The sequence below is a fragment of the Triticum urartu genome, chromosome 4 (assembly GCF_003073215.2).
Source record: "Triticum urartu cultivar G1812 chromosome 4, Tu2.1, whole genome shotgun sequence".
In the NCBI taxonomy this organism is placed as follows: domain Eukaryota; kingdom Viridiplantae; phylum Streptophyta; class Magnoliopsida; order Poales; family Poaceae; genus Triticum; species Triticum urartu.
Window position 1 is genome coordinate 59,775,746 of NC_053025.1, and position 72,089 is coordinate 59,847,834.

Genomic DNA, 72,089 nt, shown 5'->3' on the forward strand with positions numbered 1-72,089 from the left:
TTCTAAGAGTGTAGCAGCGGAAAGTAAAACATTGCATATGAAGATAAAGGGAAGGGTTTGGAGAGTGCAAACGCAATGATGACATGGAGATTTTTGGCATGGTTCCAATAGGTGGTGCTATCGTACGTCCACGTTGATGGAGAGTTCAACCCATGAATGGTAACGGTTGCGCGAGTCCATGGAGGGCTCCACCCACGAAGGGTCCACGAAGAAGCAATCTTGTCTATCCCACCATGGCCATCGCCCACGAAGTACTTGCCTCGGTCGGGTAGATCTTCACGAAGTAGGCGATCTCCTTGCCCTTACAAACTTCTTGGTTCAACTCCACAATCTTGTCGGAGGCTCCCAAGAGACACCTAACCAATCTAGGAGACACCACTGTCCAAAAGGTAATAGATATCGAGTTGATGATGAACTCCTTGCTCTTGTGCTTCAAATGATAGTCTCCCCAACACTCAACTCTCTCTCTCTCTCTCTCATAGATTTCGATATGGTGGAAAGATGATATGAGTGGAAAGCAACTTGGGGAAGGCTAGAAATCAAGAATCTTGTGGTTGGATTGGAATATCTTGATCTCAACACACGAGTAGGTGGTTCTCTCTCAGAAAATGTAAGCTGGAAGTGTAGGCACGTTCTGATGGCTCTCTCTCTGATGGAGAAGGGGGTGGAGGGGTATATATAGCCTCCACACAAAATCCAACCGTTACACACATTTGACCCAAATCGGTCAGACCGAATAGAAGAACTCGACGAGACCGATTCAGTTCAAAATGTGAACGTTAGGAATCTCGATGGGGCCGATTGGAACAACTCGGTGGGACCAATGTGCTAGGGCTAGGGCAAAACCTCATCTCAGTGGTGTCGATTGCGTGAACTCGGTGAGACCGATTTCAGCAAAGAGCAAACAGAGAGTTGGTCAAGCTAACTCGGTGGGACCGATCGCTCATTTCGATGAGACCGAAATGTTACGGAAGGGAAACAGGGAGTTTGCAGGGCCATCTCTATGAGACCGAGATCCGTATCGGTGTGACCAAAGTGTTAGGGTGGCGGTGGCTATGTCAAATGAACTCGGTGGCGCCGGATCGAAGATTTCGGTGAGGTCGAGTTTGACTTTGAGTTTTGGACATATTTGGAATGAGAAGATGATTGAGGGCTTTGGAGCAATATCACTAAGCATTTTGAGCAAGTAGACCATTAAGCAACACCTCATCCCCTTTTAATAGTATTGGCTTTCCTATGGACTCAATGTGATCTTGGATCACTAAAATAGAAATGAAGAGTCTTCAGCTTTTGGCAATATGTGTCCTTAGCATTTTGAGGGGTCCATGTCATGTCATTCATTGAACTTTTTGACATATTAAACTTGAATGGATATTAGTTAAATGAGCTATATGTTGTTATGAATTACCAAAACCACTCAGAGAATAGTTGCACTTTCATCAACCCCTCGACATTATTTCTTCGGACAACACCGAACATGTGTTGCTTCACATCAACAATAATTTTAAGGGTTCAACTTCTTTGCTTCAATCTTCTTGAAAATACATCTTTGCGAAACTTGGCTCATCCTTCTCTACAACACAGATATTCTTCATTGGAGTTCCTCGAACTTGACACCGAATATAGCATTCTCTTCGGGCTTGCATGGACTATTTCTCTCTGTGTGCACTAGCAAGCAAATTAGTCCATGCATGTTTCTGTCACAATCTCCAAACACAAAAGGGGGCAAACTTTGCACCAACACCCACCTTGGTGGTAGCCCCTCCCTCCTCCTCTAACTTATATATACTTGAGGTATTGGCCCTTTTATAAGCACAAGTTTTGAAGCCTCCTCTTGTTCATCTAGTTCCAGTTCTAGTTGATCCAATTAGAGCTAGACCTAGTTCCTATAATCCTCATAATTAGAAGCCCGATCTGGTTCTAATCTCCTCACTCTAATTCCCAGTGACGACTAGCTCTGGACAGCGAAGCTCTACCGGATCGTGAAGACCATACACTTGCAACCAAGTAGTAAGGTCGTGTTTTCGGTCTTCCATTCGAGGGGAGTTCGTGGGATCGTCATCAATGGTTCGAGGGACTCCAAGTACGATCTACACCGACTCTTCTACTTTTGTTGTATTCTGAAGTGGGTAACGATCTTGATCCAAACCGTTTATGCATCTTCATATTGTTCCTAGGTGATCGTAGGGAGGTTTTTTTTGTTTTCTACTATGTTTCCCAACAATGGAAGACTTGCGTCGAAAGAGGTGTCCAAAGTGTGGCGGCTTGTGTGTCGTTGTCTTGACGGTGAAGATGTGGAAGATGCGCGGTTGACCATCATGGTACGAAACTCTTCCGTTTGGGTGGATAGCTTGGCGTCAAGATAGTCCCATGTTCTTTCTTCGGATTGGCGCAAGTCGGTGGCTAGTTGTTCGACGTGATCGCCCAAAGCTTCATATTCTTGATGCAAGGCTCGTTGGGCGCCAAAAAGATGAGCCTTTTTGATGTAGTCGCTAGTGTCTTCTTGCTCATCAAATAGTGGATTTGAAGTGCTTGTCCTATCCATCATGCTCAAGCAAATGTGAGTGGGAGCATGATACGTCTCTAGCATATCTATAATTTTTTATTGCTCCATGCTATATTATCTACTGTTTTGGACATTATTGGGCTTTATTATCCACTTTTATATTATTTTTGGGACTAACCTACTAACCGGAGGCCCAGCCCAGAATTGCTGTTTTTTTGCCTATTTTAGGGTTTCAAAGAAAAAGGAATACCAAACGGAGTCCAAACGGAATGAAACCTACGGGAACGTGATTTTCTCATCGAACAAGACCTAGGAGACTTGGACCCTACGTCAAGTAACCAACAGGGAGGCCACGAGGTAGGGGGCGCGCCTACCCCCCCCCCCCTAGGCGCGCCCTCCACCCTCGTGGGCCCCCTATTGCTCCACCGGCATACTTCTTCCTCCTATATATACCTACGTACCCCCAAACGATCAGATACGGAGCCAAAACCCTAATTCCACCGCCGTAACTTTCTGTATCCACGAGATCCCATCTTGGGGCCTGTTCCGGAGCTCCGCCGGAGGGGGCATCGATCACGGAGGGCTTCTACATCAACACCATAGCCTCTCTGATGAAGTGTGAGTAGTTTACCTCAGACCTACGGGTCCATAGTTATTAGCTAGATGGCTTTTGGATCTCAATACAAAGTTCTCCCCCTCTTTTGTGGAGATCTATTCGATGTAATCTTCTTTTTGCGGTGTGTTTGTTGAGACCGATGAATTGTGGGTTTATGATCAAGTTTATCTATGAACAATATTTGAATCTTCTCTGAATTCTTTTATGTATGATTGGTTATCTTTGCAAGTCTCTTCGAATTATCAGTTTGGTTTGGCCTACTAGATTGATCTTTCTTGCAATGGGAGAAGTGCTTAGCTTTGGGTTCAATCTTGTGGTGTCCTTTCCTAGTGACAGTAGGGGCAGCAAGGCACATATTGTATTGTTGCCATCGAGGATAACAAGATGTGGTTTTTATCATATTGCATGAATTTATCCATCTACATCATGCCATCTTGCTTAAGGCGTTACTCTGTTCTTATGAACTTAATATTCTAGATGCATGCTGTTCTTATGAACTTAATATTGTTGCCATCTCTCTCTATCCTTCCTCTCTTTCTCTATTTGCCTTTTTTTGCCCGTTTCTCGTTTGCTTGTGTGTTGGGTTGCTTGCTTGTCACGATGGCTCAAGATAACACTAAATTGTGTGACTTTACCAATACCAACAACAATGATTTTATTAGCACTCCGATTGCTCCTCTTACCGATGCTGAATCTTGTGAAATTAATGTTGCCTTGCTGAATCTTGTCATGAAAGATCCGTTTTCCGGCCTTCCTAGTGAAGATGCCGCTACCCATCTAAATAGCTTCGTTGATTTGTGTGATATGCAAAAGAAGAAAGATGTGGACAATGATATTGTTAAATTGAAGCTATTTCCTTTTTCGCTTAGAGATCGTGCTAAAGCTTGGTTTTTGTCTTTGCCTAAAATAGTATTGATTCATGGAATAAGTGCAAAGATGCTTTTATCTCTAAGTATTTTCCTCCCGCTAAGATCATCTCTCTTAGAAACGATATTATGAATTTTAAGCAACTTGATCATGAACATGTTGCACAAGCTTGGGAGAGGATGAAATTAATGATACGTAATTGCCCTACTCATGGTTTAAATTTGTGGATGATTATACAAAAAAATTATGCCGGATTGAATTTTGCTTCAAGAAATCTTTTAGATTCGGCCGCGGGAGGCACTTTTATGGAAATCACTTTAGGAGAAGCTACTAAACTCCTAGATAATATTATGGTTAATTATTCGCAATGGCACACTGAAAGATCTACTAATAAGAAAGTGCATGCGATAGAAGAAATTAATGTTTTGAGTGGAAAGATGGATGAACTTATGAAATTATTTGCTAATAAAAGTGTTTCTTCTGATCCTAATGATATGCCTTTGTCTACTTTGATTGAGAATAATAATGAATCTATGGATGTGAATTTTTTTTGGTAGGAACAATTTTGGTAACAACGCGTATAGAGGAAACTTTAATCCTAGGCCTTACCCTAGCAATTCCTCTAATAATTATGGGAATCCCTACAACAATTCTTATGGAAATTATAATAAGATGCCCTCTGATTTTGAATCTAATATTAAAGAATTTATTACTTCGCAAAAGAATTTCAATGCTTTGATTGAAGAAAAATTGCTTAAGATTGATGAGTTGGCTAGGAACGTTGATAGAATTTCTCTTGATGTTGATTCTTTGAAACTTAGATCTATTCCACCTAAGCATGATATCAATGAGTCTCTCAAATCCATGAGAATTTCCATTGATGAGTGCAAAGAAAGAACCGCTAGGATGCGTGCTAAGAAAGATTCCTTTCTAAGAGCGTATTCTTCTAGTTTCCATGATAATAAAGATGAAGATCTAAAAGTTATTGATATGTCCCCTATTAAATCTTTGTTTTGCAATATGAATCTTGATAATAATGGGACTGAATATGATCCACCTTTACCTAGAAGGCATTCTAAAAATTCGGAGTTTTTAGATCATGATGCTAAATTTGATGAAAGTAGGATTGAAGAGACCAAAACTCTAGATGTTAATGAACCTACTATTTTGGATTTCAAGGGATTTAATTATGACAATTGCTCTTTGATAGATTGTATTTCCTTATTGCAATCCGTGCTAAATTCTCCTCATGCTTATAGCCAAAATAAAGCTTTTACCAAACATATCGTTGATGCTTTGATGCAATCTTATGAAGAAAAACTTGAGTTGGAAGTTTCTATCCCTAGAAAACTTTATGATGAGTGGGAACCTATTATTAAAATTAAAATTAAAGATCATGAATGCTATGCTTTGTGTGATTTGGGTGCTAGTGTTTCCACGATTCCAAAGATTTTGTGTGATTTGTTAGGTTTCCGTGATTTTGATGATTGCTCTCTAAACTTGCACCTTACGGATTCCACTATTAAGAAACCTATGGGAAGAATTAATGATGTTCTTATTGTTGAAAATAGGAATTATGTGCCCGTAGATTTTTTTTTCGTTCTTGATATAGATTGCAATCCTTCATGTCCTATTATTCTTGGTAGACCTTTCCTTAGAACGATTGGTGCAATTATTGATATGAAGGAAGAAAATATTAGATTCCAATTTCCGTTAAGGGAAGGCATGGAACACTTTCCTAGAAAGAAAATTAAATTACCTTATGAATCTATTATGAGAGCCACTTATGGATTGCCCACCAAAGATGGCAATACCTAGATCTATCCTTGCTTTTTATGCCTAGCTAAGGGCGTTAAACGATAGCGCTTGTTGGGAGGCAACCCAATTTTATTTTTGTTCCTTGCTTTTGCTCCTGTTTAGTAATAAATAATTTATCTAGCCTCTGTTTTGGTTGTGTTTTTTGTTTAATTAGTGTTTGTGCCAAGTTGAACCGTTGGGAAAACTTGGGGAAAGTCTTGTTAATCTTGGTGTAAAAAAACAAAAACTTTAGCGCTCACGAGAACTGCTTCCATTTTTATTTGGAAAGTGCTATTTAGTTAATTATTTTTGCAGATGATTAATAGATAAATTCCTCACGTCCAGAAATTTATTTTAGAATTTTTGGGGTTCCAGATCTTGCGCTAGCTACAGATTACTACAGACTGTTCTGTTTTTGACAGATTCTGTTTTTCGTGTGTTGTTTGCTTATTTTAATGAATCTATGGCTAGTAAAATAGTTTATAAACCATAGAAAAATTGGAATACAGTAGGTTTAACACCAATATAAATAAAGAATGAGTTCATTACAGTACCTTGAAGTGGTCTTTTGTTTTCTTTCGCTAACGGAGCTCACGAGATTTTCTACTTTGAGTTTTGTGTTGTGAAGTTTTCAAATTTTGGGTAAAGATTTGATGGGTTATGGAACAAGGAGTGGCAAAAGCCTAAGCTTGGGTATGCCCATGGCACCCCCAAGATAATCTAAGGACACCTAAAAGCCAAAGCTTGGGGATGCCCCGAAAGGCATCCCCTCTTTCGTCTACTTCTATCGGTAACTTTACTTGGAGCTATATTTTTATTCACCACATGATATGTGTTTTGCTTGAAGCGTCTTGTATGATTTGAGTATTTATTTGTTAGTTTACCACAATCATCCTTGTTGTACACACCTTTTGAGAGAGACACACATGATTCGGAAATTATTAGAATACTCTATGTGCTTCACTTATATCTTTTGAGTTATATAGTTTTGCTCTAGTACTTCACTTATATCTTTTAGAGCACGGTGGTGGATTTGTTTTATAGAAACTATTGATCTCTCATGCTTCACTTAGATTATTTTGAGAGTCTTAAATAGCATGGTAAATTGCTTAAATAATCCTAATATGCTAGGTATACAAGATTAATAATAAAATTCTCTTATGAGTGTGTTGAAACTATGAGAAGTTTGATGCTTGATGATTGTTTTGAGATATGGAGGTAGTAATATTAAAGTTGTGCTAGTTGAGTAGTTGTGAATTTGAGAAATACTTGTGTTAAAGTTTGTGATTCCCGTAGCATGCACCTATGGTGAACCGTTATATGATGAGGTCGGAGCATGATTTATTTATTTATTGTCTTCCTTATGAGTGGCGGTCGGGGACGAGTGATGGTCTTTTCCTACCAATCTATCCCCCTAGGAGCATGCGCGTAATACTTTGCTTTGATAACTTGTAGATTTTTGCAATAAGTATATGAGTCCTTTATGACTAATGTTGAGTCCATGGATTATACGCACTCTCATCCTTCCATCATTGCTAGTCTCTCTAATACCGCGCACCTTTCGCCGGTATCATACACCCACCATATACCTTCCTCAAAACAGCCACCATACCTACCTATCATGGCATTTCCATAGCCATTCCGAGATATATTGCCATGCAACTTTCCACCGTTCCATTTACTATGACACGCTCCATCATTGTCATATTGCTTTGCATGATCATGTAGTTGACATTGTATTTGTGGCAAAGCCACCGTTCATAATTCGTTCATACGTGTCACTCATGAGTCATTGCATATCCCGGTACACCGCCGGAGGCATTCATACAGAGTCATATCTTATTCTAAGTGTCGAGTTGTAATTCTTGAGTTGTAAGAAAATAAAAAGTGTGATGATCATCATTATTAGAGCATTGTCCCAGTGAGAAAAGGATGATGGAGACTATGATTCCCCCACAAGTCGGTATGAGACTCCGGAAGAAAAAAAAAGAGGCCAAAAAAAGAGAGGAATGGCCCAAATAAAAAAATGAGAGAAAAAGAGAGAAGGGACAATGATACTATCTTTTACCACACTTGTGCTTCAAAGTAGCACCATGATCTTCATGATAGAGAGTCTCCTATGTTATCACTTTCACATACTAGTGGGAATTTTTCATTATAGAACTTGGCTTGCATATTCGGATGATGGGCTTCCTCAAAATGCCCTAGGTCTTCGTGAGCAAGCAAGTTGGATGCACACCCACTTAGTTTCTTTTTGAGCTTTCATATATTCATAGCTCTAGTGCATCCGTTGCATGGCAATCCCTACTCACTCACATTGATATCTATTGTTGGGCATCTCCATAGCCCGTTGATACGCCTAGTTGATGTGAGACTATCTTCTTCTTTTTGTCTCCTCCACAACCACCATTCTATTCCACCTAAAATGCTATGTCCATGGCTCACGCTCATGTATTGCGTGAAGATTGAAAAAAAATTGAGAATGTCAAAAGTATGAAACAATTGCTTGGCTGTCATCGGGGTTGTGCATGATTTAAATACTTTGTGTGGTGAAGATAGAGCATAGCCAAACTATATGATTTTGTAGGGATAACTTTCTTTGGCCATGTTATTTTGAAGAGACATAATTGCTTAGTTAGTATGCTTGCAGTATTATTATTTCTATGTCAATATTAAACTTTTGGGTTGAATCTTTCGGATCTGAATATTCATACCACAATTAAGAATAATTACATTGAAAATATGCCAAGTAGCATTCCACATCAAAAATTCTATTTGTATCATTTACCTACTCGAGGACGAGCAGGAATTAAGCTTGGGGATGCTTGATACGTCTCCAACGTATCTATAATTTTTGATTGCTCCATGCTATATTATCTACTGTTTTGAACATTATTGGGCTTTATTATCCATTTTTATATTATTTTTGGGACTAACCTACTAACCGGAGGCCCGGCCCAGAATTGCTTTTTTTGCCTATTTTAGGGTTTCGAAGAAAAAGGAATATCAAACGGAGTCCAAACGAAATGAAACCTTCGGGAACGTGATTTTCTCACCGAACAAGATCCAGGAGACTTGGACCCTACGTCAAGTAACCAATACGGAGGCCACGAGGTAGGGGGCGCGCCTACGCCCCCCCCCCCCCCCCAGGCGCGCCCTCCATCCTCGTGGGCCCCCTGTTGCTCCACCGTCGTACTTCTTCCTCCTCTATATACCTACGTACCCCCAAACGAGAAGATACGAAGCCAAAACCCTAATTCCACCGCGGTAACTTTCTGTATCCACGAGATCCCATCTTGGGGCCTGTTCCGGAGCTCCGCCGGAGGGGGCATCGATCACGGAGGGCTTCTACATCAACACCATAGCCTCTCCGATGAAGTGTGAGTAGTTTACCTCAGACCTACGGGTCCATAGTTGTTAGCTAGATGGCTTTTGGATCTCAATACAAAGTTCTCCCCCTCTCTTGTGGAGATCTATTCGATGTAATCTTCTTTTTGCGGTGTGTTTGTTGAGACCGATGAATTGTGGGTTTATGATCAAGTTTATCTATGAACAATATTTGAATCTTCTCTGAATTCTTTTATGTATGATTGGTTATCTTTGCAAGTCTCTTCGAATTATCAGTTTGGTTTGGCCTACTAGATTGATCTTTCTTGCAATGGGAGAAGTGCTTAGCTTTGGGTTCAATCTTGCGGTGTCCTTTCCCAGTGACAGTAGGGGCAGCAAGGCACGTATTGTATTGTTGCCATCGAGGATAACAAGATGGGGTTTTTATCATATTGCATGAATTTATCCCTCTACATCATGTCATCTTGCTTAAGGCGTTACTCTGTTCTTATGAACTTAATACTCTAGATGCATGCTGGATAGCGGTTGATGTGTGGAGTAATAGTAGTAGATGCAGGCAGGAGTCGGTCTACTTGTCTCGGACGTGATGCCTATATACATAATCATACCTAGATATTCTCATAACTATGCTCAATTCTGTCAATTGCTCAACAGTAATTTGTTCACCTAACGTAAAATACGTATGCTCTTGAGAGAAGCCACTAGTGAAACCTATGGCCCCCGGGTCTATCTTCCATCATATTAATCTTCCAACACTTAGTTATTTTCATTGCCTTTTATTCTACTTTGCATCTTTCTCATAAAAATACCAAAAATACTATCTTATCATATCTATCAGATCTCACTCTCGTAAGTGACCGTGTAGGGATTGACAACCCCTTATCGCGTTGGTTGCGAGGATTTATTTGTTTTGTGTAGGTGCGAGGGACTCACGCGTAGCCTCCTACTGGATTGATACATTGGTTCTCAAAAACTGAGGAAAATACTTACGCTACTTTGCTGCATCACCCTTTTCTCTTCAAGAGAAAATCAACGCAGTGCTCAAGAGGTAGCAGAGCAAGAGAAGAACAATACCAAATTTACCTTTCCCGATATTGAAGATGGATCATTGATCACTCTATATGGTATTATGGTAGTAGAATTGGTACCGGATCTTGTCAATCTCAGACCTACACAAGTAAGGCTTATTGAGGAGTTTGGTTAGGATGAGTGGCACAAAATTCAAGCAAGTGTTAGCCAAGGTATTGATGATGTTGAAAAAGATTCACAAATTGCAAGTAAAGCAAATAGATAAAAACCTATGATATCACTTGGAGCACGCACACAGAAGATAAAAGGGATTCGTGCAACTAAGGGATGAGCACAAAATGTGTTACCATGGAAAATGTTCGTGTTGCACGAATACAAGAAAGACTCTAGCACGATTGCTCAATGGGCGTGATACGTACTTGTGCACAATATAAGAGAGACAAAACGTGTCGTTCTTCTATCCCAAGTATGCTATGTATGTATGACCCGAGATGATCAATGGTATGCACTGTGGCTCAATGTTATTGCTTAGAAGATCTTTGCGTTCTTTTCCTTTTGCTTAAAAGCTTGCTCCTTTTTGTGTGTATGATGTTTTGCCACTTATGCGAAATGCACAATCCAAGATAGCAATGATATATGCACAAGGAACTATGACACAATATGATAAGGTGATATGAACATGCTATGAAGCTATGCGGCGTATGTATCACTAAAGTGCACAATTAATGTAGCCCGGGAATTCTCAAGTGGCTAGTATCGGTGGGCAAGTGACACAAATGGCTTGGGGTTATCAATGCAATGGCAAGGGAAAATGCAAAGATGTCGTCGGAGTTACTGTCCTTGCTTGCGGCTATGGTGTCAAATAGTGAAGCGGTTGTTGTCGATGTCAAGTCCATGGCAATGATGAGTGGCGGTGGTGTTGATGTCGAACCGTCCCTAATTAGCCGAAACACCGTAGGAAACGGGAACTGCAACTCAAAATCTCAAAGAGATGTGGGTAAGAATTGGTCGTTAGGGCTATTTTTGGTGGGGATTTTCGAAATTGACAAACTACAAATTCATGGATAAAAAACAAAATCTCACAAGAACCAACAAAATGGTAGGGCTATTTTTGGTGGGGATTTTCGAAATTGAACAAAAAGCAACAAAATAGGCTAGCCAATTGGGGGGGGGGAGGGACTCCAAGATGTTAATCAACCTATGCTCGGATCCAAGATGTTGGGGGTGAAAACCTAGGAGGTGATCTTCACACTTGGAGGGGGGAGAGGGGGAAATCAAACACAAACACAAGAGGAAAACTCACATGACAAGATCCAAGGTCACACATCCACTAAATCCACATACGCATGCAAGATTCAAGATCCAAATCCAAGGAGAAAAATAGCAAAGGGTAGTCCTTCCCAATACCTGGATGAGTTGAGGTCTTGATGATAGTCTTCTCCAATCCTGGGGAGGAGGTCTTGATATCCACTTGGGGATCTTCTTCTAAGAGGTCTTGATCTCCAAGGGGAGAGGTAGATGAGCAAATCTCTCTCTAGATCATAACATATGCTTTGCTAACCCTAAAACGGAGGTAGGAGACGGATATTTATAGTCTAAGTGAGGGAAGGGGTACATGGGCCTCTGCCCGAGTCATGCGCACACGCAAAGGCCGGATGGGTGGCTGCCCGGATGATCCGGGCAATGTCCGAATGATCTGGGTGGTCACCCGGATGATGCGGCTCGGTCACTGCTGTTGTGGCCGGGTCAGATGTCCAGGACGTCGTCCGGGCGTCCGGATTCGTCCGAATGATCTGGGTGGAGTTCCAGATGATCCGGCTTCATGGAGAGGCTACGGGTGTCTTCGGACGCCTTGGCTGGATCGTCTGGAAGGAGGTCTGGATCATCCGGGTGGATGTTGACTTGTCTCGTTTCTTCACATTCTTCTTCCTCAACCGCTTGGCCTTGTTCTCTAGCTTCTCCATGGCTCGTCCTTTGGTACCTAAATATGCAAAGTGTCTCCGCTTGAGGTAGTAGCCATGTCTCATGTGATTCGAAAGGAAGTTGAATGAGGGAGTTCACCTCGGTTTCGATGACTCTTGCATGAGCCCTTGTCATCGGTCCACTTGCTGCCTTGTGAGACGAAGATGTGACCATGAGGATGACTGAAGGATGCTCCGCATCAATGTGGCTGAGGTTTTAGAGCAATATCTCTAAGCACTTGAGCAATTAGACAATTCTCAAAATCTCACCCCCTTTTAATAGTATTGGCTTTCGTATCGACACAATGTGATTTTGGATCACTTAACCAAAAATGTAGAGTCTTACCTTTGCCAACACCTTTGCTTAGTAGCTTGAGAGGTCCACATCTAAATTCAAAAGCTTGCCTAAGTTGAACTCTTCCTGAAATATGCTAAGGAAAACATTAATCCAACAACATATATGTCGATATGAATTACCAAAACCACGAAGGGAGTTCACATAAGGGATGACGGCCAAGGGAGTTGACACACATCCTAGGGCAGCCAAAACTCAACCCTAGGTCATACAAAGCCCATGGGCCCCAGTGGAGGTGACGCATCACCCTCTGACTTGAATTCTATTGCAGCATTTTAGCAGTAGTGTCAAGCTCATTGCAATTTTGAATGTGACAAATTAGGTTGGAAAATGCACAAGCTAAGCTTCCGGACACAATAGACGTGGTAACTTGTCTTGGGCAGCCCAAAGTAACATGGGTGTACTTCATGTACATCACCTAATATTGTCACTTTGATTTTACATCATTTCTTAATCAAGTGTAGGGGTAGTACAGGTAGTCAGGGCTGTGTGCATAGCAGCAATGTCCTCATCATGGTAGCTCAGCAACACGCATACATGAAGATAAAAATGCCAGGGCCGCAAGGTACCATGACCATAGAAGTCTTGCCAGAACAAGCGAGATGCAACAGACCCAACTATGGTCCCAGGCAATCATGCAATTACAAGCTACTTCCTCCGTTCCAAAATAGATGACTCAACTTTGTATAACACAAAGTTGAGTCATCTATTTTGGAACGGAGGGAGTATAAGGTAATAGGGGTAGACGCCACAGTCTACGACCCAACAAGGCGCCCAGTCGATCATATTCAATTACATCATTCTTGGCAATGAGCATCGGTATAAGTTTCTCTGAGACACTAATCCAAACAATCTGGATCTACTATCCTGGACCGATACTCACCAAAAGAGGAAAAAGGACAAACACACATGATTACCATAAATTTTATTGCCTCCACGGACGTGTTGTAAGATGAACAAACATCAGGGTCATAAGAAAGACCACAGTGCTGGAGGCAACCGATCACACAACCCGATCGGGAGGCATAGCGCCATCCTTGGAATTACAACCGAAATAGTAAAGCATACGCGCATGTGCCCGGTTAACATATCTGTGGATAATTGAGTGCTTTTGGTTTTCAACCAAGATTAGGGCACACAAGTAAAGACAATCTATGTAAGCATTTGGTACAGATGGAATCCTAACCAAACTGCACAAGACTAGGAAGATCAGCACTTGCAATAATTCAGCAAGATTCAATGGCAATAAAAGCTAATTTCAACGTGCTATACGTCGAACAATACAGTCCAGTGGGGTAAACATCTAAAGAACAAAGAAAAACTGTACACCACCATATCTTAAATCAACGACATTAAGGAAACATTTATAAACTTTATTGAGACTCTGAATGATGATTCTGAAAGAGTAATTGTCAAACTAAAAGTTCATAGAAAATCAGCAATAACTGAAAAGTAAAACTTGATATAACTACAAAATAAAATTCAACTGTTAACGAGTTCTCCTTGTCTATGTTTGTTTCTGCCTTGAAGATATCTGGATAGGAGTAAACTGTAGAACGAACGAACAAGCATCACCCACCAGGCTGTCAATTGTGTCCTCCCATTTCTCATATGCTTTGAAGCCTATGAAAATGAGAGGAATACCTATTGTTGCATGTAAATTCTAATGTCATTAGTAGTCATGCAGATGATGCATTCACTAAAATTTAGAAAGCGAAGCCTGAAGTATTTCATTACCTATTTTAAATGCAGCCTCCGAAGACATGGCACTAAGGATGCTAACAACCAGTAGGAAGAATACCACCTGATGAGGAGAAAAGTGAACTCAGTTAGACATTAACATAAAACGTATGCCAGGTGTCAGTACTTAGCACAACATCAACTCATCAAGTATGTGAAGCGTACAAATATAAAGCATGAGATTATATCATGCCTTGAGAAAAAGTGGCCAATCATTTCCCCTACAAAGAGATTTTAGCACGCCAACTAATGAGTTCCATGATGAACTGACTGAACAAGCAATATGATGTGCCTCCACCTGTGAGATGTGGAAGTTTGAGGGCTCAAGTTTCTCAATCTTGTGGCCAAACCTGCAATAATTACCAAAATCACAATTTAATAAATGACAACACTTGAGGAAATGCTAAGAGATGATTAAAAGACCCCAATGCTGTTTAACTATCTGGTAGCAGCTATATATTCAGCAAAATAAAGCACAATAAGAGAGGACCGTACACATTTGCAGGGAGCATGCCATGAATGAACAAGAACAGTGCTGTTAGTGAGAAATTTTTTGCCATTGCTGTGATAATGGTGTAACCACATGTGAATAACTGGTAGTAGATAACGGCCAATAGTAGTAGCACTGTCATTGTTTGCTTCGTATCTTCCCAAAGAAGCGTTTTTGCAACTGAAAGTAATTAGAAAACAATTAGTAATGATAGCAGGAGGAGGGGGAGGCAGATTGAGTCATACCATTTCCATTCCCAAGCAAAATCGAAGTCTTTGATATACTCCTTTGATTCTGAGCTTGCATATGGGAATACGACTCTATTGTTCTCTTCAGCCCATCCTGAAATTTCAAAACAATATGAATTGCTTATAGTTGAACATTCATAAGAGATAAGTAGGAAATGAACTGAAATTGTTCTTCAAATCATCCCACTCAAAAACAAATCAAGTCAAGGAAGGTCATTAATGAAAAAACTAGAGGACACAGTAAAACACCTTGAGTGATACAATGGGTTCATAACCAAGCTGATCTTTCGCTCTTGAGCAACTGAATGTTCGATTGCATGAGAGGAGCCTGATCCTTGACGGTGTCAACTGAGGAACCTTCATGCCATACTTGCAGAACGACTTGTAAGTCCATTCCACCACATGAGCCAATGGCATCATAACAGAGACAGGAATTTTTATTGAAGGCCTGCACAAAGGTCCAGTGCATTAGTATGCTGGTTACCAAGTCACCCAAATAAGTATGGAAGAGAACACTGATCCCTGATCCTTAAATGCTTACATAGGAGAAGAGATATCACTCCAGATACGTAAGAGAGTTGGTGAAATAAATCTAGGGCACTGGAATGGTAAGATCTGAGAGTCAATTCAAGATACTAACAGCCTTGTACCATCCCTTAACAGAAAAGTCTACAATGGAATATCAAGGACAGTAAAACTAAGCTTAAACCAAGCCCTCTCACGCATCCTTACCTATGAGCCGTCCGATTTCGTGTTTGGGACATCCATGGTCGTCAGATCTGAGTTCTGGTCACGAACTGAGCTGACTGTCCTATGGTCTGCTACTCTGGAAGCATTTTTGAAGGCCTGTGGTTAATTTGGGCCCGGGTGTACATACGACCTAACAAATTGGGCCTGATGAGCCTGTGGCAGCCTCCGGTATGTACAGCCCAAAGAGGACTATCGATAGCCAGCTAGGGCGTCGTTTCGTTAGCAAGGTCGGCACCCTTCGACCTAGGACGATGCGCCGCCGCTGTCATTGTTGGTCACCGGAGAGAGAGAGACGCAATGGAAACGACGTACCGGATCAGGTCACCACGCACTGCCCAGATTGCTGATGTTCTAGAGTCAGCCGGTTGTTCCTTTTCCACCCCCTCCTCTTCTGACCCATCTCTCACGGGCGATGGCGACGCCTGCGCTCTCACTCAGGGGCGATGGGCGTGACAGCATGTGATAATCGCCATATCCGCATCCAGTCCTTCCTCGCCCACCGCGTCTTTAGCCAGCACCACCAGGTTGATTTGCGAGTGTTCATTCAAATTTCAGCACATATTTCTCTTTTGTTTTCGCAATAAAATGTTACTGTTTTTTCCCAATACTGTCTATATATATTAGAATATTAGATAGAGAATTGTTTACCAATACCGTCTATGTTCCTCTCTTTATGTATCTCTGGCTCCTATGAGTCTATGGTCTGGTGGTAGTTACTCCATTAGATGCATCTGTGCTAAACATACAGGATGAAATCACTGTTAATGATATTCTTTTTGCAAGGAGCACTTGCCCTGATTAGATGAATTTCATTTCTCTTGTCTCAGTTTTGCTCGAGTAATAATGGTTTGAGGGTGATTTCAGTGTGTGGATTACTAACCAGCGAATGGGGCTGCTAAGGTAGCACGTCCCAGTTAGCCACTGGATCTACTGTAGGATTATTTGAAAATGAGTGACCAGTACTGATCACTCTTTTGATCTTGTTTCCAGAGCGCTATCAAAGGTTGGATGGTTTTGACTCTCTAAAGCAGATTTGGATCCCAAGAGCATGCTCATAATTGTTAGACTTGCTACTGATTGATAGAAAGGTTGGTCCAATAATATGTATTTACTTCATAGTACAATATGATTGATGGCATGAGGAATGAAAATCGTATGCTTTTCTTCAGAAGGTTCCCATTTAATGCTTATTGATGAGTTTTTTTTTCAAAATCTTACTCATAGTTATGTTTCTTTGCATTGCTCATGAAACTATTGAAATTCAATGGCAGGTTTTTCGAGGATGCTATTGGCAAGAAATAGTTCTCTGTGTACGAGTGATCTCATTGCTGCCTGCGTGCCTGAAAAATGGCCACATCCCACTTATAGGTTAGTATTATTCAGTATCCTCACATACATAAGCTGACACCTTGTTAAAGAAGCATAGGTTTGGCTCAGTCACACTGCCTCACTTGATTTCACCTTTTTGGTATTAAATAGAAAATCCAAGCTCCAGAGCTATGCCCCCGAGTTTGTTAGTTGAGACAATTCCTTATTTGACACTGTCTTAAAATCTGGTTCCTTATTTGACACTGGAAAAGTTTTTCTTCCCTATTTGACACTAGTCCTAAATTTTATTCCCTATACGACACTTCCGTTCATTTTGAGTCTAAATGACACCTGAAAAGAAAATTTTGCCCCTCATGTGGTATGTGTGCGCGTGTGCGTGTGCTGTTGCGTGTGTGGGTGCACGCGCACATGTGTGCTGCTGCTGCATGTTTGTGTGCATGTGTGCTGCTGCGTGTGTGTTTGCTACTGCGTGTGTACGTGCGCGTGTGTGTGTTGTTGCGTGCCTATGTGTTGCCTGCGTGTGTGCTGCTGCGTGTGTGTGTATGTGGGTGTGTTGCTGCGTGTGTGTGTGTGTGTGTGCGTGTGTGTGTGTGCACGCGCGCGTGCGTGTGTGTGCGCGTGCGTGTGTGTTGGTGCATGTGTATGTGTTGATGCGTGTGTGCTTCTGCTTTCGCACTGATGCTGCGTGTGTGCGCTATTGCCCCCCACACACATACCACATGAGGGGCAAAAAGAGTCTTTTCAGGTGTCATTTAGGCTTAAAATGGACGAAAATGTCATATAGGGAATAAAATTTAGAACTTGTGTCAAATAAAGAAGAAAAACTTTTTCAGTGTCAAATAAGGAAGCAGATTTTAAGATAGTGTCAAATAAGGAATTTTCTCTTGTTAGTTATAAGGGAATTTGTATGGAGTTACGCAGAAGCGCATTGGTCCGTAGCTAAATGATTATCTAATTCTATTAATTCATAGTTAACTGATTATATACCCTTCCATTGCAGGTCCAGATTGCAACACTTTTATGTCCACACATATCAGTCTAGGCTCTACAGATTCAGGAGGTGCTCTCGTGTCACTTTTGCGGTTTATGCCCCCATTAGCTTGTATCTCTGTCAAATAATCCTCATCTATGGTAATCATTGACTTCATTTGGATTATTAAGAGGTCTTACCATTTCATGTTTTTTTTGCTTGGTAAGGTTTGCCATCGAGTGATGAAACACGATCTATGTAGTAAATATAGAGGTACCTTGTTTTTTATAGAGAATATGCACGAAGCTCCCATCGTAATACTGAAGTTTATAATTCAAGTTTGATATCTCAAAAAAATACTATTCCTAGACCTACCCCTGAAGGCAATGGTTTGTTAATGGTGATTAGTATATTGTAATTTTAACTACTTGTCTCTTACGAATTTATCATCTCTTTTTCCAATTATTCTACAGCTCTGAAATTGGGCAATATCAGTTCATCATTGAGCATCAAGGTTCACAAAACCATCAACTATTAAGATGCCAATCATATGTGGGTCTGGATGGGAAAGAGCAAACAAGCTGCCATCTACCATGAGAGCCAACATAGGAATCCTAGCTGATTATAATTTGGTTTGTGTAGTAGACATATTTACTACTATCCTCCTAAAAACAAGTACGGGTGGTCTGTTTTGTTTTGTTATTGTCGGGGTAATTGACCACGGGTACCCCGAAGACAGCGAGACAATATTTCAAGACATCGGGGCTAGCAAAGCCCTTCAGTCCGACTGCTCAGGCCGCCCCACACGGCCCCCTGTCCGACTGCCCGGGCCGACTGCGCCAACCAGCCGGCGCCCGAAGTCAACCACTACAGCTCCGACCCGACACCGACAAGACGCCCATACCGCTGACGAGACCTATGCACTGTTGAGCAATAGTAACACACTGTAGCGGGCGTATCATGTCACATCGCTGTGCCCCAAATAGTATAAGTTAGGCCCCGCGGGCCACCCCTTGTCCCCTGGGCTCCCCTTTATAAGGAGCACCATGTCCCCTGAGCTCCCTTTTATAAGGAGCACCAGGGGAGGCTCACACGGGAGCAAGCTAGCAAGCTAGCTAGCCATCCATCCATCCATCCACATACTCACGCATGAGCACACACATGCTCACGGCCACAAGCCATATGCCATTCGGCCATTAGAGCTTGCATGTCCATCCGGCCACCCGCATATATACGAGATCAGGTGCCCATAGCATTGATCTCAGATACAGCTCCAGAGCACTCTGTACCAGATATACCGCATATACTCGGACATGCAGGAGTAGGGGTATTATCTCTCCGGAGAGCCCCGAATCTGGGTAAACCACTGCGTGATACTCGCATACCCGTCCCTGGATATTCCGGCAGGCAGCAGTCTTGCCCTCACACGAAGCCTCAAGCCACCTTGTGGCATCTGTCGTCTTGCACCCCCCCCCCCCGGTGAGAATACCATGACAGTTGGCGCCCACCGTGGGGCCTGCTGCTGCTGGTTTCGCATTCCGGGTGGGACCTTTTCATCATCGCCACCGCGGCGTCGCGCCGTCTCTCTGATAGCGATCGGGGGCTCGACATCGACACGCCCCCGGAGTGGCCGCGAGGGGCGCCGTCGGCCTCGCCATCTTCATCGCCACCACCGCGGCGTCAACTGCGGCACCGCCGTCCCGGCCTCTCATGCGCCCCGCACCTCATCTTGCTCCGGCGTGTGCGTCGGCACCTCCCCGCGCCGGATGACGCCCCGTCGCCCGCGTCCGCGCGTTTCCACTGGCGCCTTGCGTGTCCGTGCGCTGCTCGCGTCCGTACGTCCATGCGTTCGCCGCTGCTCCGCCCGTGTCCGCATGCTGCAGAGCGGCCGCCGCTGTGCCCGGGGCCGCGCGTTTGCTGCTTCTCTGCACACGCTCAAGCTCGCTTAGCTTCTACGCACAAGTCATACAGCGGTCATGCAGTAGCCAGACACTTCTCATATACTTTATTACTCATACAGTGGTTGACACAAGCCATACCATGTCCCAGATATTGGCTAGATATGACACAGATAGTGGCCAGACACTACCCGTACAAAGGCAAAGACGGATATTGCATGTACATCACTCAGATAATAGTCAGCGCCTCCCCACGCGTGGCCGTCGTCACGCTCCTCGCGTTGGCGCTGCTCCTCGCCCGCCCGTGGCCGTCGCCTGCCGCAGCTCCACCGGGTCTGCCCCGCACCACTGCATCAACCTTTGCCTCGCTCTGCAGCCGCCCGCTGCCTCCTCCATGCCTGCAGGCCGGCCAGCTCCCCCGGCCCCGCTCGCATCAAGCGCGCCCGCGCTGCTGCACGTCGCCCGCACTCCGCCTGTGCCGCTCCCGCGTGATGCGGAGCATCCCAAGGTCATCCCCATGGACCTACCATCGTCTCATCAAGTGCCTAGTGGACCCATGACTTGATCATGCAAGAGCTCTTGAAACCGAGGTGACATCTCTCCTCTCACAATTCCACTTCGATGCACATGAAGCATGGCTACTACCTCATATGGATACTTTGTGCACACTCAGGTACAATGGAGAAGCTAAGGAGCAAGGACAAGAAGAAGAGAAAGATGGACGAGAAGACGGAGAAGAAGGAGGGTTGAAGGAAAAGTCCCAGCCACCGGACGACCAGCCGGGACCGGACGTCCGGCGCCTGAAGCATCAGCCGAGCCCCAGCGAGCGGACGTCTGATCCAGACCGGACGGCCGGTGCCCCTGCACCCGAAGCAAACGAGCGGACGTCCGGTCCGGACCGGACGACCGGCACCCCTGCATCCGAACCAACATCAGCGGAAGCCCGACGTTTCCGGACGTCCGGCACCCCATCACAGAGTCGAACCAGCGGACGCCCGAAGGACACCGGACGACCGGCCGCTCCTGAGACACCGGACGACCGGCCACCAGTGGACGTCCGGAACCTGGCTGCGTCCAGCTTCGGGCCCGAGGCCCATGTACCCCTACTTTCGTCCCCATTTGCACTTAGACTATAAATAGACCTCTCCCACCTCCTTTCTAGGGTTAGCAAATGTTTAGCTCATGTTTGTGAGAGAGCTTTACTCATCCACTTGGTTACCTTCTCCTCGGAGATTCGAGCCTCCACCGGAGAAAATCCCCCAAGCGGATTCAAGCCCCCTTTACGGGAAGATCCCTTTGTGGATTCAAGACCTCACGGAGAAGAACCGGTTACCGTGTATCGTCCTTAGTTGTTCATGGATTCGTGTACCTCTACCTATGTACTCGAGGAGCTAGCCCATGTGTGACTTATTCGTGTCGGTTTAGTGATTTCTCTTGTGTTTTTCTCTCCGTTCCTCCCCGTGTTCTTTGTGTCTTCCCCGGGATCCGCTCCTTTCGTGAAAGATTGGGCGATTAGGGTCTCTACCCTACATCATCTTGGTATCTAGAGCAAGGTTGATCACGATTTCGGAGCCCTCCTCTTCGTTTTCTAGCTTGATATTGTTGTTTTTCGTCCTAATCCGAAAATCCCCACAAAAATAGCCCCAAAAAAATTTCTTGTGATTTGTGAGTTTTGACGATGTTTTGTTGGTTTTGATCCGTGAATTTGTTGTGTCGCAAGTGGATCTAGCCTTCCCCCGCCATCTCCACCTCGAAATCCATCCAAAATCCACGAAATCCTATCAATTTTGACCCCGACCCATCGGACGACCACAACTTATCGGACGTCCGGAGCCGCAGGAACCACCGGACGTCCGACCTTTCCGAACGACCGGAACCTCTAACCCGAGCTGAAATTAGCGGATTTCTGACCCGACCGGACGTCCGGCGACCGGACATCCGTCCATTTCCGGACAACCGCTACTCAAAAAACTGATTTCGCTCAAATTTTGTTTCGGCTTCCACCACCTCATCCGCTACACCACCACCGACTTCCGCAAACCTTTCCAATACCCCAACCCACACCACCATTTACCCGCTACCTACTCCGACACTTTTTGTCGCACTTGGTTTTGAGAATTTGAGTTGCGGCATCGTATCCTTTTGTGTTTCGGCTATCTAGGTACGGTTCGACATCGACATCACCGCCGCTCATTTTCGCCACGGACGCGTCATCAACAACGACCACCTCGACTACGACTTGGTATTCGTGTCACCATTTTGACACCATACCGGAAGCAAGACCGGTAACCTCATCTTGGTATTGGACATATCACTCTTGCCATTACATTGATAGTCATCATAGCCTTACTCCTTTGCGTTGCTTACCCATCGAGACTAGCCATTGAGTATTGCCGGCAACGTGACTTGTGCACATTAGTTATCATACATCCCATAGCATACATACTATCATCGTGTTGCATATCTCAGAGTCATCTCTTGTGTCACAAAGTTGTCGCATACATAATTACTATCTTGGTCCGTCAAGCATCGCATGAGAAAAGAGCTCAAACATCAAAGAGCCAAGCAAGCTTTTAAGCAAAGAGAGAAGATAAGCAAAGAGCTTATAAGCAAGAACCATAGCATCATACAAAATTAAGATTGTCATACTTGGATCATATCTCCGAAACATCATACCTGGGATAGAAGTCTGTTGCATTTTTGCTTAGTAGGTTGTGCACAAGTTCGTATCCGCCTATTGTGCAATCGTGCTAGCGTCTCTCTAGTGTTGTGCAACAAGAGCATTTTCATGGTTTCCACATTTTGGCTCACCTTTGGTTGCACGACCCCATTTATCTTTCCGTGTGTTGTGTTTCCGGGTACCACATCTTGCTATTGGTCTACTTGTTGCATTTACAAGTCGTGGATCTTCTCCAACAATATTGAATCTTGCTTACATTCACATTAAAAATTGTGCCACCATCCTAACCAAGCTCCACCATAAGCTTTTACTTGTGTAGGTGTGAGAAACCGACGAGAATTCATACCAATTGGGTTATTTCCTTGTCCTACATTGGAGTGATCATCGATTCACTTTCAACTTCGGTCAAGGTACATTTGGTATTCGTTCTTCTCTTTCTACCACTCACATGTCTTAGAATGATGGATAGGCCAAGTACTTCTACCAACCCACTCTTCATGGAGCAAGACCACGACATGAACTCCTTCGTCACCAAGAGTCACCTCTTTGGTGCACAACGTGCTTTGCATCAAGAGCAACAAGCTATGAGTGAACGCATCGACAACCTTGCCGCCGACTTGCGACTTTCCGAGCAACGTACAAGGGACTACTTTGACCACAAGCTCGACGATCACAAGCAAGAGAATGATGCAAGGATGGACGAGATTCGCGCTTTGTTGCTCAACCGCTCTTCTTCCACTTCAAGAAGGAGCCGTTCAAGTCGTCACTCCGACTTCACCCTCTCCGGCTCAAGTACACCGTCGTCAAACACTCTTCGACGTGCCGCGCGCAACGAGCGTCAAGCAAACCTCAATCCACTTCGAGACACCGACTCTCAGGAACATCGACGACATCAAACCGAAGAAGCCTTTGTGCTAGCACGAGAACGGCAACGACAACGCCAACATGAAGAGGAAGAACGCGCGCGTCTACACCAAAATGCACAAGATGCCGAGACACAACGTCAAGAACAACAACTCCGTGACGCTCAAGCACTTGAGGCGCAACAAGCTCTACGCGATGCGAGTCGAGCCGTTGCCGACCGAGGCCGACAAGCCCGTGAACAAGAGGAAGCATTTCGCGAAGAAATTCAAGAACGACGATTTCAAGCTCGCATGCATCGTCTAGTTCCTCCTCGAGCTCGACGCGTTTCTCCACAAGCTCGCCAAGACCATCAAGTTCATCAAGAGAATGAAAACAATTGGGATCCTCCGCGACAAGAGCAACACGAGGTTGACAACCCTCTGCGTCAAGAGCACCACGAGTTGAACAATCATCTACAACATGGACGCCATCATCCCCGACCCCAACACAATGAAGAGCAACGCTACGGCAAGCTCAAGTTCACCATGCCCAAGTTCAACGGAAGCAACGATCCCGAAGAATACCTTTCATGGGCATTGAAAGTTGACAAGATCTTCCATTTGCACAATTATGAAGAAGAGAAGAAGATCGCGATGGCATCCCTTGAATTCCAAGACTATGTCCTCATTTGGTGGGAACAAATCATAGAGCGCCGCGAGGCAAGAGGTGAACCACCCATCACTACTTGGGCACAAATGAAGGATGTCATGAGAGCACGCTTCGTGCCTACCTACTACAACCGCGAACTCTTCAAGAAACTCCAACAACTCAAGCAAGGAACTAAGAGCGTTGAAGAATACTACAAGGAGATGGAGATTGCAATGATAAGAGCCAATGTGACGGAAGATGATGAGCAAACAATGGCACGTTTCTTGAATGGACTCAATCATCCTATCAAGAAGATCACCGACTTCCAACCATACTCAAATCTCATCGAGCTAGTGCACCAAGCTACCAAAGCGGAACGCCAAGTGTAAGATGATTTCAAGTATGCCAAGTTCTCATCCAAGTCCTACGGCTTCTCCAATAACCAAGCTTCAACGACTCCAACACCGACTACAAGACCCTCTACTTCCAACATCGACAAGTCGACTTCCAAGAAAGCTTCGCCAACTACAAGCAATCCTAATACGAGCAACTTCAAGCCGAGAGCTTCATCATCATCAACCCCTACCGATGAGACCGTCAAGACGAGTTCCTTCAAGTGTTTCACTTGCGGCGGCCGAGGCCACAAGTCCTATGAGTGCACCAACAAGCGCACCATGATCTTCAACGACGATGGCACTTATGATTCCATGAGCGAAGGAGAAATGGAAGCCCTTGAGCAAGTCGCCATGCACCGCCAAGTGAACAATAAAGACGAACAAGTCTTTTGTGATGAAGACTCAAGTCCCGCACTTGTTGTCTCCAAAGTCTTGACTCTCCAACATCACCAAGAAGAAGACCAACGATGCCACATGTTCCACACCAAGGCCGGCATCAATGGACGATCCGTCAAGGTCATCATCGATGGAGGGAGTTGTCACAATCTCGCAAGTGAAGAACTTTGCTTCAAGCTCCAATTGCCCAAGACAAAGCACCCACATCCATACAAAGTGCAATGGCTTAGTGACTCCGGCACTATCCAAGTCGAGCACCGAGTGCAAGTCTCCTTCAAAATCGGCGCCTACGAAGACACCTTGGAATGTGACGTCATCCCAATGACCATTTGTCATCTTCTCCTTAGACGGCCATGGCAATTCGATCGAGGAGTCGTCCACAATGGGCGTACAAACCACTATAGCTTCAAGATGCAAGGAAAGGAGTTTGTGTTACGACCTATGTCTCCAAGCCAAGTGATCGCCGATAAGCAAGCCACCCATCGTAGAGAGAATGGTGAGAGAGTGAGCCACCAAAAAGAGAGTGAGCACCACAAGCCCAAATTGAGTGCCTCCACGATGAGCGAAAACAAGAACCTAGTTCTATTTGCCACCAAACGTGAGATGAGAGAAGTGTGTGAGAACCCATCTAGTGTCCTACACTACGTCCTCGTGTGCAAGGACAATGCACCACAAACTAACACTTCTCACACTCTTCCTCTAGTGTTGTCTTCTCTTTTGCAGGAATTTCAAGATGTTTTCCCCGATGAGCTACCTCCGGGACTACCTCCACTACGAGGCATTGAGCACCACATCGACCTCATCCCCGGAGCACCACTTTCGAACAAAGCTCCCTACCGCGTCAACCCCGAAGAAACCAAAGAAATTCAAAGGCAAGTAAAGCATCTCATAGACCATGGACATGTGCGTGAAAGTTTGAGCCCTTGTGCCGTACCGGTCATTCTTGTGCCAAAACGTGACGGTATTTTTCGCATGTGCTCCGATTGTAGACCTATCAATGCTATCACCGTTCGTTATAGGTATCCCATTCCACGCCTAGATGATATGCTAGATGAGCTTAGTGGTGCCACTATATTTTCCAAAATTGATCTTAAGAGTGGTTACTATCAAATCCGCATACAAGAGGGCGATGAATGAAAAACCGCCTTCAAAACCAAGTTCGGTTTGTATGAGTGGTTAGTCATGCCTATGGGTCTCTCGGAAGTACCGGGCACTTTTATGCGCCTTATGAATCATGTCTTTCGCCCCTACATTGGTATATTTGTTGTGGTTTACTTCGATGACATTCTTATGTTTAGCAAATCTATCAAAGAGCATGTCACCCATGTCCGCACCGTTTTGCAAACTCTTAGAAAAGAGCGCCTCTATGCTAATATGGAGAAATGCCTTTTTGGTGTTGATAAGCTCGTTTTCTTGGGTTTTGTTGTTTCTTCTAAGGGTGTTCATGTAGATGAGTCCAAGATCAATGCTATTAAGACTTGGCCGCAACCAACCAACTTGCATCAAGTGCGTAGTTTCCTTGGTCTTGCGGGTTTCTATCGTCGCTTTGTGAAGGATTTTAGCACCATTGCTTCGCCTTTGCATGCTTTGAGCAAGAAGAATGTGCCGTTTGTTTGGGGACCATCCCAAGATACCGCATTCAATGAGCTTAAGAATTTGCTTACTCATGCTCCCGTGCTTGCTTTACCCAACTTCGACAAGCCTTTTGAGATTCATTGCGATGCTAGTGGTAATGGCATAGGAGGTGTGTTAACGCAAGAGAAGCGCCCCATAGCTTACTTTAGTGAGAAACTTTCCGGAGCGCAACTCAACTATCCCATCTATGACAAAGAGCTATATGCTTTAGTCCGCGTTTTACATGAATGGGAACATTACCTTCGTCCCCATGAGTTTATCATTCATACCGATCATGAGACTCGCAAGTATCTTAAGGGTCAAACTAAGTTGAACAAGCGTCATGCTAAATGGAGTGAATTCATTGAGTCTTTTCCCTATGTCATCACGTACATCAAGGGTAAAGAAAACATCGTAGCGGATGCTCTTTCCTGCATATGCATGCTAGTCACGCAACTTGAGTTAGATGTCATTGGCTTCGAGCATATCAAAGAATTGTATGAGCATGATGAAACTTTTGCTACTCCTTATGCCAAGTGTTTGTCGAATACATTTTGGGAACGCTATTACATCAAAGATGGCTATCTTATGAGAGCTAACAAACTTTGCATCCCCGAGTCGTCCCTTCGTTTGTTGCTTTTGCAGGAATCATATGGAGGAGGTTTAATGGGACATTTCGGACGCGATAAGACGTTCGGCACGCTCTCGAAGAGCTACTTTTGGCCAAAGATGTTTCGAGACGTCAATCGCTTCACCAACCGATGTTCGACATGCCGCGAAGCTAAGTCCAAAGCTCAATCTCATGGACTCTATATGCCTCTACCGATTCCATACCAACCATGGAAAGACATTAGCATGGACTTTGTACTTGGTTTGCCTAGGACTCGCAATGGGAAAGATTCTATATTTGTCGTTGTCGACCGTTTCTCGAAAATGGCACACTTTATTCCTTGTAACAAGATAGACGATGCTTTACATGTGGCTAATCTCTTTTGTAGGGAAATATTGCGTCTACATGGTGTGCCAAAGACTATGGTCTCGGACCGCGACGTCAAGTTCTTGAGTTACTTTTGGAAGACCTTATGCGCCAAGCTCGGAATCAAGCTTCTATTCTCCACGGCCTATCATCAACAAACCGACGGCCAAACGGAGGTGACAAACCGCACGCTCTCCATCCTTCTTCACGTGCTAATCAAGAAGAACATCAAGGAGTGGGAGGAGTGCTTACCCACCGCCGAGTACGCCTACAACCGCGCAAGACATTCTACTACCGGCAAATCCCCCTTCGAGGTTGTCTACGGTTTCAACCCGTTGTCCCCATTGGACATCCTACCTCTACCACTCCACGAGCGCACAAACATGGACGCGAGTGACCGAGCCAACCAGCTCAAGAAGATGCATGAAGATACAAGGCACACCATTGAGCTTCAAGTACAACGACTCGCGACCAAGCTCAATGTCAACAAGAATCACATGATATTCAACATTGGAGATCTTGTGTGGCTACACCTTCGCAAGGAACGTTTCCCCAACAAACACAAGTCCAAGCTACAACCACGAGCCGATGGACCATTCAAGGTGCTTGCCCGCTACAACAACAACGCATACAAGATCGACATCCCACGTGACAAGTACTCCATGAGCGACATCTTCAACGTCAAAGATCTCTCCCCGTACCATGGTGATGAGGATTTCGATCCGAGGTCGGATCTTCCCCAAGGGAGGGGAGATGATGCGGAGCATCCCAAACAAGGTCATCTCCATGGACCTACCATCGTCTCATCAAGTGCCTAGTGGACCCATGACTCGATCACGTGCAAGAGCTCTTGAAAGCGAGGTGACATCTCTCCTCTCACAATTCCACTTCGATGCACATGAAGCATGGCTACTACCTCGTATGGATACTTTGTGCATACTCAGGTACACTGGAGAAGCTAAGGAGTAAGGACAAGAAGAAGAGGAAGATGGACGAGAAGACGGAGAAGGAGGGCTGAAGGAAAAGTCCCAGCCACCGGACGACCAGCCGGGACCGGACGTCCGGCGCCTGAAGCATTAGCCGAGCCCCAACAAGCGGACATCCGGTCCAGACCGGACGACCGGTGCCCTTGCACCCGAAGCAAACGAGCGGACGTCCTGTCCGGACCAGACGACCGGCGCACCTGCATCCAAACCAACATCAGCGGAAGCCCGACGTTTCCGGACGTCCGGCACCCCCATCACAGAGCCGAACCAGCAGACGTCCGGAGGACACCGGACGACCGGCCGCTCCTGAGACACCGGACGACCGGCCACCAGCGGACGTCCGAAACCTGGCTGCGTCCAGCTTCGGGCCCGAGGCCCATGTACCCCTACTTTCGCCCCCATTTGCACTTAAGACTATAAATAGACCTCTCCTACCTCCTTTCTAGGGTTAGCAAATGTTTAGCTCATGTTTGTGAGAGAGCTTTGCTCATCCACTTGGTTACCTTCTCGGAGATTCGAGCCTCCACCGGAGAAGATCCCCCAAGCGGATTCAAGCCCCCTTTACGGGAAGATCCCCTTGTGAATTCAAGACCTCCTCACGAAGAAGAACCGATTACCGTGTATCGTCCTTAGTTGTCCGTGGATTCGTGTACCTCTACCTATGTACTCGAAGAGCTAGCCCATGTGTGACTTATTCGTGTCGGTTTAGTGATTTCTCTTGTGTTTTTCTCTCCGTTCCTCCCCGTGTTCTTCGTGTCTTCCCCCGGATCCACTCCTTTCGTGAAAGATCGGGTGATTAGGGTCTCTACCCTACATCACCGCGCCTGTCCGCCGGATCGCCGGGAGCTGACCTCCCACACGCCGGCCTCCCCCGCGCCGGCTGCTCCTCCGCCCATCGCCGACTGCCCTGGGCCGGCTCCGCCCGTCACCGGCTCCCCCGACCACGCTGTCGCGTCGCCCGCTGCGTCGGCTGCGGCTCCCCACCGCCTCCCCGCGCCGGCTCGGCCATGAGCACACGCGGCTCCGACCTGCACCCGTCCCGCTACCGCGTCCTCACTGCCGACTCGCCGCCAGCCGGCCCCGCGCCGGCTGCTCCTCTGCCCGTCTCCGGCTGCCCCGGGCCCGGCTCCGCCCGTTGCCGGCTCCCCCGCGCCCATGGCCGCCTGCTCCACTCCCGCTGCGCCGGCTGCGGTGCCCCGACGCCTCCCCGGGCCGGCTCGGCCGCACGCGCCCGTCTCCACCCAACCACACTGCCGCATTGCCCGCTACGCCGACTGCGGCTCCCCACCGCCGGCTTGGCCACGCGTGTCCGCGACGCTCTGCCCCGCCTGGCCGCCTCGTCACCAGTCGGCCTCGCGCCCCCGCCGAGTCACGCCCCAGCCGACTGTTTGAGAAAAGTCAACAGACGGTTGAAAAAAGAGAAACGGCGCCGGCTGTAAAAAAAAAGTGGGGGTGCGGGCCGGCTGCTCCCATCAAGTCGGCTGGAAAAGAAGTGGTTGAGTGCCCATAGCCGGGTGCTAAAAAAAGAGAAGAAAAAGAAGAGGCCGATTGCCTAGTGGCCGGCTGGAAAAGGTGGGCCGGCTGCTCGTCTGGCCGGGTGCTAAAAAAAGAGAAAGAGGTCGGCTGGGACAAAGAGAAGAAAAGGAAAAAAAAAACCTCCGTCTGTCCGTCCGCCTGCTTTGCCACTCGGACGGCTAGACGCGACCCGGCCTGCCTGCCCGCTTCAACGTCTGACCGACAAGAGCGCCGACTCGGCCGCGTCTCGCTCGCCTCCTGGCCGGTCAAGCCCAACCGGCTGGACCCTCCTCGAGCGCTCAGAGGCTCGGGGGCTACACCCAACGGGTGCGCTGACACGCCCCCGCGAGGAAGAAGACAAAGTAGTTGTCCGAAGATCCGGCCTGACTGCTCAGCAGTCGGCATGAATCTCGGGGGCTACACCCAGCGGGTGCGCTGACGCGCCCCCACGAGGAAGACAAAGGAGTTGTCGGGAGATCCGACCCGACTGCTCAGCAGTCGGCCCGAATCTCAGGGGCTACACCCAGCGGGTGCGCTGACGCGCCCCAGCGAAGAAGACAAAGCAGTTGCCGGAAGACCCGGCCCGACTGCTCAGCAGTCGGCCCGAATCTCGGGGGCTACACCCAATGGGTGTGCTGGCGCGCCCCCACGGAAGATTGCAGACAAAAGAAGAGTTTTGCCCGGCTCCCAGCAACCGGCAGAAGAAAAAAAAAGGGCGCTGCAAGACGCCTCGCCACCTGGCCGGTCGAGCCTGACCGGCCGAGACCCCCTTCGAGCACCCGAAGGCTCGAAGGCTACACCCAGCGGGTACGCCGGCGCGCTCCACAAGCGCGAGCCGCGCCGGCTGTCTTCGGCAAACTCCGCCTCGCCTACACGAAAATCAATGTGAGCTCCTCACCCGCATATTTTGCACCGCACAAACACGGATAACCCCAAGCGATGCTCGGGGAGGCATCTCCGCATTTTATTATAGTTGCATCACTGTTCGCCCCGACGCCAGCTAGAGTTGGCCCGGGGGCTAGCCGCTTGGCCTGAGATGTTCTTTCCCACAGACGGCTTAGTAGCGTGCGCGACACCAAAGGCTCACTCTTAGTCACAGACCGCAGAGCGGCTGTCTGACTAGCAAGAGCGAACGCTGGAGGCCATCCACGCGAAAAACATCTCGAGAGAAAAAACGGTTCGGTTGAATCTGCTCCCGGAGTTTGAGTACTGTACACTCTACTTCGCGGCCCACTCTCAGCCACAGACCGCAGAGCGACTGTCCGGCAAGCGAGAGCACAAGCCAAAGAGCGGAGGGAACACGAAAAAGATTAAGGGGGCTCGGACAAAACCGAGTCGGCACCCTCCGCATAAAACTTGCAATGCTAAAGCAAAAATTTGATATATATGCGTGGACTAACTTTGCCCTAACTTTGCCTTTTGCATGATCATTTCCATGGGGAACCCCCCCTCCTCGCTCGGAGGCTACACCCAGCGGGTGCGCTTGCGCGCCCCAGCCGGAAGCAAGCCGCGCCGGCTGCGGCCGTCATCGACATCTTCAACATTAACACCCGCTAAAAAACCTCCACCCAACTTCGCCAAGTTGCCCGGAGGCTCGGGGGCTACTGTCGAGGTAATTGACCACATGTACCCCGGCGAGACAATATTTCAAGACATCGGGGCTAGCAAAGCCCCTCAGTCCGACTGCTCAAGCCGCCCCAGACGGCCCCCTATCCGACTGCCCGGGCCGACTACGCCAACCAGCCGGCTGCCCGAAGTCAACCACTACAGCTCCGACCCGACACCGACAAGACGGCCATACCGCCAACAAGACGGCCATACTGCTGACGAGACCTATGCACTGCTGAGCAATAGCAGCGCACTGTAGCGGGCGTATCATGTCATATCGTTGTGCCCCAAATAGTATAGGTTAGGCCCCGCGGGCCACCCCTTGTCCCCTGGGCTCCCCTTTATAAGGAGCGCCAGGGAAGGCTCACACTGGTGCAAGCTAGCTAGCCATCCATCCATCCGCATACTCACGCATGAGCACACACATGCTCACGGCCACAAGCCATATGCCATTCGGCCACTAGAGCTTGCATGTCCATCCGGCCACCCGCTTATATACGAGATCAGGTGCCCATAGCATTGATCTCAGATACAGCTCCAAAAGCACTCTGTACCAGATATACCGCATATATTCAGACATGCAGGAATAGGGGTATTATCTCTCCAAAGAGCCCCGAACCTGGGTAAACCACCGCGTGATACTCGCATACCCGTCCCTGGATATTCCGGCAGTAGTCTTGCACTCACACGAAACCACTTTGTGGCATCTGTCGTCTTGCACCCCCCCCCCCCCCCCCGTGAGAATACCACGACAGTTATCCAAAAAGTTCAGTTTGTTGTTGATCAACTCATTTTACTATCAACTTTTATGTTTTATGCCACCATTATTTGGTTACAAAATTCTTACCGTTTTGGTAAAATGGACAGGCGCAGCAACGCGCGCCATCAATGATCTAGTTGTATAGGAAGCTTGGGATGCATACAATTACAAATTGGTATGCTCCTAAGTGATCAGTTTACCAAACCCAAAATGTATCTCAAATTAATCATCAAGGTGCAGTAGCATTTTAGCAAACATAAGCTAGTCATTTGATACAACCAAAGTAGATTTTTTTAGTTTATTGAAGTGAATACCTTTGATATCCAAGACCATCTAGAATCAATGACATAAACTCCCAGAATTTTATGGGCTCCACATTTGTCACGAAGTAGGCCTGGAAAAGGATTAGAAATCATGACACTGAATCTTAAATGTAAAATGTTAGTGAAGGGCCTTACTTTTCCAGCAGCTCGCTTTGCACCATCTTCAGATGATAGAGTTTTGTCCGCACAAATATGGCCATAGGCAACGTTTTCAACGTAGGTGAAATCATAATAGTTGTTCCCATCACCAATTATGTACTGCAAATGATTTTAATAGATATTATTATCTTTTAAGAAACCGATTCAGAAAAAACATGAAGTGCTTCATTGTGAAGCTCACTACAATATAGAACAAAATTAATTGAGAAGCCAATTCGGTATCTTTAAAGCATTTGTTTTGCCTGATACAGTGATGTAATTTGTGTAATTGCATTGCTGATGAAAAACAAGAGGCATCCAAATCCATCATTATGGGAATTATCTAAGTATAAATATCAACATGTGAAGATGTATGCATTTAGGCGGACTCGCGAATTATAAACTTAGCATACTCAAGTTCACAAAATTACACATGTAGCAGGTCTTACTTTGGACTTGCCTGCCCTTGCAGCAGCAACCAGAGAAGGAACCAGTAGCTTATCACCGGGCCCAAAAATGCTACTTGGGCGTATACAACAAGTAAGAAGCCCATACCTACCATTAGCTCTCATCACCAATTTTTCTGCGTCTGCCTTTGTTTCTGAATACGAATCATTAAACTGGAGTAAGAGAACATCTTGTCAGTAGTCGTACATAAGTATGACCAAATGAAAACAAAAAGGATGTAATATCAGAAAATTCCTAATTTAACAGTCGTAAATTTTCTTTCCCTATTTGACATTGAAAATACTCCGCCTATGTTGTCTCAACATAGCTGGTCCCAAGCCCGGGTAAAGGAGGAGGGTTGTGATAGGCTTGGCGAGCCCACGTCAAAACTCAGGCACTCTTATGGAGATGAAACCCAAAAGAAAATCGTTGGGTCGTAACCCTCTCAGCAACATGCCATATCGGAACCCGGGTGTGGTGCCAAATGGGCAAGGGCCGGGCCGTTACCTCCTGGTGGCGCGCCGTATCTTGATCTGGATGCGATGGCAATTGAGCAAGGATCAGGACGTCGCATCCTTAGTGGCGCGCTACATCGACGCCCGGGTGCAGTGGAAAACGAGCAAGGGTCTTCGCATTTGACTCGACGAGTGCGGAGGATAAGGAAGCTAGTTGAGCCTAGGAGGATCTATTTAGGTAACTGAAATATAGGGTCCCTGACGGGTAAGCTTCGAGAGCTAGTCGATACCGCAGTGAGGAAAGGTGTTGATATCCTCTGCGTCCAAGAAACCAAATGGAGGGGACAAAAGGAGAAGCAGGTGGAGGATACCGGCTTCAAGCTATGGTACACGGGGACGACTGCAAACAAAAATGAAGTAGGCATCTTGATCAACAAGAGCCTCAAGTATGGATGGTAGACGTCAAGAGGCATGGGGACCGGATTATCCTGGTCTAAGCTGGTAGTTGGGGACTTAGTTCTCAATGTTATCAGCGCGTATGCCCCGCAAGTAGGCCACAACGAGAACATCAAGAGGGAGTTCTTGGAAGGCCTGGAGAACATTTTTAGGAGTGTACCTATTGATGAGAAGCTCTTCATAGAAATCTCAATGGCCATGTGGGTACATCTAACATAGGTTTTGAAGGGGTGCATGGGGCTTTGGCTATGGCAACAGGAATCAAGGAGAAGATGTCTTAAGCTTTGCTCTAGCCTATGACATGATCATTGCTTACACCCTCTTTAAAAAGAGAAAATCACATCTAATGACTTTTAGTAATGGTCAATACTCTAGCCAGATTGATTTCATCCTCGACAAGAAAATATAGGCGTGCTTGCCTAGATTGTAAGATGACTACACTTTCGTGGAGTTGTACTTCTCTCCATGTTTACAGGCAAGGCATTGTTACAGATCCAACTAAATTATAACTACCATATTTGTCTTCCACATGTTCTCTATGTAAGCTTATGGTTGTACATGGCTTGGTAAAAATATTTATTTCCTGTTCAATCATACGAATGTTTATGGCACATGTAATTGTTTGTAGATAAGCCTCAGCTCAAGACAAGTTGATGGAAGTATTTTGTATATATGTTCTTCCCATTTAAAAAAATAGGTAAGTTCTATGGAGATAGCTGGAGCGATGTCCTTTTTTACAATGTGTAGGTCTATGTATCATGACTTGTGGTTGCATGCCTATCGAGTATTTGATGCATTCACCTATGATTAGTAGTGATGTTGAGTGTACAATTCTGAAGATATCAACAGAAACAATTGAATTCTTTTGATCTCCATAGAGGATATTTGTGAGCATGTTAATCTCAGTCTTCTGTTTATGAAGTGGCCATTCATTGGTCCATATTTTGCTAATCGACTGAGACAAAGTATATTGTTTGCTTAAATTTATACTGTGATATGAAACCGGAAGAAATCTTAATCAATGGGAATTAAAAGTTCTTTTTTGAATTGCTGAAGGTTCACCCAGAGATCACTTCAGTTGGTCTGTATACATTTCTAAAGGTTTGGGGATAATAGACAAGACCTTTATGGGCTAACACTTGGAGTGCTTCCTACAGATGGTGACTAGCCAGATCTGACGTTGTTTGTAACCGGTGTCTTAAGTTAATATGCAGTCTTCTTTCCAGTGATTTGGGACAGGCATAGAGATTTCTTTAGTGAGCATGGACGCATCTTTCTTATTATGTTCCCGTGGTTGCAAACCTTATCCAACTCATTTCTTAAAAGATCGACAATCATCAACTTCGCAGCCTGGTCCTTTTCACTGTTGAACAAATGCAGAACAAAAACCAAGTTTCTGTCTGCCAAATGTTCGTTTGGCCACGCCGTTAATTCAGGTTATGAGCTGCTTGGTTCCTTCTGTTTTTGTGTGTTAAAAAAACTGCTTCTCAGTGTTGTACAGTAATTTCTTTGTGGTTGTACTCTGAGGCTTTGGCCTTCTCTTATTCTATACAGTTCACATGCAACTCTCCTGCATGGTTTGGAAAAACATTTAACCCCATAATTCAAAGGAAAAAAACTATAATAAGTGTTTCTTAGTATCGAGGCACTATTCCGTGCTTTGATGCTCCGAGAATTTAGTTCAGTTCAGTAGTTCACATAAATCATGCTGATATTCAAGCATTGGTCGTACAATAAGATCGAATGTTGCCACTTTTACTCCGACCAAGCATCCACATGACCCAGTCTGCTACCAACGGAAAGTCAATTCTCTTTGCTATTACATTTTTTACATTAGAACTTCTAGTGTTGATTTGAGGTTCTGTTTAGTTTATATGCTACTTTTAATGCCAACAAAAAGATCCCGCAACAACGCGCGGGGTATCATCTAGTTTTCTTAATGGACAACCGCTGGATATGTGTCCCTTTTTACCACATTTGTAACACTTTGGGCCTTCATTTGCCTTACCCTTCTCTAGTTTGCTTCGGGATTGGTTGTTTTGCCTTTGGTGGAGCGGTTTTTTCTTCCACTCTATTAGTGTGATCCCTAGACGAGCCTTCGGTATGAGGATATGGAGCCTTAGTTGTCTTTCTTGTCCTCACAAACTTCTCGGCCTTTAAGGCTAGAGCTTGTACTTGATCAATGGATCAGATTTGTTGCATCATTAATCGATTTTGAATAGCATCATTGAGACCATTGATGTACCTTGCAACTTGTTGATCTTCAATTTCAGCAAAGTTGCACCTCACTTGTAGCCTTAGAAACTCCTCCGTGTAATCTGAAACAGTCCTATTTACTTGAGCACAATTTTGGAATTGGATAGATAGGATCTGGTCATATTCAGCGGGTAAAAATCTTCCTTTTAAAAGGCTTTTCATTTGCCGCCAAGTTCTCACGAGGTTTTCCTCTCAGCCTGCATTCTTCTTGAATGCGATGCCACCATGCACCGCTCCTCTTTTAAGCTTGTACGCGACCAAAGGAACTCTATGATCTTCCGGAACCTCCATGACCTCAAAGAAAGTCTCCACTTCATATAACCAATCTAGGCACCCTTCAATATCAACATTTCCATTAAAAGTTGGGATCTCAGCTTTCACCTTGTATGTATCTCCTGCATATGTAGGGTTGGGTACTCTCTGATATGCGTAGAGATCTGGTTCTTCAAGAGCATCATCACATTCTTCACCTTCAGAAGCTTCAACATAAATTGGCCTTCTTGCAGCACATTGAATAGCATGTTGTTGTGGTGGTCTTGCACCAAGATTACCTCTCCTTCTTTGATGAACATCTCCTTCTTTAGATGAATCTCCTTCATTGGTAGCAAGGGGGACACCCTTTCTTATCATCTCAACCAGCTGGTCAAATCTCCGATTAAGATCTTCACGCAGCTCTTTGATTTTTTGTTCTATAGCATCCATCCTCTTCTCCAATTGCTCCATTGCTTGCTACAGCTTGCTCTCGAAGACGACAGCAAGAACTAGTATGGGTCAACGAGGCTTTGATACCACCTGAAGCAGTACAAAGGTTGTGGAGGAGCAACTCCACCTTGCTGCTACAATGTGTATAGCACAAGTGTTGAAGGAACAACTTCAACGTGTTGCGCTAGATATCGCTCGAGGCGAATGTAGGCCGATATGGCAGCAAGAGTTCAATCCAGAACTCCTAGAGCACAAGATCTACTCCAAGATCTTAGATAAGAACAACAGGTTCTATTATAGATAGTGGGTACATAGTCTGGGTTCAAAGTAAAGGTGAGGACCTCTATTTATAGGGCTTTGGGAAGCCTTCACATATTTCTACTTATAGCTAGAATACTCTTGAAAACATTATTTAAGTTTCACCATTCTACTCATAGCTACTCACAATTAGAAGACTTTAGAAAACAGTAGGTAGGATAGAAAAGAAAAGAAATACTACACTAGAGTGGAAGTATCTAGAAGTACCCAAACAGATCTGGCATGTGTTTTTCTTTCCTCTTCTTTTTCTCTCATCTATTGTTCCTCATCAGTTGTACTAATTACCGTGTCAATAAACTGATGAGCCATACAATGAAGCTATGAGAGAGCCATTGAGCACCGCTTAAGAAGAATGACAAGCATGACCAAAATCAGTTTGGTTTCATGTTGTTTTCTTGGTATGACAACTTATGGAGAGATACAGGAAGCAAAAAAGAGGACCTGCATATGGTGTTCATTGACTTGGACCATAAAATACCGCGGAATGTCATGTGGTGAGCTTTGGAGAACCACAAAGTCCCAGGTACATTACCCTCATCAAGGACATGTACGATAATGTTGTGACAAGTGTTCGAACAAGTGATGGCGACACTGACGACTTTCCGATTGGGACTGCAGATCAGCTTTGAGCCCTTATCTTTCTGCTTTTTGCGGATGATGTGGTGTTAATCGATGATAGTCGGACAAGGGTTAATAGGAAGTTAGAGCTATGGAGACAGACCTTGAAATCGAACGGTTTTAGACTCGATAGAACTAAAACCGAGTACATGAGGTGCGGTTTCAATACTACTAGGCACGAGAAGGAGGTTAGCCTTGATGAGCAGTTGGTGCCTCTGAAGGACACCTTTCGATATTTGGGGTCAATGTTGCAGGAGGATGGGGATATCGATGAAGATGTGAACCATCGAATCAACAGGTGGTGCCTCTGAAGGACACCTTTCGATATTTGGGGTCAATGTTGCGGGAGGATGGGGATATCGGTGAAGATGTGAACCATCGAATCAAAGCCGGATGGATGAAGTGGCGCCAAGCTTCTGGCGTTCTTTGTGACAAGAGAGTGCCACAAAAGTTAAAAGACAGATTCTATAGGACGACGATTCGGCCTGCGATGTTGTATGGCGTTGATTGTTGGCCAACTAAAAGCAACATGTTCAAGTTCAACACTTAGATGCACATGTTGAGATGGATATGTGGCCACACAAGGAAGGACCGGTCCGGAATGATGATATATGAGATAAAGTTGGGGTAGCACCGATTCAAGAGAAGCTCATCCAACATCGTCTTAGGTGATTTACGCATATTCAGCACAGACCTCCAGAAGCTTCGGTACATAGCGGACGGCTAAAGCGTGCTAATAATGTCAAGAAAGGTCAGGGTAGACCGAATTTCACATGGGAGGAGTCCGTAAAGATAGATCTGAAAGACTGAAGTATCACCAAAGAACTAGCCATGGACAGGGGTGCATGGAAGCTTGCTATCCATGTGCCAGAACCATGAGTTGGTTGCGAGATCTTATGGGTTTCAGCTCTTAGCCTACTCCAACTTGTTTGGGACTAAAGGCTTTGTTGCTATTGTTGTTGTTGTTGTATTTGACACTGAAAATAATATTCATCCCTGCCTAACACTGAGTCTAAATTTTATGCCCTTCATAACACTTCCGTCCATTTTTAAACCTTAACAGTGTCAAATGACACTGGAAAAGACCTTTTAAACCCTCAGGTGGAATGTGACCAAATTTTTAATAGATGCTGATATTGATGTTTGATGTGTTTTTTTCTTCCCATTTGATTTAACCAGAAATTTTATTTATTTATAGACACGAACGATTTTTCTAAGTGCAGGTTACAAGCTTAATCATGGAAATGCATGTGCATGTTCATGCATATAATGGCTGATCAATTGATTAGTTTGCCTCGTGTGCCAAACTGCTAATGCATGCATACGTTGAAGCCTAGGTGCAGCCGAGTACATGCATGTATGCAGGGCTTCCGTGCTAGAGGCGCAATAGCCGGTATGTACAGATACGTACATCGGTACATAAATACCCGCTTACCGGCCGGCAAGTGCACGTACATACCCAAATACTCGAATACCCGGCTGAAGAACAAAAGAATTAACTTCTGAAATAGCTTAATGCATGCATACATTGAAGCCTAGGTGTACCCATGCGTTCAAGACCACATGCATGTCTGCAAGGCTTCCGTACTAGAGACGTGGTAGCCCGTATGTACAATTGCATACATCGGTACATGAATACCCATGTACCGGCCGGCAAGCGCACTTACATACCCGAATACTCATATACCCAGCTGAAGAAAAAAGGAATGAACTTTCGAGATAGCTTAAGAATTGCACTTTTGGAAATGAACCGGGCCAAACAGTTGGTTCACATTACATGAGGGCAAAAGTGTTTCTTTACATGTAATCTAACAGCGTTAGGCGGGAAAATGGATGGAAGTGTCATAAAGGGCATAAATTTTAGACTCTGGAGCTAGATAGGGGAGAAAAAGGTTTTCAGTGTCAAATAGGGAAACAAAATTTAAAATGGTGTTAAATAAGGAATTATTTCATGTAAATAGGTGAAAACATACCTTATCTGGGTAAGGCATTGATTCATCTGCATTAAAAATTCCATGAACACCATCAAAAACTACACTTGGTGAACTAGTGTAGATAAGTCGCTTCACCTTGCAATAGATACACGCATCAATGACATTCTTTGTTCCTGTGAAGTTTGTTTTACTGTATTATGTAACACGAGAAATAATGATAGAAAAAACTAATGACTCATGCAATCAACTTGGTGCCATCCCATCAGCAAATCAGTGCCATCTCCGAATTACTCCCTCCGTCCCATAATATAAGAGTGTTTTTTACACATGGGACGGAGGGAGTAGGAACCAAAGCTGTGAAGCATACAAATTCACATTACAAACCTTCAACATTCACCGAATAATGAAGATGGAAGTTGTTGATGGATGAGTCTGGAGCAGCCATATGAAAAACTACTTCTGCCCCCTCAAAAGCTGCAAACAAAAAACACACAAGACAGAGATAAGGACAAAGGTAGTAGGCATCAATCAACTAAATTGACTAACGCCCATAAATACCTTGCTATATCAGAAATAACTGATATGTAAAAGCATGAAGATATTGGTATTCTGAACAAACTGGTAACTACTAAGACAACTGCCAATTAACAAGGAGAACTCTGAAAGTACAATGGGTAAGTATGGAAAAATAGGAATATGATTCTCGATTTCCTGGTTTTGTACCACTACTTCTATGCAATAACATTCAGTACACTCACTGACCGATGACTAAGTTCCACAGAATCAACAAAGAAGACATAGCTGGGACCAAAATAAAGCATAAAATTGTCAAGCAACTAAATGGACTCACCCCACAGCAACACACGTAAACACAGTGAAGAATCTATGCACAACCCCACAGTTTATTTTTAGCGTAAATCACCAATAATCGGTTCTTGTAGTACATAAAAATACAGAATTTAGAAGAGTTCACATACAGAATTTAGAAGAGTTTATTACTAGAGTTCACACCACACGAATTTCTTTTAGTCATCGCCACAACATAAATGGGGTGTACAGCATCTCCACGATCAAAGATTATAAGTGCCTGTTCGGTTCCTCTCCACTCCCTCGACTGCGCTCCTGGAGCGGAGCAGGCTGCAGCTCATTTTCACGGAGCGGCTCAAACCGAGCTCCACAGCTCCGTGGAGTGGAGAGATTCCGAACAGGGCTTAAATGTCGATGTGTAGCAGCTAGATACTCAACCGGCATTGGTCTTAGCAAATTAACTCGTCAACCTAAACAATAACAACAACGCAGAAGTAACAACAGCATCTCTATCACAAGGTAAATCATGTCACCGTGAATCATTGATTCCTCCGAGTCCTACCAACTTCAGAAGCAGCCGCGTAGGCTGATAAGCACCAATCTCCAGATCCCACATCCACACGGACAGGGAATCAGAGAGCACATTACCACCAAAACCCTACCCAGCCTAGCAATCTGGAGAGCAAGTGGTGGATTGCACACACCTTTGGCCAGCTGGGCCTTGTCGCGGAGGTCGGCGGACGCGTAAACGGCTTGTCCTTCGCGGATGGCGGCCCCGAGGATACCCTGCTCCTCGTCTCGGTCGAGAGAGATGACTTGGGCCAGGTCGGCCACGCGCACGCGCCACTCGCCGGAGCGGAGAAGCATCAGCACCAGATGTCTCGCCGCGAAGCCGCGGCCGCCAGTGACCACACACCATCTCGCACTGGCTTCGGCCGCATCCATCTATCTGTCGCGCCGTCGCCGTTCGTCGTCGTCGTCAGATTCGAAGCGCTTATGGCGTCATCAAACACTGTGCACACTTTCTGTGATATTTATCCCGTGGGTAGCTGCGATCCGATCTGTGGGAGCGAATTGCACAAGAAAAATGCTAAATGTAAAGGCCTGCACATGCTACACAAGGTTTTTTCTTCTTTTCTTTTAGACGGATGCTACACAAGGTTACGGCCCTCTTTACGGGCAAAAATCACAAAATTAACCTGTGGACAAAAGTATTTTACAAATTAAACCGTATTCAAAAAAAATCACTTAACTAAACCTTTTATGTAGCGCCCGACAAACAGACGGTGCACCTTGTTGTGCAGTGCCTTCGCCTAGCCAGTGTGGCACCCCTGGTCCAGGCCAGCCCCACATCTGGTCATGCAGCGCCTAGACACCCAGCGCCACACCGCCATATGCAGCGCCTAGCGCATAGGCGATGCACTATGACTTAGTAGCCGCCGCACGCTGGTCCTCCTCACCCCACCCCCATTCGTTTCAGAACAGAACAGAGAGAAAGTGCGGCGGCGGCTCTCTCATCTCCCCCTCTCAATTCTCTCTTCAAAAAAACTTCAAATCTGACATTTTTTCGTGGATTTCTTCACCAATTCCTCCTAAAAGGTAATCTCCTCCGTTTTCCCTTCTTTCTATCTGAAAAATCTTACCCATTTTTCATATTTGTGGAACCCTTGTTTGCTTAGATTAGACTTTTGCATGTAAAAATTGAAATAGCTTTGTGGGATTAGGATTTGTAGATGATTTGTAATCATCGTGGAACCCTAGTATTGTTGTTTTATATTGACAATATATGCTTCCATACTGAATGTGACGCCCCGATTCAATCGTACACTAATCATATACGCAAACGTGTACGATCAAGATTAGGGACTCACGGGAAGATATCACAACACAACTCTATAAATAAAATAAGTCATACAAGCATCATATTACAAGTCAGTGGCCTCGAGGGCTCGAATACAAGAGCTCGGTCATAGACGAGTCAGCGGAAGTAACAATATCTAGGTACAGACATAAGTTAAACAGATTTTTCTTAAAAAGACTAGCACAAACTGGGATACAGATCGAAAGAGGCGCAGGCCTCCTGCCTGGGATCCTCCTGAACTACTCCTGGTCATCGTCAGCGGCCTACACGTAGTAGTAGACACCTCCAGTGTAGTAGGAGTCGTCGTCGACTGTGGCGTCTGGCTCCTGGACTCCATCGTTTGGTCGCAACAATCGAGTATAGAAAGAGGAAAAAAAGGGAGCAAAGCAACCGTGAGTACTCATCCAAAGTACTCGCAAGCAAGGAGCTACACTACATATGTATGCATTAGTATCAAATGGAAAAGGGTAGCATATGTGGACTGAACTTCAGAATGCCAGAATAAGAAGGGGATAGCTAGTCCTGTCGAAGACTACGCTTCTGGCAACCTCCATCTTACAGCAGAAGAAGAGAGTAGATGGTAAGTTAACCAAGTATCATCGCATAGCATAATTCTACCCGGCGATCCTCCTCTCGTCGCCCTGTAAGAAAGCGATCACCGGTTGTATCTGGCACTTGGAAGGGTGTGTTTTATTAATTGTCTGTTTCTAGTTGTCATAAGGTCAAGGTACAACTCCGGGTCGTCCTTTTACCGAGGGACACGGCTATTCGAATAGATCAACTTCCCTGTAGGGGTGCACCACATTTCCCAACACGCTCGATCCCCTTTGGCCGGACACACTTTCCTAGGTCATGCCCGGCCTCGGAAGATCAACACGTCGTAGCCCCACCTAGGCACAACAGAGAGGTCAGCACGTCGGTCTAAATCCTATAGCGCAGGGGTCTGGGCCCATCGCCCATTGCACACCTGCATGTTGCGAGGGCGGCCGGAAACAAACCTAGCCTCCCTAATACAAGAGCAGGTGTTCCAGTACAATTCGGCGTGCGTCGCTCAGTCGCTGACGTCACGAAGGCTTCGGCTGATACCACGATGTCGAGTGCCCATAACTGTTCCCGCGTAGTTGGTTAGTGTGTATAGGCCAGTGGCTAGACTCAGATCAAATACCAAGATCTCGTTAAGCGTGTTAATTTGAAATAACCGTGGACGCCGACCAAGGCTAGGCCCACCTCTCTCCTAGGTGGTCTCAACCTAGCATGTCGCTCCGCCACAAAGGTTCACTTAGAGGGCCGTCAGGACAAACGTCTTTTCGGACCCAATCCGTGAATCACTCGCGGGTACTCTATGAGCCGACCCGACTTAAATCACCACAGGCATCATATAATATGTATATAAGTATATACCCGTGATCACCTCCCGAGTGATCACGGCCCGATAGTATAGCATGGCAGACGGACAAGAATGTAGGGCCACTGATGATAAACTAGCATCCTATGCTAAGCATTTAGGATTGTAGGTAAGGTATCAATAACTGTAGCAACAATAACAGGCTATGCATCAGGATAGGATTAACGAAAAGCAGTAACATGCTACACTACTCTAATGCAAGTAGTAGAGAGAAGAAATAGGCGATATCTGGTGATCAACGGGGGCTTGCCTGGTTGCTCTGGCAAGTAGGGGTCGTCAACAACGTAGTCGGTCGGGGCACCAGCAGCGGCGTCAGTCTCGTAGTCTACCGGAGAGAAAAGGGGGAAGAAACAATGAATACAATGCAAATAGATGCATATCGATGCATGACATGACAAGTAACGGTGTTAGGTGTGCCCTAACGCGGTATGAGGTGATACCGGTGAAGGGGGCAAACATCCGAGAAAATATCACCGGTGTTTCGTGTTTTCGGACTGACGAATCAGAGGGGGGAAGTTGCGTGTTTGCTATGCTAGGGGTGTGTGGCGGACGAACGGGCTGCGCATCCGGATTCGTCTCGTCGTTCTGAGCAACTTTCATGTACAAAGTTTTTTCCATCCGAGCTATGGTTTATTTTATATTGATTTTAAAAGATTAAAATCATTTTTAGCATTTATTTAATTATTTAAATTCAACATTGTCTAGAATAGTGCTCGCTGACGTCAGCATGACGTCAGCAGTCAAACAGTCAGTTGACTAAGTCAAACTGACATGTGGGTCCCACTGTCATTGACTAAGACTAACTAAACAAGTTTAATTAGTTAGTTAATTGATTAGTTTATTTATTTATTGTTTATTTATTTATTATTATTTTATTGTTATTTTTAAAATTCTTTTTTTAAATACGTTCTGGGGTCGTGGGGCCCCCGTGTCATAGGCCCAAGGGGGTTATCGGGCGTGGCCCGAACGGGCGTGCGGGCAGTGGGCGCACCTCTCGTCGAGGCGGACCCGAGGCGGCGGGGCTGGCGCGTGCGTGCGCCGGAGCACCAGCGCCGGCCGCGTGGGCGGCGACGCGACTCGTCGGACGGCCGCAACAGGCGGAGGCGACGGAGGGGCGGCGGCGCGCGTGCGCGAGGGCGACCGGGCAAAGGCGAGGCGGGTACGGGGAGCGGGGGGCGCGACCCTGAGCGGAGGCGGCTGAAGACGGGCGAGCAGCAGGGCGACGGACGAGCAGCGGGGGCCCTGGCGTGCCGCGCGGCGAGCGAGCGATGCAGGCGAGGCGATGCACGGGCGAGCGTCGGGCGGAGGAGCGCGGGGCGGCGGTGAGCCGCAGCGGCAGGTAGCTGTGCCACGGGCGCGCAGGCACGCGCGCGGTTGAGGCCACCACAAGCAGGCCGCGCGAGGATGCGGGCGCGCGAGCGCGCGTGCTTCGGCGCGGGCAGGCGCGGGCAGGTGCAGAGGGGTGCGCGGGGCAGGGCACGCCAGCGGGCGCCGGGTGTAGGCGCGCGCGGCAGGGCAGGACATGGCGTCAAGCCCGTGCGTGCGAGGCGAGACGGTGCGGGGCCGCTGTCGTGTAGCGCAGGCGACGAGCGGGGAAGGCTGGGGTGGGACGCGACGCTGTGCACGACGGGGGTGGCCGCAGCTGCAGCGGGAGGCGGTCAGCGGGAGCGCGGTGGCGCGGCTGCGCAGCGGAGTGGGGTAGCAGTGGTGGTGGTGGCAACGGCACAGCAACAACTACAGACAACAGCAGCACGGGGCGCATGCGAGGCCCGCGTGTGCGGCGGAGCGAGGCAAAGGAGAAGGAGGGGGGCTCACAAGGGGTCGCATGTCACAGGGCAGCGGGGTCGTGGTGGGGGACGGGGACGGTCGGGCGACGGGGAGGAAGTCCGGCGAGGGGGGGCTCCAACGATGGCGGTGTTACGTCTCCAACGTATCTACTTTTCCAAACACTTTTGTCCTTATTTTGGACTCTAACTTGCACGATTTGAATGGAACTAACCCGGACTAACGTTGTTTTCGGCACAATTACCATGGTGTTATTTATGTGCAGGAGCAAACGTTCTCGGAATGACCTGAAACTTCACGGAGACACTTTTCAGAAAATAAGAAAAATACCTGCCAAAGATGAAGGCCAGGGGGCCACCGTCTCTCCACGAGGGTGGGGGGCGCGCCCCCCTACCTCGTGGGACCCCTGTTGCCTCTCCGACTCCAACTCCACCTTCATATATTGAGTTTCGGGGAGTAAAAAAATCAGGGAGAAGAAATCATCGTGTTTTATCATACGGAGTCGTCGCCAAGTCCTAAAACCTCTCGGGAGGGCTGATCTGGAGTCCGTTCGGGGCTCCGGAGAGGGGAATCCGACGCCATCGTCATCATCAACCATCCTCCATCACCAATTTCATGATGCTCACCGTCGTGCGTGAGTAATTCCATCGTAGGCTTGCTGGACGGTGATGGGTTGGATGGGACCTATCATGTAATCGAGTTAGTTTTGTTAGGGTTTGATCCCTAGTGTCCATTACGTTCTGAGATTGATGTTGCTATGACTTTGCTATGCTTAATGCTTGTCACTAGGGCCCGAGTGCAATGATTTCAGATCTGAACCTATTATGTTTTCATCAATATGTGAGTGTTCTTGATCCTATCTTGCAAGTCTATAGTCACCTATTATGTGTTATGATCCGTTAACCCCGAAGTGACAATAATCAGAATACTTACCGGTGATGACCGTAGTTTGAGGAATTCATGTATTCACTATGTGTTAATGCTTTGTTCCGATTCTCTATTAAAAGGAGACCTTAATATCCCTTAGTTTTCGTAAGGACCCCACTGCCACGGGAGGGTAGGACAAAAGATATCATGCAAGTTCTTTTCCATAAGCACGTATGACTATGTTCGGAATACATGCATACATTATATCAATGAACTGGAGCTAGTTCTGTGTCACCCTAGGTTATAACTGTTACATGATGAACCGCATCCGGCATAATTCTCCATCACCGATCCATTGCCTACGAGCTTTCCATAAATTGTTCTTCACTTATTTACTTTTCCGTTGCTATTGCTATCATCACTACAAAATACCAACAACATTACTTTTACTAATGTTACCTTTTGCTACCGTTATCACTACTATCATATTACTTTGCTACTAAATACTTTGCTGCAGATATTAAGTTTCTAGGTGTGGTTGAATTGACAACTCAGCTGCTTATACTTGAGAATATTCTTTGGCTCCCCTTGTGTCGAATCAATAAATTTGGGTTGAATACTCTCCCCTCGAAAACTGTTAAGATCCTCTATACTTGTGGGTTATCAAGACTATTTTCTGGCGCCGTTGCCTGGGAGCATAGCTCTATTCTTTGAGTCACTTGGGATATATATATGCTTATCATTACGAAGAACTTGAGAGATCCAAAAACCAAGATCTATCCCTCAACTACGAGGGGAGGTAAGGAACTGCCATCTAGCTCTGCACTTGATTCACCTTCTGTTTTGAGTAAGTTTGCGACACCTACACCTGCTTCTGCTATTCGTTCTGATATGTCGCATGTTACTGATGATGCCACTTCTGCTATGCATGATACTTATGATGAAACTACCTCTATGCATGATACTACTATGCCACTTAGTGCTTCTCTTGATGAACAACTTGCTAGGGCTAGAGAAATTGAAAATATTGAATCTGATGATACTGATGAAAGTGATGATGAAGAACCACTTGCCATCCCTAAGGGTTATGTTTTTGATCAAGATGCTTCTTTAGCTATTTTAGCTTGCAGAAATAGAACTGAACTTAAAAAATTATTAGCTAAATGGAGTAAGCAATCTCTAAATGCTAGAATGAAACCTGATCCTGCTTTTGCTACTTCACCTATCTTTGTTACTGATAAGGATTATGAATTCTCTGTTGATCCTGATATAATTACTTTGGTTGAATCTGATCATTTTCATGATTATGAATCTGAAACTGTTGTGGCACATCTTACTAAACTGAATGATATAGCCACCCTATTCACTAAAGATGAGAGAACTCGCTACTTTTATATGCTTAAAATATTTCCGTTCTCATTAAAGGGTGATGCTAAGATATGGTTTAATTCTCTTAATACTGGTTGTGTGCGTAGTCCCCAGGATATGATTTATTACTTCTCTGCTAAATATTTCCCTGCTCATAAGAAATAAGATGCTTTAAGGGATATATATAATTTTATGCAAATTGAAGAAGAGAGTCTCCCACAAGCTTGGGGGAGGCTTCTCCAATTACTTAATACTCTGCCTGATCATCCTCTTAAGAAAAATGAAATACTTGATATCTTTTATAATGGACTAACCGATGCCTCCAGAGATTACCTGGATAGTTGTGCTGGTTCTGTTTTCAGGGAAAGAACTCCGGATAAAGCTGAAATTCTATTGAATAATATGTTGACAAATGAAAATAATTGGACATTTCTGGAACCAATTTCGGAGCCTATTCCTAAATCAACTCCGAAGAAGAGGGGTATTCTATTTCTCAGTCCTGAAGATATGCAAGAGGCAAAGAAATCTATGAAAAAAAAGGTATTAAAGCTGAAGATGTTAAGAATTTACCTCCTATCGAAGAAATACATGGTCTTAATAACCCGACACAAGTAGTAAAGGTAAATTCTCTCTATAGATATGATAAAGCTGTAATCCCATTTACTAAAATTGCTAACCCATGCTTAGATAAGTTTGATAAATTTATGGCTAAGTAAGAAGACTTTAATGCTTATTTTGGTAGACAATTAAAATGCAATTCAAATATGCTTGGACACTTGGGTGATTATATGGCTAATGTTAAAAGTGAACTTAAACTTATTAGTAAACATGCTTCTATGGTTACCACTCAGGTAGAACAAGTACTTAGAGCTCAAAATGATTTGCTCAATGAATTGAATAGTAAGAATAATGATTATGCTGTTAGAGTGGCTACTAGAACTGGTAGAATGACTCAGGAACCTTTGTATCCTGAAGGCCATCCTAAGAGAATTGAGCAAGATTCTCAGAGAAATAATTTAGATGCACCTAGTTCTTCTAAAAATAAGAAAAAGAAAAATGATAGGACTTTGAATGCTCCTAGTGATCCTATTGTTGAAACACCTGAGAATCCAAATGATATTTCTATTTCTGATGCTGAAACTCAACCTGGTAATGAACCTGAAACCAGTGATAATGTTAATGATAATGTTCATGATGATGCTCAACCTAGTAATGATAATGACATAGAAATTGAACCTGCTGTTGATCTTGATAACCCACAATCAAAGAATCAACATTATAATAAGAAAGATTTTGTTGCTAGGAAACATGGTAAAGAAAGAGAACCTTGGGTTCAGAAACCCATGCCCTTTCCTCCCAAACCATCCAAGAAAAAGGATGATGAGGATTTTGAGCACTTTGCTGAAATGATCAGACCTATCTTTTTGCGTATGCGATTAACTGATATGCTTAAAATCAATCCGTATGCTAAGTATATGAAAGATATTATTACAAATAAAAGAAAGATACCTGAAGCTGAAATTTCCACCATGCTTGCTAATTATACTTTTAAGGGTGGAATACCAAAGAAACTTGGAAATCCAGGAGTACCCACTATAACATGCTCTATTAAAAGAAATTATGTTAAAACTGCTTTATATGATCTTGGAGCCGGTGTTAGTGTTATGCCTCTCTCTTTATATCGTAGACTTGATTTGAATAAGTTGACACCTACTGAAATATCTTTGCAAATGGCTGATAAATCAACTGCTATACCTGTCGGTATTTGTGAGGATGTGCCTGTTGTAGTTGCAAACGTTACTATTTTAACGGACTTTGTTATTCTTGATATTCCTGAGGACGACAGTATGTCTATTATTCTTAGAAGATCCTTTTTGAATACTGTAGGGGCTGTTATTGATTGCACTAAAGGCAATGCCACTTTTCATGTTAATGGTAATGAGCATACGGTACACTTTCTGAGGAAACAACCTCAAGTTCATAGTATCAATTCTATTGGAAAAATTCCGTCAATTATATTTGGAGGTTTTGAATTTCCTCTTCCTAGTGTCAAGAAGAAATATGATATTCTTATTATTGGGGATGTGCATATCCCCGTTGAGGTAACATAGTGTTATTCGAAATTTCTCCGGTTCCATGTTATTCGGAATGAGTTCGTTAACAAGACTTGATCAACCTTGTTAGTGGATTCCTTTTGATGATCATGAGATGGATGAAATTAGAAGGCACAACCTTTTGTACCCCACTTTTACTTTCTGTTATTTATATTAAATAAAATAAAAATAAATATTTTTCTGTCTGTTAGCTGAATATCCGTGCAATATAAAAATACCTCGAAAATAAAAGTTCTCCAAATGCCCTGAAATTTAAAATGATTTTTTCTAGAATATTTGAGGATTTATGGAACAGAGAACACGCCAGGGGGGCCAACCACCTTGCCACGAGGGTGGAGGGCGCGCCCACCCCCCCTAGGGCGCACCCCCTGCCTCGTGGGCCCACGGTGGCCCTCCTCCACTTATCCTTTCACCCATACACTCCTTCCTCCCCGAAACACGAATAACCAGCTCAAATCCGAGTCCAAACTCGTTTTGCTGCCATTTTTGATCTCCTTGCTCAAAGCACCTCTCACAAAACTGCTTGGGGAGATTGTTCCTTGGTATGTGACTCCTCCATTGGTCCAATTAGTTTTCGTTCTAGTGCTTTATTCATTGCAAATTTTTGCTGCCTAGGTGACCCTGTTCTTGAGCTTGCATGTCAAATTTATATGGTCAAAAGTAGTTTTGATGCATGATATAGGCCCTAGGCACTTGTAGGAGTAGTTACTATCAATATTATTGAGTTTGGTTTACTTTTATTTTGAAGTTACTAAAAAATTTCAGAATTTTTCAGAGGAAGAAAATGCTTAGGAAAATGTTCCAAGGTGGTTCTTCAAGGAAGCAAGGACCCAGGCTTGCAATGCGTGATTGTAACACCCACGATGTGGCTATATCTCCCACGTGTTAGGGCACGACTTAGAGGCATAACCGCAGTGTAGGCAGGTCGCAAGAGGGGTAATCTTTACACATCCCATGTACTGAATAAGAAAAGAGATAAAGAGTTGGCTTACAATCGCCACTTCACACAATACATAAATATAGCATTACATCATCCAGAATACAAACAAGGTCCGACTACGGAACCAAAATAAAAGAAGACTACCCCTAATGCCAAAGGTCCCCGATCGCCCCGACTGGGCTCCACTACTGATCAACTGGAAACTCAACAACACAACGGACACGACCTTCATCGGGCTCCCACTTGAGCTTGGTTGTGTCACCCGCACTAGTATCACCGGCACCTGCAACTGGTTTTGGAAGTAATCTGTGAGTCACTGGGACTCAGCAATCTCACACCCGCGAGATCGAGACTATTTAAGCTTATGGGTAGGAAAGGGGTAACGAGGTGGAGCTGCAGCAGGCACTAGCATATATGGTGGCTAACATACGCAAATGAGAGCGAGAAGAGAAGCAAAGCACGGTCGTAAACTAGAAGTGATCCTGAAACTACTTACGGTCAAACATAACTCCAAAGCCGTGTTCACTTCCCGGACCCCGCCGAGAAGAGACCATCACTGCTACACACGCGGTTGATGCATTTTAATTAAGTTAAGCGTCAAGTTTCTACAACCGGACATTAAAAAATTCCCATCTGCCCATAACCGCGGGCACGGCTTTCAAAAGTTCAAAACCCTGCAGGGGTGTCCCAACTTAGCCCATCACAAGCTCTCACGGTCAACGAAGGATATTCCTTCTCCTGGGAAGACCCGATCAGACTCGGAATCCCGGTTACAAGACATTTCGACAATGGTAAAACAAGACCAGCAAAGCCACCCGAATGTGCCGACAAATCCCGATAGGAGCTGCACATATCTCGTTCTCGGGGCACACCAGATGAGCAAGACGTCGGGTTGGCATAGACCCTGGTTGCCCAGGGGGTGCACATCGCTCAGGTCGGACCAACACTTAGAGAAGCACTGGCCCGGGGGGGGGGGTTAAAATAAAGATGACCCTTGAGTCTGCAGAACCCAAGGGAAGGTGATAGATTGTTAGTGAAAATGTAAAACCAAGGTTGGGCCTTGCTGGAGGAGTTTTATTCAAAGCGAACTGTCAAGAGGTTCCCATTATAATCCAATCGCGTAAGGAACGCAAAATCAAGGAACATAACACCGGTATGACGGAACTAGGGCGGCAAGAGTGGAACAAAACACCAGGCATAAGGCCGAGCCTTCCACCCTTTACCAAGTATATAGATGCATTAATTAAAATAAGAGATATTGTGATATCCCAACAATAATCATGTTCCAACAAGGAACAAACTCCATCTTCACCTGCAACTAGCAACGCTATAAGAGGGGCTGAGGAAAGCGGTAACATAGCCAAACAATGGTTTGCTAGGACAAGGTGGGTTAGAGGCTTGACATGGCAATATGGGAGGCATGATAAATCATGTGGTAGGTATCACAGCATAGCAAAAGAGCGAGCAACTAGCAAGCAAAGATAGAAGTGATTTCAAGGGTATGGACATCTTGCCTGAGATACCGCAAGGAAGAAGAACGAGTCCATGAAGAAGACAAACGGATGTAGACGAACAGATCCTCACAAACGCAATGTTATCGTAACTAACCCGAAGAAGCAACACCGGAAAGAAGCAAACAACATGGTAAACAACCATCACATAAACATGGCATGATGCACAACCAAGTATGATGCATGTCTGGTTTAATGATTCATGGCATGGCAAAATGCACAAGCAACACTACAAGTTAAGTGGAGCTCAATATGCAACGAGTTGCATATTGACAAAACACCACACGACTTATTTAGTTCTCTCTCGTTTAGGTACCCAACAATATTAAATGTTGTTAAACATGGCAAGAGGTGAAACATAAGTAAACTACACATTTAAGAATTTTAAATGAGGCCGGAAACATCAAACAACAATTCCGGTAAATCCTCATGTGCATTAGCAATTTAATGCAACAACAATTTAAACATTCTTGACGTTGTTATCATGATGCGGGTGACATGTACAAGTTTTAGGAAAATTTTATGAAAAAGTTGACATGATGATTATATGGGGCATTTGGTCGCCACGACGGAAAGAAAGGGGTGTCATGGCGGCGAAAACGGAAACGGTGCCACGACAACGTTCCGATGATCCGACAACTAGTTGAGATGCCGGTGCAAGAAACAAATGTGAGATGTGCGGAATGTGAAAAAGGTACGGGGAGTGATCCTGGATACCGGGTTTCCCACGTATCGGTGGCAAGGAAACGAGTGAAAAAACGGACACGGTGCGAACATGGCCAAACAGGAGCATCTCATACAACACATCACAAGCATTTGTCCACGGGCGTCGTTCCAGCGGTTATACCTTACAAGGGAGCATTCTCAGAGCGGTTCGAGTTCGTAGAGGAAGTAGTTGTTCTCGCGACGGTAGTGGAAGTAGGGGTACATGACGACGGTAGAGGTACTGGCGACGGTAGTGGTACACATTTCTTGTCAAAATTACAGCGGCGGTAGTGGTACTTGGCGTTTCGTTCAGTACTCGTTCGAGCATCTGTGTGGTCTTGTCGACATAAAGTGGTACTTGGCGAGTCCGCGTAGTTGTACATGGGCCGTTGCACACGTGACAAATCCGAGCCTTTCGGGGTCGATCTTGGCAAGGGATGGTCGTAGTGGTACTTGTCGGTCTCGGTCAGGGCGGCAAAACGTAGTCGAACTTGAGGTGGTCCTAACGATCCCAAAAAATGCTCTTGCTCGAGGAGGTCTCCGTCTTGGTCTTCACCGGTCGTGGTACTTGACGAAAGGGATCCACGAATGCGATAGTCATCGGACTTGAGGCTTCGTGCCCGGAGATGGTCTTGGCCTTGGCAATGATTCGCAAAGGGGCCTTGCGGAGACAACCCAGCGAAGGCATGCTACGATCGAAGGGCATGGGTCTTCTGCCCGCAAGGAATAGAACATGGAGGCGACTGCGGCTGATGCGACTGAGCAAAATAGCCAACAAGGCCAAAGTGGCCATGGTGGATATGAACGAGATGGGCCAGGAGGTGATGCAGGGGGTCGGACGTCGCGGGCGATGTTAGAATGAGGCACGAGGAGAAGCAACAAGGATGGACAAAGGAGGTGGGCTCGCTGTTGGTGTCGTGCTGGTGGTTCTCCGGCAACGAGGTGCGCCGGGGCGGCGCTGCTGCCATCTGCTGGCACTAGTCTTCATCGGCAACCGGTAGAGAAAGGGGTCGCCGGAGGCGCCGTTGGCGCAGCACGGCGGGAGATGCGGGCGCCACGGCAGGACGACGAGGAGGTCGGAGACGCGAGGGCAAGGTGTGCGACACTCCGGTGGCTTTGGTCGCCGGCGGGGTAGGTGGCGCTCGGCGTCCCCGGCGATGCGGCGATCTCCTGGCGAGGCGGCGGCCTCCTGGTGGTTGAAGGCAGTAGCGATGGTGGAAGAGAGCAGGGGAAGGGGTAATGCAGAGGAGCAAGAGGGAGGAGGAGGTGAAGGGGATCGGGATCGGGCACTAGGTGCGGCGCTGAGGAGAAGGAGGGATCGAGAGGAGGCGACGAGGGAGAGATGGCGGCGTTGGGGATCGAGAGGGAGAGGGGAATCGGTTGGGCTAGGGAGCGGTTGACCTAGGGTTCAGGAGGGAGTGGGCCGGCTGGATGTGAGGCCCAAGAGGCCAAGGGTGGAATTGGGCCTAGGGAGAGGATGGCCTAGGTGGGCCGGCTTGGCTGGCTCCTCTCTCCTCTCTTACTCTTTTCCATTTTAAAACAAAATAGAAAAAGAGAAAGAAAAGAAAGAGAAGGTAGGGTGGAATCTAGGCATGGGGATAATTTTCACGGACTCGTAAAAATGTGCACAGTCCATGAAAAATAGGAGAGGCAAGATTGAAAGATGTAATTCAAACTCATTTGAATTTAATTCAAATGGGTTTGAACTAGGGCTTGGTTATAGAAGTGTCCAAAAATGTTGAGGTTTTGGTGGAACTCCGGAAAGTGAAGAAAGAATTTAGGGCAAAGTTTGGAGACGAGGAATATAGTAAGAAAAGCACGGAATATTTTGCAAGTGTGTTGTGGTAATTTCCAAGGGATGGAATATTTATTATAGCCCCCTAATATTGGGAGGATGTGTTATAAAGAGAATCACCACATGAATTCCCTCAGTTTAAATGGACCGAAGATCCATGCAATTTATTTAGTTGAGTTAAGAAAAAGAAATGACATGATGGCATGATGACATGATGCAATGCACATGATGCAATGATGAATGCAATGAACCAAACAAATCACACGACGAAACTTGGAAACCCTGGAAGGCATCTGAAGCTCCGGTCTTGGGGCGTTACAACACTCCACCACTACGAGAGGATCTCGTCCCGATATCTAGGATGGCACCGGAGGGAAACGAAAGAGGAAGAGAAGAGGTAAAACTAAGTTGCTTCTTTGACAAATGAGTGAAACCAAAGAACCTTCAGAGGTTGAACAAATTGAAAGAAAGAATACAACAAAGATGAACGAAGTTGAAAACACTCCGTTAAATAAGAGGAACAAGGAATATTACTAGAACCTTGTAGGTTGAAAGACAAGAAAAGGGGTTGCAATGGACAAGAAGTACATGCAAGCACTCCGGTAGAAACGAGATGTACAAGGAACGGTAAGGATCAATTACGACAACACTCTAGTTGGAAAATGGAAGGCATAGAATATGAACTTGGCAAAATGGAAGCACTTGGATGAGAGTCCGGTTAGAAGAGGAATGGTAGACACAATACTCCGGTTAAAACAAGATAGAGAAGGAATAAGAATGATATAATTTGGACAGCACTCCGACTGAAAATGGAAGGAATTAACAGGAACTTGACAAGATTGGATGATACTTGACGAAATCAACAACACACTGCCTCTAGAACTATTGAAAGAATGGCACAATGGGCAAGAAAGATTTCAGACAGCACTCCGGTTGAGAATGGAGGTAAAACTTGATAAGAAGAGAGAACTTGAATAGAGGGCACGACACTCCAGTTAAAAAGGATAGGCAAAGGAAAGAGCATGATCTTGGCAAAACGAGATGATGGGACGAAGAGAGCAACGTCACCATGCCTCCGGAACAAATGGATGGAAAACTAGATGGTTGGAAAGAAAAAGAACGGAGAAGGCGAATGACAACTCTCGCAATTAAAATTGAAAGGGCATGCTTACGAAGAAAAGGTTGAACGGAGTTGTTGGAAAACCAACAACGGAAATAATAAGCTTGTTGTGGGCTTATGGAAAACATCTCAAAACTATGAGGTGAAATTCTGCCACAAACGGAAATAATAGATTGGATTGACATCAACAAGGAGACGGGAAAACTTATTTCAACGGGAGGATAAATGAAGAACTTGGGTCATATATGAGCACCATAAATAGCAAGAATCCTTAGGGAAAACTTTAGGTGAAATATAACCCAAGATAACTCCAACGAAGAGATTGATGGATTGAGAAGGGCTCATGCTTGAAGAAATTGATGGGTTTAAATATGTCATTCCTGAAAACTTATCTCCCATGAAACATGAGGAAACTATCAAGCATGACATAACACCATCTCAAAATATAAAGTAGAAAGAATTGCACTTCGGAATGCAAGACGAAGAATACTTGACCTCCTCAAAACAAAACATGTGTTGAGCATCATGTTTATTTGAGAGTATAGCTTGGCGGATCTTAACTTCAAGAGAAATCTTGAAGAACAATTGAAGAATGAAAGGAAACCTTGACGAACCACCATGTTGAGCCTCCATGAAGAACTCCAGTAACAAAAGAATGATGAAACGAAAGGAAAGAGAAGTTGAAAACACAAGGTGAATCCTTGTAATGATTTAGATGGAGCTTCGTGGTGATATACTTGAGAGAGCTTGGAACTCCGAGAAAAGGAAAAGTGAAACAATTGAAACCGAGAATTTGATGAACCTCCGGAATAAGGAATTGAATAAACTCGATGAAACAAGAATAAGAATTACATTATGCTTATCCTTCATCAATTAAATTGATGCCAAGCAACGGATTTTCATACCACTTATTCTCGTATAAAGGATTAAGATAGATATGGTGCCAACTTGAGAAGGTCTTCAATGAACCACCGGTAGGATTGAAACAACGAATGAATTGATATGATAATGAAGGAAGAGAAATCTTTGAACGAACCACCGTAAGGATTGAAAAAGAGAGTAGCAAAGGCACAAATCACCAGGTAGAATTGGAAAACGAATGAAAATACTTGAAGGAATTTAGATACAAGTGAACAAAGAGATCACGAGCTGATTAGAGGATATTTGAGCGATGCACCGATAAGATTTCGAGAACGAGAGCTGAAAGCTAAGAATGAATAAACCCGAAATGATGACCTTCGGAGAATTGAACTGAAAAGACTACTGAATTGCTCCGGATGGTTGAAAAGAATTCTCACAATCAAAAACAATTATGAGAGGATGGCATAAGGCTAGCACCATGAATCTTGAGAGATGGATAAGATTGAGGAGAAACTCTTCTTCGGTCTTCAAAATCTGAGAATGATGACGAGAAACACCACCATGATTTATTGAGGCACTCCAGGATGAAAATTAGAAAGGTTGAAACAAACGATGAAAAGACTTTGAAAGATCTTGGAGAAAGGCATTTGACTGATGATAATTCATTCTTACGTCAACTTTGAAAAGAATTTGAGAAGCTGCGGGAAAATAGAAGAGTCAGGTAAGATCCTGGGAAAAGACCTGTGGGTTAGGGCTCATTTAAGAGAAACACCGTTGAACGATTGCTTGAAAAGAGAGATTGCACCGTTGAATTAAGTTGCTTGAATGAGACAACAACCTCAAGATAGCTTAAACGAATTAGCAAAGGAAACGCGAATCTTCTGAGATATCTTCAGCACTTCAGAATAAATGAATAGTGAGAGGTGAGAAATTAAGAGGTGCAACAGCATGGAAAAGCATTTGAAATGAGGAAAAGGATACGATCAACCCTGAAAGGCTTGAGTTGGAACCACCGGAGAAGGAAAAGAACGAAGAATGATGAACTTGAAGCTCCATTAGAATCTTCATGAGAATCACCGGGTAAGAACATTGAAAGAAAAGAATGGAGAGACTTCACATGAATAAAATGGATACTTGATTAAGATATTCGAGTCCTTGAGGAAAAAGGGTGGGAGGGAGGGAAAACAAAGTCAACTTGAAGACGGATAAAACGAACACCGTTGAGAAGAACTGAAAGGTGGTCTTGTGAATGTTGACATGATCGGATCCACTTGAAGAGGAGCACACCGGTTGAGAAGAAATTTACATGACAAGCTCGATGATCAAGAAGGATTTGTGTTCACATAGGAATATGAGAACACTGCCGAGGAAAAAGGCATGGAATCAACATTTGACTTCGAAGCAACTCGAATACCACAACTCAAAATAAAACAAAGGATTGGCTTGCAGAAAAAGCCAGAACAAACATATGATAGAGATTTCGTCCGAAGTTTTCGTGGTGGGGCCCACACGGGCTCGATCGTACAACACCATCATGTACAAGGCAGTCACATGACATACGAAGTGTCCCCGAGTCAGCATAGCCAAGGATTCTTTAAGACACAATGAGACCACTGTAAAACCAACCGTGGATAGGCGGACCACTAGGCGTCGAACCCCAATTTCATATCATACATCTGTCGGAAAGATATCCTAGGAGCTACTTGAATTCCCACTTATAAACTCCCAAAACTTTCTGGTTATGCAATCAGGTGTTGGGGATACAGGGGAAGCATAATATCTCACCCAAAACTAGCAAATCCTACATCTAGCTGCATCCATCCTTAAACACATAACCAAGAAACCTTCAGAAATCATTTACCTCAACCTTTGAAAAACATCCGTTATACGAGTTATGGCAATACTCCCAAACTCCCGCCCCAGTACTGGGTGGCATCGATGTTATCTCACCAACAACTGCATAAAAGAGATTTTCGATGTCGGCGAAACTCGGGTATTCCAGAACTGCAACGATAAAATTGTGACGATAACACCTCGGAACTCAACTCCCCGGGACACTGCCACAACCCCTAAATGTCAGGAGGCACCAAGAACAATGTTCTCGTCACAAAACCATCGAAACGGTTCCAAGATACCCGCGTGATCCTAAATTTTTTTAGTGAAATTTGAGAAGAGAAGAGTCAAAACTCTACGTCAGGAGGCCTCACCAGAGCGACGAAGGGACCGAGGAGTAAAAAGAATCCTACTCTCCGATACATATAATCTAAGACTCAAAACATTTTTCTAGACTCAACAACGCCAGCGATTCGATCAAGCAGGGGGCTCCTAAGTCAGGGACCTGGCTCTGATACCAACTTGTAACACCCACGATGCGGCTATATCTCCCACGTGTCGGGGCACGACTTAGAGGCATAACCGCATTGTAGGCAGGTCGCAAGAGGGGTAATCTTTACACATCCCATGTACTGAATAAAAAAGGGATAAAGAGTTGGCTTACAATCGCCACTTCACACAATACATAAATATAGCATTACATCATCCAGAATACTAACAAGGTCCAACTACGGAACCAAAATAAAAGAAGACTACCCCTAATGCAAAAGATCCCGATAGCCCCGACTGGGCTCCACTACTGATCAACTAGAAACACAACAGCACAACGAACACGACCTTCATCGGGCTCCCACTTGAGCTCGGTTGTGTCACCTGCAACTGGTATCATTGGCACCTGCAACTGGTTTTGGAAGTAATCTGTGAGTCACGGGGACTCAGCAATCTCACACCCGCGAGATCGAGACTATTTAAGCTTATGGGTAGGAAAGGGGTAATGAGGTGGAGCTACAGCAGGCACTAGCATATATGGTGGCTAACATACGCAAATGAGAGCGAGAAGAGAAGCAAAGCACGGTCGTAAACTAGAAGTGATCAAGAAGTGATCCTGAAACTACTTACGGTCAAACATAACTCCAAAGCCGTGTTCACTTCCCGGACCCCGCCGAGAAGAGACCATCACGGCTACACACGCGGTTGATGCATTTTAATTAAGTTAAGCGTCAAGTTTCTACAACCGGACATTAACAAATTCCCATCTGCCCCTAACCGCGGGCACGGCTTTCGGAAGTTCAAAACCCTGCAAGGGTGTCCCAACTTATCCCATCACAAGCTCTCACGGTCAACGAAGGATATTCCTTCTCCCAGGAAGACCCGATTAGACCCGGAATCCCGGTTACAAGACATTTCGACAATGGTAAAACAAGACCAGCAAAGCCACCTGAATGTGCTGACAAATCCTGATAGGAGCTGCACATATCTCGTTCTCAGGGCACACCGAATGAGCAAGACGTTGGGTTGGCATAGACCTTGGTTGCCTAGGGGGCGCCGGACATCGCTCAGGTCGGATCAACACTTAGAGAAGCACTGGCCCGTTGGGCAACCAGGGTCTATGCCAACCCGACGTCTTGCTCATCCGGTGTGCCCTGAGAACGAGATATGTGCAGCTCCTATCAGGATTTGTCAGCACATTCAGGTGGCTTTGCTGGTCTTGTTTTACCATTGTCGAAATGTCTTGTAAGCGGGATTCCGAGTGTGATCGGGTCTTCCTAGGAGAAGGAATATCCTTCGTTGACCGTGAGAGCTTGTGATGGGTTAAGTTGGGACACCCCTGCAGGGTTTTGAACTTTCGAAAGCCGTGCCCGCGGTTATGGGCAGATGGGAATTTGTTAATGTCCGGTTGTAGAAACTTGACACTTAACTTAATTAAAATGCATCAACCGCGTGTGTAGCCGTGATGGTCTCTTCTCGGCGGGGTCCGGGAACTGAACACGACTTTGGAGTTATGTTTGACCGTAAGTAGTTTCAGGATCACTTCTTGATCACTTCTAGTTTACGACCATGCTTTGCTTCTCTTCTCGCTCTCATTTGCATATGTTAGCCACCATATATGCTAGTGCCTGCTGCAGCTCCACCTCATTACCCCTTTCCTACCCATAAGCTTAAATAGTCTCGATCTTGCGGGTGTGAGATTGTTGAGTCCCCGTGACTTACAGATTACTTCCAAAACCAGTTGCAGGTGCCGATGATACCAGTGCAGGTGACATAACCGAGCTCAAGTGGGAGCTCGATGAAGGTCGTGTTCGTTGTGTTGTTGCGTTTCCAGTTGATCAGTAGTGGAGCCCAGTCGGGGCGATCGGGGATCTTTTGCATTAGGGGTAGTCTTCTTTTATTTTGGTTCCGTAGTCGGACCTTGTTTGTATTCTGGATGATGTAATGCTATATTTATGTATTGTGTGAAGTGGCGATTGTAAGCCAACTCTTTATGTCTTTCTTATTCAGTACATGGGATGTGTAAAGATTACCCCTCTTGCGACCTGCCTACAATGTGGTTATGCCTCTAAGTCGTGCCCCGACATGTGGGAGATATAGCCGCATCGTGGGTGTTACAGTGATGCTGATGAAGAGCCACCGAGAGACGCTCCAGTGCGTACTTGTGAGTGGCCTTCTGAAAATTTTATGGATCGAGCGGGAATAAAAGAAGAATTCAACGCATATTTGCGTAACGCTGATCTCATGAGCTTCGAGGAAGAGAAGGCAGTCAATATCATAATCTCACTAGTTCCTTTGTGAGGAGGTTTGAATTTTCAACTTCACGTAATTCTCCAACTGTCCTGTTTGATCTTTATGATAAATCTTATACCATGGACTTAGAGGATTTTACCACTGCATGCAAACTTCCACAATGGGGTAGTATAAGGGATCCTCACAAATCTGAATTTAGAGATTTTCTTGCTAGCATAACTGTGGGAGAATCTAGAGATATTACACAAGCTACCATAGGGAGCATTCACTTTCCTGCTATATATTATTTCTCTCTCTTCATAGGTAGATGCATAAATGGTAAAGATGAGACATGTCACGTGTGTGTCCCTGACCTCAGTATTCTTAGGAGTGCTGTGTTTGGAGACAAATCATATAATTTGGGAGCCATTGTTGCACGTAGGTTGCATCTTAATAGATGTAATGGAGATTTCTTTGGTGGAATTTATGCAACCCGCATAGCTAATTTTCTTGGTATAGATGTACACGAAGATGATATTGAATTACCACCTGCTTACCTAGACTTTAATGCTATGGTTCATCACCAATTTGTTGAGAGGAATGAATCACCTCTCCAGTACGACTAATCTTTGATAGACGCCGTGCTGTCCGTATTACTCTCCCTGCCCCTGCCTTCTTTGATTATCAGGCAAGAGGAGGATATACTATTACCAGAGAGGAGGCAGATGAGTACGAGAGGTGAGAGGAGGCCGCTCGTCGCCACGCTGCAGCTCAGCAGGCGATAGCTGCTGCATCACAGTACGACCCCAGCTACTATTATGGATATCAGCCAGGCCAGCCATGGCCATAGACCAACTTAGGCCAAAAGCCTAAGCTTGGGGGAGTACGTATTTCTCACCAACATTACATTTATGCTCACACACTCATTGCTAGATGTCGGTGCTCATACTTTTTCGTTGTATCATCCATGCTAGCTTATTTTCCTTTTTATGCTTTCTTCTTGTGTGTTTAATAAACCTTAAGAGAAAACCAAAAAAATTAGTTGTAGCTTTTTATCAGTTTACTTTCCATGCTTGTAGTAGTAATTAAAAAGAAAACCCAAAAATATTTCCTGTTCTTCTTTTGCTTGTTGGGAGTGTAAATAGTTTTATTTCTTTTCTTTTCTTTGGGGGTCGATAGGAGAAGACCATGATTAAATTGTTGAAGTGGCTCTTATATGCATTATTGTTGATCTGACAAAAGAGCCCATATTGCCTTGTCTTCTCCTGTTTATTGAATGCTTGCAGATTCCAGCTTAGTCCAATGCATGTGCACTATTATTATTATTCACACTATTCGGTCGTGCAAGTGAAAGGCAATTATGATGATATATGATGGACTGACTGAGATGAGAAAAGCTGGTATAAACTCGACCTCTTTTGTTTTTGTAAATATGATTAGTTCATCGTTCCTGATTCAGCCTATTATGAATAAACATGTTTGCAATGACAACTAGAGATCATAGTTTCTTATGCCATGCTTGATTAGCTATGAGTTATAACTGTTTACCTTGCGTGCCAACATGCTATTAAAATGGTTATGATGTGGTATGATAGGGTGGTATCCTCTTCTGAATGATTTAAGTGACTTGACTTGGCACATGTTCACACATGTAGTTGAAACAAAATCAACATAGCCTTCACGATATTTATGTTCATGGTGGATTATATCCTACTCATGTTTGCATTCGGTGTTGATTAATTTTAATGCATGTTCATGACTGTTGTCGCTCTCTAGCTGGTCGCTTCCCAGCCTTTTGCTAGCCTTCACCTGTACTAAGCGGGAATACTGCTTGTGCATCCAAACTCCTTAAACCCCAAAGTTATTCCACATGAGTCCACTATACCTACCTATATACGGTATCTACCTGCCGTTCCAAGTAAATTTGTATGTGCCAAACTCTAAACCTTCAAATAAATATCCTGTTTTGTATGCTCGAATAGCTCATGTATCAACTAGGGCTGTCTGTATCTTCCATGTTAGCCGGGTTATTATCAAGAGGAGTGGACTCCGCTCCTCACTCACGAGATAAATGGCTGGTCACCGGGATGCCCAGTCCCATGCTTTGTGCAAACTAAATCAAAATAATTGCAAACAAAACTCCCCTTGGGACTCTTGTTAGTTGGAGGCACTCGTTGCTTCGAGCAAGCCATGGATTGATGCTTGTGGTGGAAGGGGGAGTATAAACTTTACCATTCTGTTTGGGAACCGCATATAATGTGTGTAGCATGGAAGATATCGCCATCTCTTGGTTGTTATGTTGACAATGAAAGTATACCGCTCAAAATATTATTCACCTCTATTTCAAAACCGAGCTCTGGCACCTCTACAAGTCCCTGCTTCCCTCTGCGAAGTGCCTATCTATTTACTTTTATGCCGAGTCATCATCCTCTTATTAAAAAGCACCAGTTGGAGAGCACTGATGTCATTTGCATTCATTACTATTAGTTTACATTGATTATGAGTTGACTGGATCTCTTTCACCATGAATTACAATGTCTAGTCAGTCCTTGGTCTTTAGAGGTGCTCTGCATTTATGTTTTGCGGTCTCGGAAAGGGCTAGCGAGATACCATCCTGTTATATCATATTATGATTGTTTTGAGAAAGTGTTGTCATCCGAGTTTTATTATTATGGCTCACTAGTTGATTATGCTATTGATATGAGTAAACTTGAGACCTATGCGTTATTGCGAATGTGGTTAGTTATAATCTTTGCTGAAAACTTGAATGCTGGCTTTACATATTTACAACAACAAGAGCAAACAGAGTTTGTAAAAGTTTTTCTTTATCACTTTCAGTTTATCAACTGAATTGCTTGAGGACAAGCAAAGGTTTAAGCTTGGGGGAGTTGATACGTCTCCAACGTATCTACTTTTCCAAACACTTTTGCCCTTGTTTTGGACTCTAACTTGCACGATTTGAATGGAACTAACCCGGACTGACGCTGTTTTCAGCAGAATTACCATGGTGTTATTTATGTGCAGGAGCAAACGTTCTCAGAATGACCTAAAACTTCACGGAGACACTTTTCAGAAAATAAGAAAAATACCTGCCAAAGATGAAGGCCAGGGGGGCCACTGTCTCTCCACGAGGGTGGGGGGCGCGCCCCCTACCTCATGGGCCCCCCTGTAGCATCCCCGACTCCAACTCCACCTCCATATATTGAGTTTCGGGGAGAAAAAAATCAGGGAGAAGAAATCATCGTGTTTTGACGATACAGAGCCGCCGCCAAGCCCTAAAACCTCTCGGGAGTGCTGATCTGGAGTCCGTTCAGGGCTCCGGAGAGGGGAATCCGTCGCCATCGTCATCATCAACCATCCTCCATCACCAATTTCATGATGCTCACCGCCGTGCGTGAGTAATTCCATCGTAGGCTTGCTGGACGGTGATGGGTTGGATGGGATCTATCATGTAATTGAGTTAGTTTTGTTAGGGTTTGATCCCTAGTGTCCATTATGTTCTGAGATTGATGTTGCTATGACTTTGCTATGCTTAATGCTTGTCACTAGGGCCCGAGTGCCATGATTTCAGATCTGAACCTATTATGTTTTCATCAATATATGAGTGTTCTTGATCCTATCTTGCAAGTCTATAGTCACCTATTATGTGTTATGATCCGTTAACCCCGAAGTGACAATAATCGGGATACTTACCGGTGATGATCGTAGTTTAAGGAGTTCATGTATTCACTATGTGTTAATGCTTTGTTCCGGTTCTCTATTAAAAGGAGACCTTAATATCCCTTAGTTTCCGTAAGGACCCCGCTGCCACGGGAGGGTAGGACAAAAGATGTCATGCAAGTTCTTTTCCATAAGCACGTATGACTATGTTTGGAATACATGCCTACATTATATCAATGAACTGGAGCTAGTTCCGTGTCACCCTAGGTTATGACTGTTACATGATGAACCGCATCCGGCATAATTCTCCATCACCGATCCATTGCCTACAAGCTTTCCATATATTGTTCTTCGCTTATTTACTTTTCCGTTGCTATTGCTATCATCACTACAAAATACCAAAAACATTACTTTTACTACTGTTACCTTTTGCTACCGTTATCACTACTATCATATTACTTTGCTACTAAATACTTTGCTGCAGATATTAAGTTTCCAGGTGTGGTTGAATTGACAACTCAGCTACTAATACTTGAGAATATTCTTTGGCTCCCCTTGTGTCAAATCAATAAATTTAGGTTCAATACTCTACCCTCGAAAACTGTTGTGATCCCCTATACTTGTGGGTTATCAGGCGGCTCCGGCGAGGGCGTCGAGCGGCGAGGGCGGTTCGTGCCTGATCCAGATCGGATTGGGGGAGAGAGGAGTGGAGCGAGTGGGGTGGGTGTCGGTTAGGGTTTGACCAGGGTGGGGGTTATGGGGGGAAGTGGAGGTTGGCCGATTGGGCCTTTGCCCAGTTGAGTTGGCCAGCTTGAGAGCTGGGCCGGTTAGCCGAAGGGGTGTTCTTCCTTTTGTTTTCCTTTTGCTTGTTTTTGTTTTCTGTTTTGTATTTTTTGTTTATTTTCTTTCTTTGCCGTTTTATCTAATTTTCAATATACTTTAGTTTTAGTAAAATACTAAGGTGGTACCTAATTTAGTATATGTAAATAAGCCACATACCGAACATTTCAGTTTTGATGTCTGAAATTTTTTGATGTTTGTTAATAATCCAAATTGAATTCAAATCGTTTTGAATTAACGCAAGATTAGCGACAGTAATTGTGGTGACATGGCATCTTTAGCAGAGGTTTACTGTAGCCTAATTATCGGGCGTTACAAAACTCCTCCACTGCAAGAAATCTCGTCCAGAGATTTAGAAGGTAGAGGGAAACAGTACGGGGTATTCATCACACAAGCGGTCCTCGCGTTCCCAAGTGGCTTCATCTTTAGAATGGTGCGACCACTGGACATTGAGGAATTTGATCACCTTCTGACATGTGTGGCATTCAGCTTGGTCAAGAATGCGGACCGGATACTCTTTATAGAAGAGGTCCTGTTCCAATTCGAGCACTTCATGATCCACTGCTCGGATTAGGTCCTTGAAGCAGCGGCGGAGCTATGACACATGGAACACATCATGAACCTGAGAAAGGTTCGGCAGAAACTCCAGTTGATATGCCACTTTTCCACGCCTTTCGAGAATAGTGAAGGGACCGATATAGCGAGGAGCTAGCTTTCCCTTGATTCCGAAGCGGTGAGCACCCTTCATTGGTGTAACTCGAAAATAAGCCTTTTCGCTAGGTTGATAGACCATGTCTTTGTGATGACGGTCATACTGACTTTTCTGACGCGACTGAGCAGTCTTGAGATTCCCGCGAATAATGCAGACTTGTTCTTCGGCCTGTTGGATAATATCCGGACCAAAGAGTGGACGTTCCCTAGTTTCTGACCAGTTCAGAGGGGTTCGACACTTTCGTCCATATAACACCTCGAAGGGGGCCATCTTCCGAACCTGGGTAAACATTGTGTCCCCCGCCTCCTGTTACCATCAGCCTTAGACGCACAGTTCAGGACCCCCTACCCGAGATCCACCGGTTTTGACACCGACATTGGTGCTTTCATTGAGAGTTCCACTGTGCCGTCACGATAAAGGCTTGATGGCTCCTTCGATCATCGGCAACGACGCGATCCAGGGTGAGGTTTTTCTCCCCGTACAGATCTTCGTATTCGACGGCTTCGTACTGCGGGCCAACTCGCTTGGCCATCTGGAACAGATCGAGAGCTACGCCCCTGGCCATCAGGTCAGGTTTGGAAGCTTGAACTATATTGCCGACATCCGCGGAGACTTGATCTTCGATGGATTCGAGCCCATGTCAGGTGCGCCGCACAGTCACGACGAGCATGACTTAGCTCTACCGTCGGACGGTGTTTGGGAGATCACACCTGCGGCTACTCTGGCCCTCAATCTGGAGCAGATCGTGCCGTCCGAGGACGGGTGGATGGACCCCGCCACGGGGGCCGCACACTCAGCGGCGATAGAGCCGAATACTGACTTCACGTCCTATGAGACCTGTGTCATCGGACCCTTAGATTCGTCCCCGGCCACACGCTCCGAACCGCTTGCGTCCATACCTATCGAATCTGATTGGGCACCAATCATGGAGTTTACCTCCGTGGATATTTTTTAGCACTCGCCCTTGGGCGACGTGCTAAATTCATTGAGGTCTCTCTCCTTGTCAGGAGACCCTTGGCCGAACTATGTCTGGCTTGAGTGGGAAGCGGACGATGAAGAAATTCATTCCCCACCCACCACCCACTTAATAGCCACCGTCGACGACTTAACCGACATGCTTGATTTCGGCTCCGAAGACATCGACGGTATGGATGACGATGCAGGAGAAGAACAGGAACCACCGCCCACAGGGCGCTGGACAGCCACCTCATCATATGATATATATATATATGGTGGACACCCCCAAAGAAAGCGATGGCAATAAGGCAAAAGAGGATAATCCCCTTGAGAAGCAATCTAACCACCGGCGTCATCGACGCCGCTCTAAGCCCCGCCATAGCAAAAGCAGCGATACCGGCACAAGAGACAATAACGTTGCGGATAGTGCCGAAGACGAAGACAATCCCCTCCAGCCAGGCTTCAAGCAGGAGGATGGGCAAGCCAGCCCCAAGGAATAGGCGACAGACAGAGAGTCAGAGGATGACAATTACATGCCCCTCTCCGATGACGAGGTGAGCCTCGGCGACGAAAAATTCATTGTGCCTGAGGATCCCGTCGAGCAGGAGCGCTTGAAGCGCCGGCTTATAGCCACAGCAAAAAGCCTGAAGAAAAAGCAGCAGCAGCTTCAAGTTGATCAAGATCTGCTAGCGGATAGATGGACCAAGGTCCTGGCAGCCGAGGAATACGAACTCGAGCGCCCAACCAAAAGTTACCCAAAGCGTAGGTTGCTACCCCAACTCGAGGAGGAAGCATTAAAGCCTACACTACCAGCGTATGATGCGGCTGACCGGCCACCTCGTGGCCGAGACAAAGCGGCATATTAGCCCGAAGTCTAGCCCGCACCCCGTCGCCAGTCAAACAAAAACACCAAGGCCCGGGGCTACACGCAGGACCTGCGAGACGTATTGGAAAACAAAGCAGGACATACAAGATCGATCTACGGATCACGGGGGCGCGCCCCAACGCGTGACGACGACCGTCACGCCGGATATACTAAAAGCAAATCCAGCCGGGCCAAATACAGCAGACAAGACTCGTATGAACTGCGTCGTGATATAGCCCGGCACAGAGGCGTCGCACACCCCCTATGCTTCACCAACGAAGTAATGGATCACGAATTCCCAGAAGGGTTTAAACCCATGAATATTGAATCATATGATGGTACAACAGACCCTGCGGTATGGATTGAAGATTTCCTCCTCCACATCCACATGGCCCGTGGTGACGATCTACATGCCATCAAGTACCTCCCACTAAAACTCAAAAGGGCCGGCTCGACATTGGCTGAATAGCCTGCCGACAAACTCCATTGGTAGTTGGGAGAACTTGGAAGACGCATTCCTTGACAACTTCCAGGGCACTTATGTGCGACCATCGGATGCTGATGACTTGAGTCACATAACCCAACAGCCCGGGGAGTCAGCCAGGAAATTCTAGACTCGGTTCCTAACTAAAAAGAACCAAATTGTCGACTGTCCGGATGCCGAGGCCTTAGGGGCATTTAAGCATAACATCCGCGATGAGTGGATCGCCCGACACCTCGGCCAAGAGAAGCCGAAGTCCATGGCAGCCCTCACGACACTCATGACCCGCTTTTGTGCGGGCGAGGACAGTTGGCTGGCTCGCAGCAACAACACATCAAGAAATCCTGGCAATTCAGATGCCAGAGATAGCAATGGCAAGCCACATCGCAACAGACACAAGCGCCGCAACAACGGCGACAACACCGAAGACACGGCAGTCAATGCCGGATTCAGTGGCTCTAAGTCCGGTCAGCAGAAAAAGCCGTTCAAAAGAAGCAATCCGGGCCCGTACAGTTTGGACCGCATACTCGATCGCTCGTGTCAAATTCACGACACTCCCGATAAACCAGCCAACAACACCAACAGAGAATGCTGGGTGTTCGAACAGGCCGGCAAGTTGAATGCCGAAAATAAGGAAAAGGGGCTGCATAGCGACGACGAGGAGGAGCCCCGGCCGCTGAATACAGGAGGACAGAAGAAATTTCCTCCCCAAGTGAAAACTGTGAACATGATATACGCAACCCATATTCCCAAGCGGGAACGGAAGCGTGCACCAAGGGACGTCTATGCGATGGAGCCAGCCGCCCCAAAGTTCAACCCATGGTCTTCTTGTCCGATCACTTTCGATCGCAGGGACCACCCTACCAGTATCCGCCATGGCAATTCTGCCGCATTGGTCCTTGACCTCATCATTGACGGATTTCACCTCACTCGAGTCCTTATGGACGGTGGCAGCAGCCTGAACCTGCTCTATCAGGATACAATGCACAAAATGGGTATCGACCCCTCGAGGATCAAACCCACAAAAACCACCTTTAAAGGTGTCATACCAGGTGTAGAGGCCTGTTGCACAGGCTCAATCACACTGGAAGTGGTCTTCAGATCTCTGGACAACTTCTGAAGCGAGGAGTTGATCTTCGATATTGTCCCCTTCCGCAGTGGCTATCACGCACTGCTCGGACGGACCGCATTTGCCAGATTCAATGCGGTACCGCATTATGCATACCTCAAGCTCAAAATGCTAGGACCTCGCGGGGTTATAACAGTTAATGGAAACACAGAACGCTCGCTCTGTACGGAGGAGCACACTATGGCCCTCGCAGCAGAAGTACAAAGCAGCCTTCTGAGGCAAACCGCCAATTCGGCGATAAAGCCCCCGGACACCTTCAAGCGAGTTCGGAGTACCCTGCAACAGGATCGCCCGACACGTTCAGAGCTCGCCTAGCAATTCGGCCTCCGTCCTAGTCCCAGTCAAGCGGCGAAATTTGTGCCGCGTGTACATAATTACACACTCAAGATACCATGGGCATTGGCGGAGGCACGGCTATGGCACGGCCCACAATGCGGCTCAACCACCTCAGGACCTGTATATCTTTACCATTTTCTTCCTTTCAGGACCCTATTCTATGAAGGCCCTCTCCGATAGCCTGATTATCGGACCCATCATGGGAAGGAAACACCAAGGAAGCAAGAAGCTTTGACGTACAAGGGAATCCCTAGGTGGTCTCTGATAACGATCGCTATACCTGTTTTACATACCCACACGAAGCTTGCCCTTGGATAGGACATGTCAAATAGTCCTATTTTTTCTTATTGCACTACTTGTGTACATACTCTTTGACGTATCATTTAAATAACAATGTACATCGTTAGCTTATTATTGCATTTCTTCATTTTTTCCCTATCTGCTTATTTATGACAAATTGCACCCGTACATTTTGGTACGTCCAGTGCGCCAGGGGCTTTAGTGTACCCCATAACATGGCAAGAAAAGTCCGAACACTTTCGATAGTGCGGCACCCCGAACTTATAGCACTATATGCATCAGCTCCGAATCATGTCTTGGGTCAATAGTTGGGTTTGCCCGACTCCCATGTTTTGGTACCTTATGTTCCGCTATGTCGGCTAAAGTAGCACTGGGAGAACTACTGCAATTGTGTCCCGGTTCTTCCGGATAAGCACCTCAGTAGAGAAAGCCGAAAACTGACTGTCATGATGCGGCGAGAGCTGGTCGCTGTTCGAGAGGTCTCAAATCCTTAAAGATTTTTTCCGCTTCGGGAGAGGAATCGACCTTGTCCGATTTAGGCGTATATAGCGCCCCAAGTTCGGCCTTCCGAATACTAGGGGCTTCACCAAAATTTAAAATTGTAGACTTCTATGGCTAAGTGAGAGTGATAAAGTTGTATAGTCCGATTGCCTTGTTCGCCGCGCTAAACACCTCCTTAAAGGACCAATTTTTTTGGATAAAGAGTGTTTAAGATTTATCCCGAACACCTCAGTACTAGTTACATGGGGGCAGAAGCCGACGACTGGCCAACTCTCAAATTTTATAAACAACCGTGCAGAAGGTAATATTTTAAATCGACAAGTGTTATATAGCGCACATGAACTCATTTTCATATTACAGGATCACATGAGTACATTCATTCAAATATTCATCCTTAGCACATTCCTCCGCCACAAGGCGGGCACCCTTCAGGACACGGTCATAATACTTTTCGGGGCGGCGATGCTCCTTGCTCTCCGGTGGCTCCTCCTTCACCAGCTTTTCGGCATCCATCTTCACCCAGTGCACTTTCGCATGGGCAAAGGCCCTGCGCGCACCTTCAATGCAAACGGACCGTTGACTTCAAACCGTGGGCACGCATTCACAAGCCACTTTACCAGGGCGAAGTAGCTGCCAGGCAGGG

General features: G+C 45.5%; 1 protein-coding gene across 3 annotated transcripts; it reads right to left on the reverse strand.

Annotated features, from left to right (window-relative positions):
- Nucleotides 1-13,831: 13,831 nt before the first annotated feature.
- LOC125550654 (3beta-hydroxysteroid-dehydrogenase/decarboxylase-like) lies at nucleotides 13,832-41,861 on the reverse strand. Of its 3 annotated transcripts, none has more exons than XM_048713696.1 (12): nucleotides 41,484-41,858; nucleotides 40,357-40,446; nucleotides 40,012-40,145; nucleotides 33,236-33,406; nucleotides 32,784-32,906; nucleotides 32,640-32,719; nucleotides 15,207-15,405; nucleotides 14,955-15,051; nucleotides 14,715-14,889; nucleotides 14,413-14,569; nucleotides 14,217-14,283; nucleotides 13,832-14,123 (listed from the first exon to the last, which is right to left on the reverse strand). In XM_048713696.1, the coding sequence occupies exons 1-12, from the start codon at nucleotides 41,722-41,724 to the stop codon at nucleotides 13,987-13,989; spliced, it is 1,671 nt and encodes a 556-aa protein (XP_048569653.1). In that variant the 5' UTR covers nucleotides 41,725-41,858; the 3' UTR covers nucleotides 13,832-13,986. The 3 variants fall into 3 exon arrangements, 2 of the variants coding, with proteins under 2 accessions (XP_048569653.1, XP_048569654.1); XR_007301735.1 differs by having other exon boundaries at nucleotides 13,949-14,123; nucleotides 14,385-14,569; nucleotides 41,484-41,859; XM_048713697.1 differs by lacking the exon at nucleotides 33,236-33,406 and having other exon boundaries at nucleotides 41,484-41,861.
- Nucleotides 41,862-72,089: the final 30,228 nt, after the last annotated feature.

What these genes read in the sequence shown, in the direction of transcription:
- LOC125550654 (XM_048713696.1), bottom strand. Translation starts at nt 41,724, where the DNA reads ATGGATGCGGCCGAAGCCAGTGCGAGATGGTGTGTGGTCACTGGCGGC. An exon ending in GATGGTCTTGGATATCAAAG is followed by an intron (nt 15,406 to 32,639) that starts GTATTCACTTCA and finishes ACCTTTGTGCAG; the next exon opens with GCCTTCAATAAAAATTCCTG. An exon ending in ATTGGCCACTTTTTCTCAAG is followed by an intron (nt 14,284 to 14,412) that starts GCATGATATAAT and finishes TCTCCTCATCAG; the next exon opens with GTGGTATTCTTCCTACTGGT.